This window comes from Molossus molossus, unplaced genomic scaffold (assembly GCF_014108415.1).
Source record: "Molossus molossus isolate mMolMol1 unplaced genomic scaffold, mMolMol1.p scaffold_m16_p_2, whole genome shotgun sequence".
In the NCBI taxonomy this organism is placed as follows: Eukaryota; Metazoa; Chordata; class Mammalia; order Chiroptera; family Molossidae; genus Molossus; species Molossus molossus.
The window spans coordinates 18003841-18075929 of record NW_023425355.1 but is presented as its reverse complement, the minus strand read 5'-3'; the positions used below and the strand labels follow the sequence as shown (position 1 = coordinate 18075929).

Here is a 72089-nt window from a genome sequence, read left to right as displayed (position 1 = left end):
AGGCTTTATTAAATAACACCTTTGGTAAGAAATATAAATGCATAATGTAAAGGTGTCTTCATCTGAATGAGCTATATAATAACTTGACTATGTAAATTTGATCTCTGCTGTAATGAAGCTTATCTTCCTGTCAGTTTCAATAGAGTGATTTAGGTTACAGGGCATTGCTATTTCATTTTATCTTTTAAAAAATGTTTTATTGTTGAGAGTATTACAGATGTCCTCCCTTTTTTTGTTTTCCTCCATTACCTGGTCCCTGCACTATTGTCTGTGATCATGGCTGTTTTTATTTTTTATTTATTTATTTTTTAAATCCTCACCTGAGGATATTTTTTTCCATTTATCTTCAGATAGAGTGGGAGGGAAGGAGGAAGAGGGGAGAGAGAGAAATATCAATGATGGGACACATCGACTGGCTCCCTCCTGCAGGATCCTGACCAAGCTGGGGACCCAAACTGCAACCGAGGTACGTGCCCTTGACCAATGTACCTGTGACTCATTGGTCCATGGGGCAATGCTGCAACCACTGAGCCAAATGGGCCAGGGCGATCATGGCTGTTTTTAATTTGCAAATTTTTGTCAATGAATATACACAAATTTTTAAAAAGAAAAAATATGGTATTAATTATAATACACATTAGAATGATTAAAATAATGGTTTAATATGTAATGGTATAGAATAGTATTGAAAAATTTAGATTGAAAATATTCCAATCTTCCTGGATTTAGGGCGAGCGACACAGGTTAGAGGCACAACTCAGAACGAGACTTCACTCACTTCAGATACCAGCTGTCAGTTTGGAGGACCCCAGGCCTCCTGTGCCTCTGAACAGTTAGCTATAGATTGTAAGATTTTCCAGTTTGCTAGGAAAATCTGACATTTTGCTAGGATGCCATGTAAAACTGAGGAAAGGGTTATACCTATGGTTGTAGCTTACAATAGCAAAAAGAAACAATTCAAAACCAGAGAGATAGCCCTGCCTGGTTTGGCTCAGCAGTTAGAGCATCAGCCCATAGACCAAAAAGTCGCGGGTTCGATTTTGACCAAGAACATGTACCTTAGTTGCAGTTCATTCCTGGCCCTGGTCAGGGTTATGCGGGAGGCAGACAGTCAATGTATCTCTCTCACATTGATGTTTCTCTCTGTCTCTCTCTCTCTCTCTCCCACTCTATCTGTAGATAAATGGAAAAATATTTTCAGATGAGGATAAAAACAAAACAAAACAGGGAGATAGATAAAAGAGATAAGGGGGTCCTATATTATAAGCTTCTGTTTTCCTCTCCCCATGAGTCAGGACACATCACCCTCCTGGCACATCAATGTGACAATACATGGTGTATGTTGGCTACAAGGAAGCTCATCCATGCTTTGGTGTCCATATTTTGTGGGGAGTTTTATTACATAGGTAGGACAGATCAAATTATTGGTCACTTGAATGAATTCACTCTCCAGTCCTATCCTGCTTTCTAAAAGTCAAGCAGATGCCGTGTGGTCTAAAGCCCCAAATCTTTAATCACATGGTTGGTCTTTTTTCCTTGGTCAGCCCTATCCTGAATCATTTCATTGCCAAACTATCTGTTGATCCACCATGAGTCATCTTATTAGCACAAGCTTAGATGTGTTTGGAAAGGACCACCATAAATAATAAAGATAGGCCTATCATTTGGAAATTTCCAAGGGTTTAGAGACTACTTCCCAGGAACCAGAGACAAAGGCTAGACAATTTCTTCATTATGCAGGTTTTAAATTAAAAACTAAACGGTCCTCCAGCTGGTGTGGCTCAGTGGTTGAGCATCGACCCATGCAGCCAGAGGTCACCGGTTCAATTCCTGGTCAGGGCACATGCCCAGGTTGTAGGTCTGATCACCAGTGTGGGGCATGCAGGAGGCGGCCATTCTATGTTCTCTCTCATTGATGTTTCTATCTCTCTCTCACTCTCCCTTGCTCTCTCTAAAATCAATAAAGAAAAAAAATTAAATAAATAAACTGTCTATGAAGCATGGTACCATTTATGTCAAACATAATTGAATAGAAATACAATGTCAGAAAATATGCCACATAATTAAGTGTTCATTTCTGTCATAAAATTATTTTCACACTTTTTGTTTTCTATTACTCTAAAATAAGCATATATTAACTTTATAATTTAAAAATATATACAATATATTTAATAGTGTTGTAATAACTATGTATGTGGTCAGGCGGTATGCGAAATATTGGGGGGGAACACTTTGTGAAGTATATGATCATCTAACCACTGTGCTGTACACCTAAAACCAACACAAAATAATGGTGAATGGAAACTGTAATTGAAAAACCTGGTTAAAAGAGAAATGTATATTATTTAGGGATGAGTTTAAATAATGCATTTGGAGAAAAGCATTAATATTTGTACCAGTTCCCTTCTTGGAACCATTGTAGACATTTTTCAAGTCACTGAAAATAGACGAGAAAATGTGTAGGCAAAATTCTCAAAACATCGTTCCAGGGAGACACTGGCAACACCACATTAAAATATGGAGTCTTTGATCCACTGATGGGAGATACAGTAGATTTTAAATAAGGATTTTCTCCTTTTGTAGATCCAAGAGCAGCTTTGTCATAAAAAAAAAAAAAAAGTGTCTTCACAAACTGCACGACAGAGATTAAAGTCAAAGTGCCTGAACAGCACCTGATAATAATAATAATTAATAAACATACTTATTATCTTGAATGATGTTAAAAATGTGAACTTAAAAATGACTCTTGAAAATGAGTATAGGTAATGAATGTCTTATTAGACATCTTATTCTCTACTTCTCAGCGTGTTCAACTCTGAAAATATATGCAAATTATTCCTTTTCAACCTTGAAATCAGAATGTGAGGAACATCCTGAATTATCATAGGAGACTAACAAATTACAGTGGTTTTCACTTAAATGAATACCTGTTAAGGAGCTAAGACACTTCTGTAGAACATTTATTCTGCAGACCAAACCAAAACATATTGAGAAAATACATGTATAGACATTTTCAAATGAACATTGAAAGTGTTATTGGTTTAAACACACACACACACACACACACACACACACACACACACACAGAAAAAATCCCAGTGGAACAGCAAAGGAGAAAATATGACTTGATGAAAAAAGAAGAAAACAATCCAAACCATATGTATCTTACCGTGTGTGACAGCATGGATGGACGCAGAAGGTATTTTGCTAAGTGAAGTAAGTCAGGCAGAGAAAGACAAATACCATGTATTTCACTTACATGTAGAACCTAAAGAACAAACAAACTGAAAAAAAGAAACAGGCTCACAGACACAGAGAACTGATGGTTTCCAGCAGGGAGGAGGGTTGGGGAACTAGGTGAAAAAGGTGAAGGGATTTAAGAAGTACAAATTGGTAGGTACAAAATAGTCCTGGGCAATAGAGTTGATAACATTGTAATGACTATGTACGGTGCCAGGTGGGTACTGAAAATATCAGGGAGAAAACTTTGGACAGTGGGTAACTGTCTAACCACTATGCTGTACACCTGAAAATACAGAATAATATTGAATGCAAACAATAATTGAAAATAATACTAGCACTAATATATATATATATATATATATATATATATATATATATAGCATATGCTTAAATTTGACCTCATTTTTATTTATTTATTTTTATCTTTACTGTTGAAAGTATTACAGATGTCCCCCCTTTTTCCTCCACTGACCCCCTTCTCCATGTTCCTTCCCCCTCTCAGCCTTCACCACACTATTTTCTGTGACCATTGGTTATGCATATATGCATGCAAATTCTTTGATTTATCTCTTCCCGCCCCTCTTTCCCCTTCCCTCTGAGATTGCTCAGTCTCATTTTAAATAGGAGCTGGCCTAATAGTCTTTATAAAAAACGTTTAGAAATGAGTCAGTAATTTATTTCATGGAAATATGTGAAATGAAAGGAAAGATGAGCAACCCACCAAGAGTAAAAAAGAAAATCAATGGCAAAAATCAGATTCTTACTTATTTACTGAGGTCTCTGACAGATCCACTACATTCTCCTCTTGTTTTCAGCTTAAGTACCATCACAGAAGTAGTCTTTGTCAAAGCTTTTAATAAGAAATGGAGGGCTATGTTTGTTCATTATTCTTGTTTTAAAGAAAACAATGAGATCACAATATATGTGTATGTATATCTGCTCTGTTCCGAAAGAAAGATGTATCCATTCATTAAAAAATAATTTCTGCGTTGTATGTATGTGTGACAAATTCTAGTACAACAATAAATTAAAAGTCTTCTCAGCAGAAATAAAAAAAAAATTGGAAACTAAAAAGCTATTATAATAAACACAACATTTCAATCTGAACAGCCTTTGACATTTCATTTTGAGCAAGAAGAAAACTAATTTATTTAGAGAAAATATACAAAAGTTCATGAGAAATCACCATTTAGTGACTGCTTTAAGATATATTTGCTTTGTACCTGTAAGATAGCTCAGGAAACACTGCTAAATCATAATATTGTGGTATTAAGATATGTTCTTTCATGTAGTCTATGAGCCTTATTTGTTTAACTGATGATAGCCCCTTACCATGACTAGTGAAGTTCAAGAACGCACAGAACATGTCAAAAACAATGATGTAAACAGATGTAACCGTCTTCCTATAATTCATATTACAAGTTCCTCAACTGCCTCTTTGTTTTAGTCTTAAAGCTTAGAAGTCATGCCTAAAGAGGTTGTAATTCTGCAACTTAGTGTTGTTTTTTTTGTTTTTTTGTTTTTTAAATTTTTCTTTCTTTATTGATTTTTAGAGAGAAAGGAAGGAAGAGGGATGAGAGAGAACATCGACTGGCTTCCTCCTGCTTACCCCCACTGGGTATCAGGCCCACAGCCTGGGCATGTGCCCTGACCAGGAATCGAACCAGCGACCTCTAGGTGCATGGGTTGATGCTCAACCAGTGAGCCACACTAGCCGGGCTGCATCTTAGTTTCTTGTTGTCTCTGTTTCTTCCATGAACTGCTGCGATTCTGCTTTGTTCCATGACTTCATACAAAAATCTTTAAATTACTATCACACGCCTTGTGCTCTGGTTTTAAATTTATTTTTCTGCTTTGACTTTAAAAATCTAGACACAAATTTAGAAAACAGTAACTTAAGTGAATAAATGTATATTTGTTTGTTGAAATGATGTAATATAAATGATTGTTAAATATGCTGTTAATTTTAAAAGACTATAGTAAAAAAACTGTAAACATAAAATACAGTGCAATAAGAAAAACGTTAAAATGTGATATAATCAACAAATCATCAAACAACAAGTGCTGGGAAGAGTGTGGAGAAAAGGGGACTCTAGTACACTGATGATGGGAATGCAGACTATAGAAAACAATATGGTGTTTCCTCAAAAAATTAAAAATGGAACTGCCATTTGACCCAGTGATCCCACTTCTAGGAATATATTCTAAGAAGCCTGAAACACCAATCAGAAAGAATATATTTACACCCCTACATTCATAGCAACACTATTTATAATCTCTAAGATCTGGAAACAGCCCAAGTGTCCATCAATAGATGAGTGGATAAAAAAGTTGTTATACATATACACAATGGAGTACTATGCAGCTGTAAGAAAGAAAGATCTCTTATCCTTTGAGATGACATGGAGGAACCTGGAGAGTTTTTTTTTTTTTTTTTTATCCACACCCGAGGACATTTTTCCATTTTTTGTTCAGGTAGAGTGGGAGGGAGCGAGAGGAAGAGAGAGAGAAACATCGACGTGAAAGGGACACATCGAATGGCTGCCACCCGTACGACCCAACCAGGGCCGGGGACAAACTGCAAAGGTACATGCCCTTAGCGGGAACCAAACCCAGGTCTCTCTGGACCGCAGGCTAACGCTGCAACCACTGAGCCAAACCGGCCAGGGTTGGAGAGTATTATCCTAAACAAAACAAGCCAATCAGGGAAAAAAAAATATGACATGATCTTACTTATTTGTAGAATATAATGAACAAAACAAACTGATGAACAAAATAGACCCAGAGACATAGAAGTAGGGTACAGACTGACAAACCTCAGAAGACAGGGTGGGGGGAGGGAAGAGGTAAACCCACAGAACTTATATGCATGTGTGTGTAACCAATGAACATAGACAACAATGCTGGGGATGGGGTAGAGTAGGGGAATTGTGAGGAGGGTGTCAAAGGGGGAAAAAGAAAAAAAACATATGTAACAAAAATATATTAATAAAAAAATTGATATGAAATATACTAGAAAGGATGACTGCATTTCTCAGTTTAAGTGCTCTGAGAATATTATGTAATTAAACAACTTTGAAAATAATGTATTTTAAGTGATTATTATAGATGATCCAATATATGTGTTCCGTCATTAAGTAACTGTAGTCTTAATTTGATAATTGTAGTATATTTCAAATTGTTCATTTTGCTTTTTTGGCTCATGTTAAATTTTTAAGTCTTACATAGGAATTATTTATTTCAGCTCCTGGCTCTTATTCATGTGTGCAGATCATAGTACACTAACATCATTAAATTAGCAACAAATTAGAATGCGATTACATAGTGAAATACAATGTGAACAATCTACTTGTATAGATTTTTCAGTCTCAGTTGATACTTGTTTCCAGAAATCATTAAAATATTGATACAGGTTTTAACTTAGTTTCTCTTTCATATAAAAGCAAATTAAAATGTGCCCTTCAAATCACTGATAATTCTGCCAAAGAAGAACTGTATATTTTCTGAAATTCTATTCTTTCTGTGAGTGGTGTAATTAAGAGAGAGAAAAAAAAGATTTTTTTGAGTCCCTTTTTATGTATTTAAAACCATTTTCAAGGAGGTTGATTGGCTTTCTCCTATTTAGTATTCATTATGCATCAAGTTAATAGTTCTAAAACATACAGCAAGTATTGAGGGAATGAGAAGTTCATGAAAGGAAGGTAAGAAAAATAACCAGGATGTTAAATAATTAAGAGACCATGTTAACAAATTGTACTGGGTAAAGAAAAAATAGCAGGAGAAAAAGAATCTATATGAAGTAGAAAAGCAAATGGAATACAATGGTATTTATCATGCCTAAAAGAGTGAAAATACACGTTCAGAAGTTATGATTCAAACTGTCTTTAATCAAATAATTAACACAAATAAAGGAAGAATATTATTTGGAGTAGAATTACATAAGAAGTGAGTCACTAGTTTCATTTATTTGCTGTTAATAAGGATATATTTTTGAAAGGCCAACAGAGACATTGTTGTTTGTTTATTTTTATTGAATTTATTGGAGTACAGGTTTCAGTGCACAACTCCATAAAAACATCATCTGCACACTGCATCACGATTTTTATTTATTTATTTTTAAATTTTTTTTCTTTATTGATTTTAGAGAGAGAGGAAGGGAGAGGGAGAGAGAGAGAGAAACATCAATGAGAGAGAACATCGATTGGCCGCTTCCTGCATGCCCCCCACTGGGAATCAGGCTCACAACCTGGGCATGTGCCTTGACCGGGAATTGAACCAGAGACCTCTTTGTGCATGGGTTGTCACTCAACCACTGAGCCACACCGGCCAGGCTGCATCATGATTTCTAAAATGTGTTTTCAGTATTCAAGAACATTGTTCATGATTTTTCATAGCTAGCGATGTGAAAAAAAACTAGTGTATGAGATAACTTGGTTTCTTTTCTTTTAAAGCTTGGAATTATATGCAATAGATTTATGTTTTCTTATTTCAAAAAAGCATACTTTTTATACATTTCCATGTATATTCAAATATGTTCTTTAATTTTTACTGAGAGAAATTTCCAAAGGGGTCTAAACAGTCCAAGGTTTTATCTTATTATTCATCATTCAGAAGTAGGTTAAGCTTCTAAAATAAAAATTCCATATATATCAAAATTCTTTAGTGGTTGGGAGCTTTTAAAGTGAAAAATTATATATTGAGTTGATTCATTAGTTTTACAAGTTATTGATAATTAAACAACTCACAGGTGGTAGCTATGAGTGAATTATGAAAACTTTCCAATAACAAGGGAAAATAATGTTTCCGGAGTCTGCCCATTAGAGATGTTGTTTGTATAAATTTCACAGCATATGTGGATGACTTTGCCTTTATTCTGGTTGTTAATGCTTTATCTTAGTGTTACACATGGTACCATCTTAAGTCAGTTCAACTAATAAGAGATGATAACTTTCTTCTGTCAAATTTAATTTATTGGTACAATGATAGCTCATAATTTGTATTTCAAGTTTCATACATGAATTTTCAACGAACATTTTTTTCTCCTGAATAATCCAAATTAGGAGGAGGAGAATATATGTTTATCTGCTAAAGAAAGTGTAATGGACATGGGGAGTTTGGATATTTACAGTAAAGGCAAGCTATAATATAACTATAATTTATTCCCAAACATTATTATTTAGCAGTAAATTTCCTCTGACATTTGAATAAAAAACCAAGAGAAATCATTTAAAAATGTATCTATAACTATTAATCTCTCCACACTTATATGATATTATTTATATGACATACTTCTCTACTTTTTATATTAGCCATAAAATAAAGATGGGATTGATTTACTAAATTAGTATGGATCATGGATGAGAGTGATCAAAAGAATAAAATTATGAAAATACTTGAGACCTGAATAGTGTAATAATCAAGAACAGTTTATTCAGCTACCCTGGTTCAGATTTTAAGCAATTATGTACAATAAGAAATTACACCACTGAAACATTACTGATTTTTTATTTTATTTTTATTTATTTTTTATCCTCACCCGAGGATATTTTTCCAGTTTTTGTACAGATAGAGTGGGAGGGAGAGAGAGGAAGGGAGAGAGAGAGAGAAACATCGACGTGAAAGGGACACATCGAGTGGCTGCCACCCACACGACCAACCAGGGCCGGGGACAAACTGCAACCGAAGTACGTGCCCTTAGCGGGAACCGAACCCGGGTCTCTCCGGACCGCAGGCCGACGCTCTAACCGCTGAGCCAAACCGGCCAGGGCTGATTTTTTTAAATTTGTACATTTGCCATGTTTTCTCTGAATTCTTATACATTGTGATGGTACAGTTTCAGTTATTACTAGATGCTTTCCAGATAAGGCTCTTAAAATAAATGGAACTGGGCTTATTGAACACATCCAACAGCCGTAATCAAAATCTGGGTAACTAGACTTACATAACTAGACAGGATAAAGAAATAAACACCAACCCCTTCAGAATGGTGGTTACATAGGCCTGTTTGAATTTGAGTGTCCAGCTTTTTGAAACACTTAACCAATACAGTCAGGGGACCTTTTTTTTTCTTTTTTTCCTTTATTGATTTTAGAGAGAGAGAGAGAGACATAGAAACAGAGAGAACATGGATTGGCCACTTCCTGCATGCCTCAGACTGGGGATCTGGCCCACAACCCAGGCATGTGCCCTGACAAGGAATCGAACTGGTGACATCTGGGTGCATGGGTCAACGCTCAACCACTGAGCCACACCAGCTGGACTAAGAGGAGCTTTTATATAAATATATATAATATGTGTATTATATTTTATGCATATATTTTTCAGATATATATTATATATTCTGCATATTAAAATTTTCTTAGTTGCAACAATCAAAGGCATTTTAGAGTACTATAGAATAATATATATCCCATTAAGAAGCTATCATGCACAAATAAGATGGTTTAGTTGAACTGAGTTTGAAGACAAACTGTTGGAAACCAATTTAGTTCCTGAACAACAATAATTATTACTTCTGTTTATCAACATTAAGTACTAAAAGGAGTACCAAATTATTACCAAACTAAACCTAATTGTCTTTCAGCATAGTTTCACTAAATTGTAAGAAAATGCCAAAGTCTTCATTTTAAAAATGTTTAAAGAATATGGAGTTCAAAAACCGGTGAGCATCCACAATATTAAGAATAGAGAATGCTGATGCCAAGTAGCAAATGTAATTCTGATACTGTGCTATGCTTTATCATAAGTATACGGAACACCGTTGTGAAACTCTTTGTTTGTGCTGATCTTGCCTCTACCCATGTAATCACCCTGCCTACAAGGAAGAAATTGTGTGCATGGAGGAAGTCCTCAAGGGCAAGGGAGAGAAAGGAGCAACATCAGTACAGAAATGTTGGAGCTTGGGAACTATAGGGAAGATAGTCTTTATTCGTTCATCAAGTGTTATTACAGCTTACATTTAACTAATATTATGATTTATTGATAATTGAAGAAAATGTCTCTAGTACAGTAGTCTCTCTTTATCCACAGTTTCTCTCCCTCCCTCCCTTCCCTCACCCGAGGACATTTTTGCATTTATCTTCAGATAGAGCAGGAGGGAGAGAGGGAGAGAGAGAGAAACATCGATTCGAGAGAGACACATGAACTGGTTGCCACCCACATGAGCCCAACTGGGACAGGGAAAAACTGCAACCAATGCAGTGCCCTTAGTGGGAACCAAACCCGGTACTCTCTGGTCCGCGGGCCAACTCTCTAACTGCTGAGCCAAACTGGCCAGGGCCACAGTTTCACTTCTGCAACCTGTTACTTGCTGTCAACACCAGTTCAAAATTATAAATGGAAAATTGCAGAAATAAACAATTCATAGGTTTAAAATTGCATGCTCTTTTGAGTAGCTTGCTGAAATCTTGAGCAATTCTGCTGCATCCCATATGGAACAGGAATCAGTCATTTGTCTGTCCAGTGTGTCTCTGCTACATATAATCCCCACCCATTAGACACATGGCCTTCTTGGTTATCAGACCCACTGCACTGTCATGCTATCACAGTGCTTGTGATCAAGTAAGGCTTATATTACTTAGTAATGTCCCCAAAGCACAAGAATAGTGATACTAGCAATTCGAATATGTCAGAGAGAAACCGTGAATTACCTCCTTATTTTAAAAGCTTTTTATTGATTTTTTTTAGTGAGAGAGGAAGGAAGAGAGAGATAGAAATATCCATGTGAGAGAAAAACATTGATCAGCTGCCTCCTGCACGCCCCCCATGGGGGATCAATCCCACAACCGGGCATGTGCTCTGACCGGAAATCGGAAATCGATGTGGGACATCTTGGTCCATGGACGATGTTCAGACCACTGAGCCATAGTGGCCAAGCCATGAATTGCTTCCTTTAAATGAAAAGGTGACAGTTCTCAACTTAAAGAAAAAAAAAAGTTTGCTGAGGTTACCAAGTTCTATAGCCAGAACAAATCTTTTATTGGAGATATTGTGAAGAAGGAAGAAGAAATGTGTTCTAGTTTCGCTGTTGCATTTTGCTTTTTTAATTTCATTTAATCCTTACCCGAGGACATTTTTGCATTTATCTTCAAATATAGCAGTAGGGAGAGAGGGAGGAAGAGAGAAACATCCATGTGACAGAGACACACTGAGTGGTTACCACCCACACATCCCCAACCAGGATCGGGGACCAAAAAATGGCTCAGCAGTTAGAGCATCAGCCTGCAGACCAGAGAGTCCCGGGTTCAGTTTCTGCTAAGGGCACGTACCTCAGTTGCAGTTTGTCTCCAGTCCCGCTTGGGATTGTGTGGGTGGCAGCCAGTTGATGTGTCTCTCTCACGTCGATGTTTCTCTCTCTCTCTTCCTCCCTCTCTCCTTCCTGTTCTATCTGAAGATAAATGCAAAAAAAAAAAAAAAAATGTCCTCCGGTGAAGATTGAAAAAAACAAAACAAAACTGTCCTTAAGGTAAGGAACTTTCCTTGTTTACCTCCTAATACAGTAGAAACTCTCAAAGTAGCACGAAAGGTACAAATAGAAAGTAACCATGGTATACCCTCTTTATTATGGAGTATGTACTTTTTACATAGATAAATAACTCTTACTCTGTTTTTAAAGACAAAAGTGTTGATAATTCTTAACAAGAAAACTGGATCACTTTGGTGACAATTTTCCTATTTCATAATCATCAATTATGCATTCTAATTTCAGTTTTTTGAAAAAAACATGTCTTGACTAGGATAAACAATTATCACTTAAATGTCTATTTCTAATTTGTTTTTAAGATAAAAGTGTAGGCTATTGCTCTTGAAATATCTAATTGCTTGTAAACGAACTCCTGTCCACTTTTGAGGCATCCACTAAATTGTTTTAACACAAATATTATTAAAACTAAATCTGGAGCCTTTCTTTTTTTAGTTGCAATGAGTCCTAACAGCAAACATCTTTTTGTTTTGTTTTGAACTAGTATAATACTGGCTGTACTCACTTATTATAATACGAAAAATGAAAAAAAGTGATATTTCATGGTTTACATTATTTAAACAAGAAACAGAATAAACATTTCACAGTTAATAATAGTTTACATTTATATAATAACATGTTTAGTCACAAAGTTTAGGGGTTTTTTTTTGTATTAAGTATGTTAAAATATAGAAATTTTAGACTTCTGCTGTCCAGACTAACCTGTAAGTAACTTGGAAATCACTATTCCATCCTAACAAGAAAAACAAACTGAAAAAAAAAAAAAAAAAAAAAAAACCCTAGAAAAATAGCAACTCTTCTTATATTTGTCAGAGAAGTAAGGTCACGAGGTAAAGTGCTGCTCTCCAAATTATAGAGTCAGACAAATACAGTGAATCCCAACTTAACAAAGCAGAAGCCCTCTCAAGCAGAAGCCTATGTGGATATCAGTCCTGGGGTGGGAAAATCTGAAGTGTAATTGATGAATTTCTCAGAGCGAACAAATCTGAGAGATAAATCCTCCAGGGAAGCACCCTGACTTTTGTGAGTTTTATATCCTGGAGCTCTATCAGATTTTCATAGTGAAGATCAGAGAGAAACCCTCTTGGGTTTCTGGAATGGGAAGAAGAAAGTACAATTTTGAAATAAGACAGAGCATTCTGTTCTTAACAAGGCTTTCCTTCAAGAGAAACTATTTTACCAGAGCTTAACTTATTAGGATTTTATCAGAATAATTGACTTGGGGGAATAGAAATACCCAGTTACATTCCTTCCAACATCCTTCCCCATCTAAGTCAAGGGGATAAAACTGAGAGATATCTGTGAACTTCACAGACAAGGGATGCAGGCTCACTAAATGAGAACTAATTATGAAGGTAGAATATGTCTCCTCCCCTCTCCCCCACACACATCTTACCACCACATTACTAAAGACCTATTTATAGGAGTGCCTTTTAGCTAATACATCAAGTTAGACTTTCAACAAAAGTAATAAAGTAAATTAAAAGTATTAAAAACACAGTGTGTAAATAATGCTTCAATGAACAAAAGGATGCACATATTCTTTTGAATCATTGTTTCAGGTTTCTCCTGATGTATTTACAGAAGGGGAATTGCTGGGTCATAAAGCAGTTCCATTTTTAATATCTGAGGACCCTCCAAACTGTTTTCCACAGTGGCTGCACCAGTCTGCAGTCCCACCAATAGTGCACTAGGGCTCCATTTTCTTTTTTTTTATCCTCACCCGAGGACACTTTTCGATATTTTGTTCAGATAGAGTGGGAGGGGGAGAGAGGAAGAGAGAGAGAGAGAGAGAGAGAGAGAGAGAGAGAGAGAGAGAGAGAGAGAGAGAGAGAAACATCGACGTGAAAGGGACACATCGAGTGGCTGCCAACCGCACGAACAACCAGGGCCGGGGACAAACTGCAACTGAGGTACGTGCCCTTAGCGGGAACCGAACCCTGGTGTCTCTGGACCAGAGGCTGACGCTCCAACCGCTGAACCAAATCGGCCAGGGCTCCATTTTCTCTACATCCTCACCTAGACTTGTTTGTTGATTTATTGATGATAGTCATTCTGACAGGTGTGAGGTGATATCTCATTGTGGTTTCAATTTGCATCTCTCTGATGCTTAGTGATGTTGAACATACTTTCATATGCCTATTGGCCATCTGTACATCCTCTTTGGAGAAGTGTCTGTTTAGGACTTCTGCCCATTTTTAATTGGATTGTGTGTGTGTGCATGTGTGTGTGTATGTGTGCTGAGTTTTATGTTCTTTATAAATTTTGGATATAAACCTCTTATCAGATGTATCATTGGCAAATATGTTCTCCCATTCAGTGATTTGCCTTTTCATTTTGTTGTGGTTTCCTTTGCTGTGAAAAAAAACTCTTTAGTTAGGTGTAGTCCCGTTTGTTTATTTTTTCTTTTGTTTCCCTTGCCTGAGGAGATATATACAAAAAAAATATTGCTATGAAAAATGTCTGATGTTTTAATGCCTATGTTTTCTTCTAAGATTTTTATGGTTTTGAGCTTAACAGTTAAGTCTTTAATCCATTTTGAGTTTATTCTTGCGTGCAGTGTAAGAAGGTGGCCTAGTTTAATTTTTTTGTATGTATCTGTCCAATTTTCCCAACACCATTTATTGAATAGACTATCTTTAGTCCATTGTATGTTTTTGCCTTATTTGTCAAATATTAATTGACTATAAAGGTGTGGATTATTTCTGGGCTCTCTATTCTATTCCAATGATCCACATATCTGTTTTTATGCCACCATCATGCTGTTTTCATTACTATGGCCTTGTAATATAGTTTGATGTCAGGTAGAGTGATTTCTCCAATTGCAATGATTCTATAGATTGCTTTGGGTAGTATGGAAATTTTAGGGAACAAGCTGTATGTTTTCACTTCCAATCCATGAACAAGCTGTATGTTTTCACTTATTTATTTCTCAATTTCTTTACTCAGAGTCTTATAATTTACCAAGTACAGGTCTTTTACATCGGTGGCTAAATTTATTCCTAAGCATTTTATTCTTTTTGAAGCAGTTGTGAATGGAATTGTTTGTTAGTTTCCCTCTCTGATAGTTCATTATTAGTGCAAAAATGCACCAATTTCTGGATATTTATTTTGTATCCTGCCACTTTACAGAATTCATTTATCAGTTTTGGTAGTTTTTTGGTGGAATCTTTAAGGTTTTCTATATACAATATCATATCATCTACAAATAATGACAGTTTTACTTTTTCCTTTCAATTTGGATACTTTTATTTCTTCTTGTTGTCTGATTGCTGTGGCTAGAACTTCCAGTGTTATGTTGAATAAGAGGGGTGAAAGCAGATCCCTTGCTATCTCTCGTTTTCTGGTACCCCTATCATGCAAATGTTGTTATACTTCATATTGTCCCAAAGGTGGTTTCTTAAATTGTCCTCACTTTTTTTAGCGCTTTTTTCTTTTTGCTGCTCTGATTGGGTGTTGTTCTTTTTTTCTATCTTGCATTCCAAATCACTGATTTGGTCCTCTGCTTCATTGAACCTGCTGTTTATTCCTTCCAGTGTATTGTTTATTTCAGATAAGGCACTCTACATTTCTGACTGGTTCTTTTTATGGTTGCTATCTCTTTTTTCATGCTATTAAGCTTTGGTATAATCATTACTCTGAACTCTATATTTGTTAAATTGCTTACCTCCACTTCATATAGCTCTTTTTCTGAAGAATTCTCTCTCTGTCTATTTAATATTTCAGATATTCTTTTATCTCTTCAAATTTGTTGTTTATCAGGAGTGACTGAAATACAAAATATAATTGAGTTCCATAATCATCATGGAAATGGCTTTAAGATAAATCTGGTCAGATGAATATTATTTCTTCCCATTTTCAACCAGTAAATAGCTGCCACTGATAAATAGACAATCAAGAGTCTGTCAAGAATGCTCAAGATATTTTACATAGTACAATATGCCTGTTCATTGTGGGTGAGGACAGGAAAGACCAGGAAATAATTTATATGAGCTTCTTAATTTCATCATACAAGACAAGCACAAAAGCACCACCCGTGCTTCTGAGAATATTGGACCATGCACCCTTGAAAAAAACTTTGCCTCTTTCATCAAGAGCAATCTTTATCCAGCAGTCAAGAGTGTCTGTGTACATGATATCAGTTCTTTTGCACCCTGACTGCATCAACATGCAGTAATGAACAGTGTCAAATGGATAAGAAGTCAACACAACCATTGCTGTGACAGACTGTGATTATCCAGCTGATGCAGATGTGAATATTCTTGGGATCTGGAAGCATTCTGTCTGCAGTGTCATAGACACCAAAATAAACATCTCGATAGATCATACCCTGCACAGGCACATTAAGCTTTGGCACAAACCCTTAATCACATCAGATTTGTAGATCTTAATCAGGCAGTTACTGAGGCCTTTGAATTCCTGTTCAGTTCCAGCTTTGCCCACATCTGCTGCTAGATGGGTAAGGGCAAAATCTGGAGGATACACAAAACCCAAGAAGGTGGCCCCAGCAGCACCACCTGATGCCAGATTCCCTGCAAAGTATCACCAAAACTGTGCTCTCTTGTCTACACCACTCAGGAAGACCTGCTTGTTGAGTACTTGGGTGGGAAAGTATCTGATGACATTTGCCAGGTTACTACTCCAGGACTGGACTCCTTGCTTCTTGGGGATTAAACCACACAGTCTATAATGCCCTTGTATTGCTTATCTTTGGCAATTTGCTTGCTGGCATGCTGCACCTGCAGCAGTATTTTGACCTGCTCGATGGGTACTACCGCTGTCTTGGAAATCCTGCCAGGAAGTCCTTGGTGAAGGACATAGTGGCATCTGGCACATTGAAAAAGAAGATACAGGCAACTGCGGACCTGGGACTGTAACAGGCTGGGACACCAGGGCTCTAGTGGAGAATTCTCTTGTGCCTTCATTTGGAGCCTACTTCTTTGCTTCCCCATTTTGGCTGCCTGTTTGTGTTTGTTTCTATGCATTAGGTACATCTGCTATGACTCCAAGTATTGGTAGGGTGGCCTTATGTACTTGGTGACCGGTAGGACCCAGTGGCGCTATCTCCCTGATCACCAGAACTGGGTACTGTAAGAATGTCTCTTGTGCATGTGGGGTGGGCTCTCTTGTTGTAATTGAGTCTTGATTGCTATTGGCCCATTTGTACATGGGCTTGACCCTCAGGCTTGCTGACAGTAAGACCCAGTCCCCAACGCAGTGTGCAGGCAGCTGTATAGGTGTTGATCACACAAAACGGAATTTGGCTCAACAGGGTTTAGTGTCTGCCAATATCTGCCTGTATATATGCTGTTTGTAAAGCTTATTGGATCTTACTCTGTTGTTGTCTGAAGTTGGCTACTGAGTGTACTGGTCTTGGACTCTTTGGAAGGACTCTAGTTTAGACCATTGTCAGACACTGTGCTTGGCCCTGAACAACCTGTTTGGAGCTATCAGTGATCAACAGCTTGTGTCTCCCTCTGTTGGGCCTGGGTGCATGTGGAAAGGACCAAACTGTGAACCAAGGTCTGCTTCTACTAGCCCCAGAACCAGGAAAAGTTCAGGCAGAGATTCAAAGCAACCAGGGAACCGTCTCTGCCTGTATATTTTCTGTTAGTCTCAGTCACTTAATGAGTCTCTGGTTATAGTCAGGGTGTAAGCTCCACAGGGTGGGTTGAGTGAGAAGGATTCCAAAATGTAGATCTTTTGCTTCCCTTCAGGCTAAAGCTGCATTGATGGGAAAATTCTGCCTGAGAAAGATGGCTTCTGCAAAGGGGATGACTCAGCACAGGGATCCAGGTAGCTTTCCTCTCAGGACTCTCCCTAGAGCCACCAACCCTGGACTTTCCTCACATAGCTGTAGTCCACTCTGCCTTCCCTCTGTCAGAGTTCAAGGTGAATGGCTGCAAACAAAACTTGATGTGTTCACCTTTTAAGAGGGTGCCTGTATTTCTAGCCAACTCTCCTTGGTTGACAGAAACCCTGCTGTTTTTTGAAGCAAGGTGTTATGTGGGCACCTTTCCCAGTTCTAGTGTTCTGAGCAGGGGAGCCTGGTTTGAGGTTTAGACCTCAGATTTCTCAAAGAACCTCCCCCCCCCCCCCACAGCTGAGATACTCCTCCAGAGCTTAAATTGCTGCCTGTGAGGCCTGGCCAGCCCTCTTGAGCCTCCACACTTCTTACCAGTGTCAATGTGGACTCCTCTTTAAGTCCTTGGTTCTAAGGTTTCCTTCCAGCTAGTCTTCTGTTGGTTATTCAGAATGATTTTTCCATATTTGTGTTGTAATTACAGTTTGGTCCTGGGAGGAGATCAGTGTAGCTTCCACCTAATCCACCACCATTTTGGACTCTTAGAGTATACATTCTTAAACAGCATATAGCTGTCAAAATTCAGGATTTTAGCTGGCAGCAATTTGCCTATTCTTATCTGCTAAATATAAAAGTACAATTTCTGCTTCAGTTAAATATATGAGTGCTTTCAAAATTAACTCTGGGAGATTGGCAGAATCATTCTTCCCAGGGAATCTTATAGAGGACAGTGCTGTGCTGTTTTCAATTTGCCAGTCCATTAGAAAAAGACAATTGGCTGAGCTGGCAAATATCATCCATGACTTCTTCCTTCAAGATGTGTCAAAAATTATGTTTCCCAGGATAAAAACGATCTTCCAGAATGTGAGAATATGTTTAGTGAGGTTTGAAAGAGGGTCCCTTTTTAAAAATAAAAATATGATGTATTGATTTCAGATCAAGGGAGGGAGAGGGAGAGAGAGATAGAATCATTGATGTGAGAGAGAAACATTGATTGGCTGCCTCCTGCACGCCCCTACTGGGGATTGAGCCTGAAACCCGGGAATATGCCCTGACTGGGTATCCACCAGGGACCTCCTGGTGAATAGGTCAATGCTCAACCCCTGAGCCACACCAGCTGAGCAAGGGTCCCCTCTTTTTTAAAATGGCATTTCCCATAAGTTTGACAGAAAAGCTGAGAATTATATATATATATATATATATATATATATATATATATATATAGTGGAGCAAAAGTAGGTTTACAGTTGTGAGTACTCAGAATACAGAGTTTATTCTTGTATTTTTATATATTAATTATTGCATTATTATTTTCCATACAAACAACTGTAAACCTACACACACACACACACACGCACACACACACACACACATAATAAACACATTCATATATATAGTATATATTTTATAAGTATACATATATAAAATCATGTTATATATATTTAGTATTATATACACACAATATGACATTATATATAATATATAGTATGTTTTTGGATACGCATACACAAAAACATACTGTATATGAAATATATTTTATATCATGGTTGAGTCTAAAATGAAATTAAAATCACAAAGGTAAATTTAAATATATATAGTTGAAGTATATTTTCAAATATAATACATTTTTTTGATTGTTTTCCTTTTAGGCACATAAACTGTTTAGTGAAATGCCAGGAAGAAGTAGCTAAACTCTTTCAATTAAGACGTTACAGAAATTAGAAGGTAAGACTAGACTGGCTGGTGCGGCTCAGTGGTTGAGTGTTGACCCATGCATCAAGAGGTCACCAGTTTGATTCTCGGTCAGGGCACATGCCTAGGTTGTGGGCCAAATATCCAGTGAGGGGCATGCAGGGGGCGCCAATCAATGTTCTCTTTCATTGAAGTTTCTATCTCTCTCTCCCTCTCCCTTCCTCTCTCTCTAATATCAATAAAAAAAAATTTAGAAAAAGGTAAGACCAAAAAGTTAGTAAAGGGGAAGAAGTCAGAGGAAGGTGGGAGAGTGCCAAACAGTGTGTGAACATGTAGAAACTTGAGGAAGGTGATCAATGAACAGTTCCATAGTTGATGAGTCCGGGGACCTGTAAAAACAAAGGTGGCTGATGTTTAATTCGTAGTTGTGTGCAATGTTTCTGTGTAAATGCTTCCTGTTAGGGAGTAACATAAGTATGATGGTATAACAATATACCTTATATGTGTGAGATAATAAAATTATCCATAAATTGAACTAATTCAGTAGGAGCAAGAACTTTTAATCAGAGATTAGGAGTAAATAAACTCTATTCCCTTACTCCAACTCTGGAGAGCTTGGGAGGGATATTGGGATTTCCATTGCATATGGAATGGTAGTGTAAGTTGCTTTCATTTGAATTTGAAAGTTCAATGTGCTGACATCTGTTTCAATAATATATATTAATATACTGTTGACACTTGAACAACACCAGAGTTAGAGGCGCCCGCCCTCACATGGTCAAAAATATGCACACAATTATTTTTTACTTAATTTTATTCTTTATTGATTTCTAGAGAAAGAGGAAAGGGAGAGAGAGATAGAAATATTGATGAGAGAGAAGATCGATTGGCTGCCTCTTGCATGCCCCCTACTGGGGATTAGGCCCACAACCTGGGCATGTGCCCTAAATGGGAATTGAACTGGCGACCTCTTGACGCATGGGTCGATGCTCAACTACTGAGCCACACCAGCTGGGCTGCACACAATTTTTGACAACCTCAAAACATAACTACCCTTGGTACCCAGAGAATTGGTTCTGGGACCCCCTGCCTGATGGATACCAAAGTCCAGGGATGCTCAAATCCCTTATGTAAAATGTATTATTAGACCAATGTATATAGTTTGCATCTGCAGATTTCCAACAGTGGATGAAAAACAATACAGGTATTTATTGAAAAAAAAAAAAAAAATCCCCATACCAATGAACTCACATAGTGCAAACCCTTGTTGTTCAGGGGTCAAATGTAATTTATAAAATTAATGAGCATTGTGGATATTTACGGTGAACCTAAGAAAGTGCTGATGACCAAGAGAGAGAGATACACAGCAACAGAAGTGTGATTGCACACTATATGACAAAAACTTATATTTCAGAATATTTTTAAAATTTAGAAACCTCCACTACATTTTTATTTAATAGTCAGTTATGAAACTAATAATGTTCTTGTATTTCTGACATCTCATAATGTTTTATTATGGGATGAAAGAAAAAAATATTTTCAACAAGTATTATGTTCTTTCTCTCTTTTTCCTTCTCTCTCTCTTTTGCTCTCACTCTCTTGATCTCTCACACAAATAACAAGAAAATGTTATTATTGATTAACTACCATAAAAGTAACCTCTAAAAAAATCCACAGACAAATTAAGTTTAGACATTTTAAGGTCCAGTTTGTATATTGTTTCTCAAGAACTTATATAAAGAATACATAGAATGTATTTATCTTCATTGAACAGAGTAACCAAAAAAATCAAAATTTTCACCCAAAATTTACCATCGCAGCAAAAAAAATTATGATACCTAGGAATAACTTAACCAAAGAAATAAAGGACCTCTTCACAGAAAACTACAGGTCATTGAAAAAATAAATGGAAGAAGATATAAAAAAGTGGAAGCATATACCCTATTCATGGATTGGTAGAATTAACATAATTAAAATGTCCATACTAACCAAAGCAATCAATAGATTCAATGCAATCCCCATCAAAATACCAATGACATACTTCATAGAACTAGAACAAACACTCCAAAAGTTTATGTGGAACCAATCTTGAATAGCCACAGCAATCTTGAAAAAGAAGAACAAAGTAGGAGGGATCACATTACCAGAATTCAGGTTATACTACAAAGGCACTATAATCAAAACAGCCTGGTACTGGCACAAGAACAGGCAGAGGGATCAATGGAACAGAATAGAGAACCCAGAAATGGACCCAAGACAATATGTTTGATTAATATTTGACAAAGTTGGCAAGAGCATACAGTGGAGTTAAGAAAGTTTCTTCCATAAATGTTGTTGGGAAAATTGGACAGCTACCTGCAGAAAAATGAAGCTAGAACACTAACTTACACCATACACGAGAATAAACTCAAAATGGATAAAAGACTTAAATGTAACTCGTGAATCCATAAAAATTCTAGAAAAAAATGTAGGAAACAAAATCTCAGACATCATACGCAGCAGAATTTTCACTGATACAACACCTAAGGCAACAGAAACAAAGGAAAAAATGAACACATGGGACTACATCAAACTAAAAAGCTTCTGCACAGCAAAAAAAAAACCAAAACAAAACAAACAAAAAAAAAACATCAAAACGAAAAGGGATCCCACTATATGGGAGACCATAATTGCCAATGGTACATCAGATAAGGGGTTAATTTCCAATATATATAGAGTGCTCATACAACTCAACAAAAGGAAGACAAAGAACCCAATTAAAAATGGGTAGAGGACCTAAATAGACACCTCTCCAAACAGGACATACAAATAGCCAAGAGACATATGAAGAAATGCTCAACATCACTAGTCATCAGAGAGATGCAAATTAAAACAACTATGAGGTATCACCTCACACCTGTCAGAATGGCCGCCATCAACAAATCATCAAACAACAAGTGTTGGCAAGGGAGTGGATAAAAGGGGACTCTAGTACACTGCTGGTGGGAATGCAGCCTGGTGCAACCACTGTGGAAAACACTATGGTGTTACCTCAAAAAGTTAAAAATTGAACTGCCACTTGACCCAGTGTTCACACTTCTAGGAACATATCTTAAGAAACCTGAAACACCAATCAGAAAGAATATATGTACCCCTGTGTTCATAGCAACACTATTTACAATAGCTAAGATCTGGAAACAACCCAAGTGTCCATCAGTAGATGAGTGGATTAAAAAGCTGTGGTACATGTACACAATGGAATACTATGCAGCTGTAAGAAAGAAAGATCTCTTATCCTTTGAGATGGCATGGAAGGACCTGGAGAGTATTATGCTAAGCGAAACAAGCCAAGCAGAGAAAGACAAGTATCACATGATCTCACTTATTTGTGGAATATAATGAACTAAACAAACTGCTGAACAAAATTAACCCAGAGCCATGGAGGTGGGGTATAGGCTGACAAGCCTCAGAGGAGGGGTGTTTGTGGGGAAAGAGATAAACCACAGAACTTACCTGTATATATGCATGACCAATGAACATAGACAACAAAGCTGGTGATGAGGTTGGGGGAAGGGGAGGAAGGTGTCAGTGGAGGAAAAATGAGAAACATCTGTAACAACAACAAATTAATAAATTAAAAATTTTAAAAATAAATAAATAAATAAAGTACATGAACAAAAAAAATTTTTTCACCAAAGAAATTAGAGTATAAACTTTAACTGAGGGTAAAAGAGTAAACCCAGCATCTTAATCAGAAGGGAATTGTGGACAAGCTTGAAAGAATTTGAATAATCAGAATAAGCAGATAATTACAAAATATTTCTACCTCCCAGTGACAAAAGTTTGTAGAAAGACAAGATTATACAAAATATGGTAGCTTAGTTGGTTAGAGCATCATCTGAATACACCACGAATGTGGGTTTGATCTCTGCTTAGGGCACATACAAGAAACAACCAATGAAATGCATAAATAAGTGGAACAACAAATGGCTCTCTTTTTCTCTCTCTCTTAATATCTCTCTCCAAGTATCAATAATTTAAAAAAATTTCAAAAGAGCCTGACCAACTGGTGTGGCTCAGTGGCTGAGTGTCGACCCATGCACCAAAAGGTCACCAGTTCAATTCCTGGTCAGGGCACATGCTCAGGTTGTGGGCCTGATCCCCAGTGGGGGGCATGCAGTAGGCGGCCAATTGATGTTCTCTCTCATTGATGTTTCTCTCTCTCTCCCTCTCCCTTCCTCTCTCTCTAAAATTCAATAAAGAAAAAAAATTTTAATTTAAAAAATAATAAAACATATTACCATATTATTTAAGTTTGGTTTCTTTAAAGGTTCTGTGTGATAAAGATGAATTCAAAACATAAAGAACTGCCAAAAAATAAATAGATTCCTCCAGAGAGGATGTTGTATACAGCAGAGTGCCCATAAACCTAGAGAACTTGATTCATTGGGAATTACATTTGGTTCTACCAAATAAGGTTATTTGTAGAGTTCAGTTTGCAACCAAAATTATTTTAATTTATCCTTTTCAAATATCATTTGATTGATTTTTACCATTCTAACCATTTTTAAATGTACAGTTCAGTAGCATAAGGTAGATTTACATGATTGTGCAATCAGCAATTTCCATCTTCAGAACATTAATTTTTTTTTTCTTTATTGATTTTTTTTTAGAGAAAAGGAGAGGGAGAGAGAGAGAGAAACATCAATTGGCCACCTTCTGCATGCCCCACACTGGGGATCAGGTCCACAACCTGGGCATGTGTCCTGACCAGGAATTGAACCCATGACCTCTTGGTGCATGGGTGGACACTCAACCACTGAGCCACACTGGTTGGGCTGCATCTTCAGAACATTTTCATCATCCTAAACAAGAACTCTATTCTTGAAACAGTAACTCTCTATTCCTCCTCCCCTCAGCCCCTAATAAACACTAAAGACTATTCTACTTTATGTCTCTAAAAAGTTGACTCATACAAATGGAATTATGTAGTATTTGTCCTTTTGTGTCTGGCTTATTTCAAAAAGCATAATGTCTACAAGATTCATGCATGTCGTAAAATGTATCAAAATGTCCTTCCTTTTAAAGCTAAATACTGTTCCGTTATATATAATTTGTTTAATTATTCTTCAGTCAGTGGACACTTGGGTTCTTTTGACCCATTTGCTGTTGTGAATAATGTTGATGTGAACACGACTGTACAGACACTTGATCAAGTCCCTAGTATCAATTCTTTTGGGAATGTGCCCAGAAGTGTAATTGCTAGATCATATGGAAATCTTTTTGAGGAACCACTATACGATTTCGACAATGGCTTAACAATTTTGAATTCCTATCAGAAGTGCACTAGAGTCCCATGTAGTGAAGCATCTATAAAAACTCTGCAAAATGAACCCAGCTGGTGTGGCTCAGTGGACCAAGCATCATCCCATGGACTGAGAGGTCCTGGTTTGATTCCTGCCCAGGTTGTAGGCTCAATCCCTAGCAGGGGGCATGTAGGAGGCAGTCAGTCAATGTTTCTCTCTCTCCCTTCCTCTCTCTAAAAAATCAATAAAAACATATTTAAAAAAAAAACTTTTAGAAATGAGGTTCAGAGAGTTTCTAGTTTGATGAACACATGTCTATACTGGGAGAGTAGCAAGGGAGACATGGAAATGACATGGGAATTCTGTGTGCCCTCATCCTTGCCCTATATAGCTCTTTAGTTGGGCTGGTCCTGGGTTGTATTTTTTATAATAAAACTAGAATCAGAAGTGTAGCACATTACTGAGCTCTGTGCATTGTTCTAGCAAATAAACCTGAGAAAATGGTCATGGGAACTCTAGAATCTACTAGTCATCTGGAAAAGGTACAGGTAATTGGGCTTATCCAAGATATGTGGCTTCTGTCTAAAGTGATGACAGTCGCCCTGGCTGATTTAACTCAGTGGTTAGAGCATCAGCCTGTGGATCAGAGAATCCTGGGTTCAGTTCCCACTAAGGGCATGCACTTCGGTTGTAGTTCGTCCTCGGCCTCGGTTGGGGTCATGTGGGTGGCAACCGGTTGATGTGTCTCTCTCAAATCAATGTTTCTCTCCCTCCCTTCCTCTCTATCTAAAGATAAATGCAAAAATGTCCTCGGGTGAGGATTAAAAAAAAAGTGATGACAGTCTTGTGGGACTGAAACCTTAACCTGTGTGGTCTGCATTGACTCTGGGAAGTTAGCGTCGAAATTGAATTGATTTGTAAGATACCAACTGATGTTGGAAATTTAACTGATGTAAATAAAACAGCATACAGTGATATTAATTAAATTCTTAGTAGATTTTCTGACAGATAGTATGTGCTCAATAAATTGTAGTTGACATTACCTTTGAATGGTTTAGCCACTAACTCAATTAGTAGAACATTTTTATATAGCCTAAAATTCTCTAAGCTAGGCGTACAGCTTCAAATGGAAATTACTTTTAAGTTTTCTATGAAAGTACAATTTCCAGTATAAAAGACAAAAATAGGCCCGGCCGTTGTGGCTCGGTGGTTGAGCATCGACCCATGCACCAAGAGGTCGTGGGTTTGATTCTCGGTCAGGACATATGCCCAGGTTGTGGGCCTGATCCCCAGTTGGGAGCATGCTGGAGGCAGCCAATCGATGTTCTCTCTCATCAATGTTTCCATCTCTCTCTCCCTCTCCCTTCTTCTCTCTCTAAAATCAATAAAGAAAAATAAATAAATAAATAAAAGACAAAAATATTTCCATTAAAATTAAACTGAGGATAATTTTAAAACCTCAATTTTAAGATATTGCATGTCGATTTACAGACAATTTTTTAAAAGGTGACTTTAAAAGTAAATTATTGATATTAAATTGTCATTTTCTCTATTGCTTATACAAATAAAATACAGACAGTTTCTGCTTTAAATATATATTTGGTTGGATTATGGATAAATAAATGTTTTTACTAAAATTTGACTACATTAATTAAAACAACAATTCTTAACACAGATTTAGAGGACATTTGTCACATCAGAATGATGTCGGGAAATTTGTCAAACTCTACTGCTCTTGGAGACACTATACTATCCCAAGAGGTTGATTTGCTTCAACTACAACCTCCATCTACCCTCCCACATTCTAGTTCTTTACAAAATCACAAACCTTCTAAAGTACTGTTACCGATTCCAATATATTATGTCCCTCAGATATACTGGGACCGAAAGAAAGTTGAGAATTTCCATGCCTGTGTTTGAAATTCTATCGTTTAGAAACGAAGAAATCAACTTTAAACAATTTATAGATGTGTGTTCATAAGAAGATAATGAGATTAAAATAGTTTCAGTATCTAGGTTTAAGAATCAATTATGTCTATATGTGAACGTTTATGTGTCTTTAATCAATGATCAACATATATTTCTTTCAAGTAACATTTAAATTATTTTAATTTACAAGTAAAATTACTTCAAAATTTCTTCTCCTTTAAATCATATGCACAGTTCCACTGTGAAGATAAATAACACCAAGTGCTCTTTGGGTATATAGGAAAAAAACACTATAAATAAGCTCTGTAAACCAACTTTTTCCATAATAAAATTTTTAGAGTAGGGAGCAAAATTGATATATGTTACTTGAGGAATTATAGCCATGAAATATTTATGTCTGAAAAGCTTTCAGTAACAGTATCCCCTGGTTACTTTATTTCCTGCTGCCTCTGTTGATTTTTTTTTTTTTTTTTTTTTTTTTTAGTTTTCCTTTAGTTCACACCAACCTGGAAAAAAAAAAAAAAAGAATACAAAACGAGTTGCCCATGACTATGTATCAAACTCTATCTCATAATTGACTTTTGCACTAACAATGGAGTAAATTTCTCAGGAAAAAGCATTTGCTAATAAGACATTAGTATATTACAATAAATCTCTGAAATATTATGGATATAAAGGGACTACGTGGATAAAGAGATCAATAATTAATGCTTCAGTGAAAAATAAAGTTGCTAGAGTTATTTCTATTATTCTTTAGGATATTTGTTCAGAAGTCATAAGGAGAAACTCCTGAGAGCAGACCAAGGAAGAGTTTTTTGGGTTTTTTTTAAGTATTGATTTGGGTGGCAGGATGAAGGAGACAAAGAGAGAAGAATATTTACTGAGACACATGGTGAAGGGGGAAAAAAATATCCTAATTACAAGGGAATACAAAAATATGTATAAAATTAGTTTCCTGGTTTAGATATTTCATAATAGTCAATTTTTGCATATCATATTGCATCTAATATAAATTGAAGTATGCCTGCAATCAACACTCAAAGTCAACGGAAGTTTTCAAATTGAGTAAAACATATTTTGGACCAAAGGAGAATGACCTATTATTTCTAAGATATCTTAAAAGTTATAATTTTACAGAATTTGTTAGTTTAGCCGAGGCTGGTTTCTCAGTGGTTAGAGCATCAGACCACAGACCAAAGAGTCGCTGGTTTGATTCTGGTCAAGGGCAGGTACTAGTTGCAGTTTGGTCCACAGCCCTGGCTGGGGTCATGCAGGGGGCAACCAATCGATGTATCCTTCTCACAGCAATGTTTCTCTCTCTCTCTCCCCCTCCCTCCCTCCCACTTTATCTGAAGATAAATGAAAAAAAAAAAAAAAAAAGTCCTCGGTGAGGATAAAAAAAAAAGAACTTTCAATATAAAGTAGCACTCAAGAGTATGGGCTTTTCTACTACAGAAATCACTATGGAGGTTTCTCAAAAATTTAAAAATGAAAATGCCTTATGATCCAATGATTCCAATTCTGGGGATCTCTCCAAATAAACTGAAAATACTAATTCCAAAGAACATATGCACCCCTATGTTCATGGCAGCATTATTTACAATAGCCAAGGTGAGGAAACAGCCCAAGTGCCCATCAACAGAGGAGCCTATAAAAAAGCTGTGATACATATATACAATGAAAAATCACAAGGCTGTAAAAACAATGAAATCTTACCATTTGTGACAGCATAGATGGACCTAGAGGGTACTATGCTACGTGAAATAAGTCAGTCAGAGAAAGACAAACACCATATGATTTCACTTACATGTGAAATCTAAAGAACAATATAAACAAACAAACAAAACAGAAACATACTCATAGATAGAGATATCAGACTGGTGGTTGCCAGAGGGGAGAGGGATTTGGGGGAACTGGGTGAAAAGGTGAATGAATTAAGAATTACAAATTGGTCCAGCTGGTGGTGCTCAGTGGTTGAGCCTCGACCCATGCACCAAGAGGTCACCGGTTTGATTCCTGGTCAGGGCACATGCCCAGGTTGTGGGCCCAATCCCCAGTGGGGGGGGGGCATGTAGAAGGCAGCCAATTGATGTTCTCTCTCATCGATGTTTCTATCTCTCTCTCCTCCTTTTCTCTCTCTCTAAAATCAATAAAGAAAAAAATATATATATATATACTGTTCCATAGGTTTAGAACTGAGTAAAAGTCTTTAACAAATGACATCCTTGATTATATTTCCCTCTAGGTTTTATCTAACCATCCATCTGTCCATCCACCCATCCACCCATCCATTTATCCATTCAAAAAGTATTTACTGAGTATCTTCTATATTTTAACTGGCTTAGGCAATAGGAATGTAGAAGTAGGGAGATATGGTGTTCTTTTTAATGGAATTTATAAGTGAAAGAAGAAAACAGAAAATTAGCAAGTAATTTACAGATGATAAAGTGTTTCTACAGAAATTTGTTTTCAGAGGGCATATATTATCTTTTGTTCTCATATAAGGTCACTTTGCTTTGGTCCTACAAAACTATTTGAATTTTCCTAAAACATATGCTATCCCCTCATGTCCTTCTTCATTTTCTTCAGATAAACAGCTATTTGTCCTTCAAAAGAAATGTCAGGTATCACCCATTCTGGAAGGTCTAACATGTTCCCCTCTCAAGTTTGATTTAATTGACCCTTGTTTGCATTCTGTTATCTACATCATAACACCCTGAACTGCAATCATTAATTTAACAAACTGACTTTTGTGGTCAGCACTTTCCTGATTTCCTTATTAGTTCTAATATGTATTCCTAAACACAATAATTTTGGTTTCCCTTTGTTGGGAACTTTATCTGAAAGGAATAATACTGCTCACTGTATTTTATGTCTGGCTTCTTTTCCCGAAAATTATATTCATGAAGCCTATTCATTATATATAGTTCTAGTTCATAGATCATGAATGTTTTATCTACTCGACTATTGATGGATCTCTGGGTTGTTTCTAGTTCGAGACTATTAAGAATAGTGCTGCTATAAACATTCTAGCTCTTGTCTCTTGTTAGAAAATAATATATATTTCTCTGATGGTATAAACCTAAATGTGGGATTGCCACTGTATCATAGATTATACTTGTGCAACTTTCATGCCTACTCTTCTACTTGGCTGTATGTTTTTTCCTTAATTGATTTATAATCGTATTTTATATATTCCGGATACAAGCTGTGGGATGCAGAAAAAATAGACTGAGACAATTCCGGAGAGACTTATCTAACTGGAAGCTTGTATTTACATTTCAAGGGCAAGATGAAATGCCGGAAGGTACTAACATGTCTAGGTCATAAAAACTGGAGACTCTGAGACTTATCTGGCTGTGGGAGAAATTCATTTACATTTTAGAAGGTTGCAGTCAGAACCCAGGGTTATTTCCACTCAGTGTCTCCAAGTAACAAAGGTTTGCTCTCTTCTTTGGGGGTGAGGGAGAAAACTGCCTCTTTCTTTTATATATAAGCAGAAAAAAAATTATTTTTCCCATCCACTCAACTATGGAGTATCTATTGTGTGTAGTAGGTTTTTCTGTATGCCATTCAGCACAAGGATTGGTGCAAAGAGGGAAGGCATGCGATTATTAGATCCTTTTGCTTATGAATTAAAGAAAATAATAATAAATATAATTATTAAAATCTCAACAAACACCCTATTTTATTTTTTTTAATCCTCACCCGAGGACATTTTTTTTCCATTTTTTGTTGAGATAGAGTGGGAGGGAGTGAGAGGAACAGAGAGAGAGAGAGAAACATCGACGTGAAAGGAACACATCCAGTAGTTGCCACCCACACGACCCAACCAAGGTCGGGGACAAACTGCAACCGAGGTATGTGCCCTTAGCGGGAATCGAACCCGGGTCTCTCTGGACTGCAGGCTGACACTCTAACCGCTGAGCCAAACCGGCCAGGGCCAAACACCATATTTTAGAAAAAGTCCTGAAACAGAGGAGCCTTGTGACTGGGTTTAAATTTACTTTTAAATCCTAGCTCTAGAAATCATCTCTCTCTCTCTCTCTCTCTCTCTCTCTCTCTCTCTCTCTCTCTCTCTCTCTCCTATTTTGTTCTCTCTCTCTTTTGTTCCCCATTCCTTTTTGTCTAAAAAAATTCAATGAAAACATATCCTTGGGTATGTTCCCCTATAATCAGCAACCCCTTAGGCAGCAGAAGACAGTAGCCCAGACCTGACCAATGCTCACAAATCCAGACCCCTGACAGGCTTAAAATTACATCTTGACCTAAATTACATTTCAGCTCCTGAGCCCTAACTAACTAAGGTAGATTGACCCTCCGATTACTTTCCCATGAGACTGGACAGAGGGACCCAAGAATAGACTTCAGAGCTGTCCTCAAGAACTGAAGAAAGCCCTGGCCAGTTTGGCTCAGCAGTTAGAGCGACGGCCTGCGGTCTGGAGAGACCCTGGTTCGGTTCCCGCTAAGGGCACGTACTTCGGTTGCAGTTTGTCCCCGGCCCTGGTTGGTCGTGTGGGTGGCAGCCACTCGATGTGTCCCTTCACGTCGATGTTTCTGTCTGTCTCTCCCTTCCTCTCTCTCCCTCCCACTCTATCTGTACAAAAAATGGAAAAATATCCTCGGGTGAGGATAAAAGAAAAAAAAAAAAAAAAAAGAACTGAAGAAATGATTCATTACCCTCACCTCACCTCTGACCAATCAGCTCCCAGCATGAAGGAACCCCCCCCACCCCCAGTGTCTTGTGATTTTGCCCTATATGATCTGTAGCCTACAGGACATTGTAGAGTTCCAACTGTTGAGTACTAACTTCCTGTTCTACTGGATGGCGTCATTCATAATAAATAGCCAATATTTCTTCTCTGCAATTCTTGGTGTCTAATGTTTTTGGCTCTGCTAACATTAGGTGGACAAATTCTGTTCTGTAACATACCTGATATTGTGCATATAGTGTCCTTTATTATCTTTGAAAAATTGTATCTCTTTGTCTTTCACACACAAAAACCACATATATGAGAGACATACAATCTATTGTGTATGGTGTGAGATGGTCAAATTGCTTTTTTTTTTTTTTTTAAATTGTTACCCAATTGTATCTATGCCTTTACCATAAGTGAAAATCTGGAAAGATATTTTATTTATTTATTTATTTATTTTTAATCCTCACTCGAGGATATTTTTACATTTATCTTCAGACAGAGTGAGAGGGAGAGAGAGAGAGAAAGAGAGAGAGATCGATGTGAGAGACACATTGACTGGTTGCCCCCTGCACGACCCCAACAGGGGCTGGGGACAAACTACAATAGAGGTAAATGCCCTTGGCCAGAATAGAATCTGGGACTCTCTGGTCTGCAAGCTGATGCTCTAACCACTGAGCAAACTGGCCAGGGCTGGAAAGATATTTTAAATAGACATCTTCTGCTATTTCCTTACTTAAGAGTTTATTTTACTTGGCTTCAACAAAAGCACTGAATCATGTGGTCATAAACCTAAAGGCATATACTAAGAGTACACCTTTTGTCATAGTCATGACTAATGATTCAATTTAATGTATGGCTTACGAACCTCAAATTGTGACTACATAAATGATTGTAAAGAAAGCAGGCATTTCAGGCTTGCTTTAATTCTCAAACGTCTCCTTGGATATGCCATAAAACTCAGGGTAGGGCTTTGGAGTTTTACCCAGATAACAGAACAGTGCTTCTGCACATCACCTTTGAGAGTATTAAATTAAGGGGAAATAAAGGATGTTTTTAGAACTTACATTCAACATCTCACCTATAAATTCTTCCAGCGTTTAATCCTATATTTCTCTGACTTAAAAAATTCTGTCAGCACGTGTGTTAATTATAAAAGAACGTTATTCATTATGCTGACCCAAATTTATTATAAAAACTGCAGTAAGTGTAGCATGTGATAATACCCACAAGATCTTGTGTTGATATAAATATGAATGACTTTATAAGCAAAGTTTGTTTCTGATGTGTGAAGTCTATTTGAACCTATAGTTTTAGAACTAATTGTTTTATGTCACTGTAAGAAAATGCGATTTTCAAATGTCAGAAATCAGAAGGCAATCTGGGAACACTCAGAAGGAGTAGCAAACGCTATGACTGAATATAACCTGTTCATTGTACACATTGTATTTGCTTTATATTTTCCTTTTTCCTCAATTCACTTCAGAGACTCCAAAAACTGAACTTACACAATGCATATAACAAGTATTGTGCTTTAATTTTTCAATCTACTGTAGTATTCTGAAAACAGTATCTGTTAACAAATTCAATTTATTTAACTATAATTTATATCTCAGTACTCTCATAATTGTTTTCTTATTTTGATATTCTCTAGCTGGTGATTTTTTCAATTAAAACGCACACATTTCTTATTTTTCCATTATCTAGGTTTAATTAAATTTGTTTGAAATATAAGACATGTTCCTTCTATCTGTAAGAGTTGAGGAACTAATTTGTAACCAGTTTTCCCTCAGATTGCACCGTATGAGTAATTAGTGTATGCAAAACATATCTTTCCAAGCTTAGAAACAAAGTTAGAAAGAATTGGTAGAAATTATGCTATCCCTTTGTCTTAGAATCACTGAAATCTATGGCTATTTGTGCAGCTATTTTATGTAAAAATGATATGAAATGGCAAAAATGTTTTCCTTTGTTTCCACGTGCAATTGTAATATACAAAAATATGAATTTGTGTTTTTCCATTATAGAGGAATTGTAGAATGTGTGTGTGTGTGTGTGTGTGTGTGTGTGTGTGCATGTGTGTGTATGTGTGTAAGACTGTGGCAAGAAAGGCACACAACTTTGTTAAAGCAAAGGGTAGAGTGCAGATTATAATTTTTAGGCCAGCAAGAAAAACCATAGCATGTCATAGAATTTTCATCTTTTTATATACTCAAAATATACTTAGATGCCCTAGATGATCACCACTATTTTCCTGAAGTAAACAATTTCAACATACATCTCTACCACCTTCTTTCTGTTCCTTCACTGCACATTCCTCTGCACTAATGCAGAGTTAACACTCAATTATTCATTCTAATAAAGAGCAGCCTGGACATCAGTAACCCAAAGCACTGTGTAATTCAAAAGAAATTTTTATTTTTTTGTTCTGTTTTTTGTTTGTTTGTTTTATTTTTGTCAGGGAATAACATGGAGAAGTTAACTTTCCTGACACTTTTTAGTCTAATATGAATAACAATCTAGCTCTGTTTTCAAGGTAACCACAGTTCTGGGGAACAAAATAATATACTGATAGACACAGGAGCTCTGGAGTCATAGGAGCTGGGTTCTAATATTAGTTCTATGATGTTACAACTTGGAAATCTTAGACAAATCATCTATTCTCTCTCAAAGCTCCTGTCACCAAACCTTTAAAAATGACGACAATTCCTTATAATATGATTATGAATGTTAAATGAGATATTACCTATAAAGTTCTAAGTCTTGTGCCTGGCAAATTTGAAGCACTCAGAAAATGCTAGTAATAACAGAAGAAATAACTGCAGTAGTAGTAACCAGGGGTAGCAAATATGGCATTAAAAGGGGATCAGGTATGATTCCAGGTGGGCACTGGAAATATCAAGGAAATCACTTTGTAACATATATGACTGTCTAACCACTATGCTGAACACTAGAAAATTATACAAAATGATATTGAATGGCCCAACCGTTGTGAGCGTCGACCCATGCACCAAGAGGTCACCGGTTCGATTCCCGGTCAGGGCACATGCCCAGGTTGTGGGCCCGATCCCCAGTGGGGGGCATGCAGGAGGCGGCCAGTCGATGTTCTCTCTCATCAATGTTTCTATCTCTCCGTCGCCCTTCCTCTCTCTCTAAAATCAATAAAGAAAAAAAAATTAATAACATTGAATGTAGGCTGTAATTGACAGTAAATAAGGCAGTTTTGCACTCTGCAAACTTAAAAAAGAAATACAATTTTATTTTTTGATCTGTCAGATTGTAAGTTTTCAAAGTGAACATCTGTTTCTTAATATGAACCTACTGGTAGTACAAAGATTCCAAAGACCATTTACTACCTTGTAGTCATGCAAATATAAGAGCACACCAGGCTTAATTAGTATGTAAAGCCAGTGCCAGTAAAATGCCATTTCTTCCCAAAAATTTAGAGTAAAAAACACTTTGGAAACCTGGATATGCAAATTATAAATGAAAAAATTTTCAGTAATGGAGCTATATTTTAAAATATTTTTCTAACATGCATTTTTCCCTCTCTTTTTTGTGTTAGTAAAACAATATAGATAAATTGAGCCACCATGTTATCTGAAATACAGACAGAATAAAAGGTATTTTTCAAAAAATTTTTATTTTTTAAAACATTTTGATCTATCAGGATATTTTATGTTGAGGGAGACAAGCATTGTGGTTCATTATACTGTTAATAAGATACTGTAGGTGACTGAATGGATAAACAGAAGATGAAAAAACAACGTGATGTTTTATTTCAAAACCAACTGCTCATTTGAATAGCTGTGAAATTTCTCCTTAAGAAGTTTGTTTAAGTATTGTGGCCAAATGTTTACATAGTTTGTCATGATTACCCCATGCCTTAAGATAAGGGTGAGCTCTGATGAGTGTGAATGAGGAGAAGAAATATAAAAGCATTTGCAATGGAGTGTAAACGTACTTTCTTAGAGAGCAGTTAGTCACTAGAAAATACTTATGCAAGTGCCAAGGAAAGACCATTTATAAATTATTTAACACACAAGGCTAATTGTAATTGTTTTTATTTAGGAAAATGATCATGGAGTTTCCCAGATAAAAGTAAGATGGGAAATAAAAGTACGTGGTTATAACACATTCAATTACATTGATATTTTGTAACATTCAACAGTTGTACGAGGCAGTTATGATGAAACTGGAATGTGAAATAAACTTTCTGTTGATTTTTGGGGGGAGTGGGCTTTAATGGGATTTATTTAGTTGGGTAGCCATGGTGATGATGAAAACTAACAAACTCTCTCCTACTTTATCTAATAAAGAACATAGTCAGGATTCTCCCAGATATAATTTTAGAAAGAATATATATATATATATATATATATATATATATGGATGTTACTATAAAATACACAGATGACAACACATTGCTAATGTCGTTAAAGGGAAAAAGTTTCCAAATCACCTCATTAACTATCTTTTATCTTTTGTTCCTTTCAGATTGCACTAGACCAATTTCTCATCAAGGATATCGGAATTCTTATTTTTAACAACATCAGAATCTTAGAATTTTTAGTGACAACCATAATAATCTCAGAGGAATTCATTTACAGATGCACAGACAACAGTGTGTTGATGGTCAGAGGGAGAGTGGTGGAGGCTGAGTGGAAGTGGGTAAAGGGGGGAGGAGGGATTGGGGACATCTGTAATAGTGTCAACAATAAAACAGAGAGAAAATGTAATGCTGATTATGCAGTTTAAAATTTTATTTAGGATCTGAGTCAATGTATTTTATTTACATCATTAATTTAACTTTTAGACCTGTGCTGGAATAATGCGTGGGAAATATTTAGAACACTCTAAACCTTTGTTTCCTCAATTGACAGAGGGGAATGATAATTTTTCCTCATAATGTTATAATTTATCTTAAAGATGAGTGATTAAACAATAGCCATATATACATGTTGACGAAGAATAACATCATGGCATACTGAAAAGAATCTTTATAATCATAGACATAAATTCAAATGCTAGCCACTTACTAAATGTGTGCTGATTGGTGAATATTTCACCTTTCTAAGCTTTGGTATCCTCATGTATAAAGTCAACATTTAACACCTACCTCAAAGGTTAACAAGATTAAATTTAGTGACATATGTAAAATGCCTTATATAATACCTGTAATGTAGAATACACTAAAGAAAAAATCATTTTCAAAGTCTATAGCTAATTTAGAAGGCCACAGAAGTATTCAGTCCATCTATTTCCATGCAAATATTAAGAAGTTGGATATATAATCTCAAAAAAAAATTAAATGAAGAGAAAAATAAAAGAGTGAGTAAATGACAAGAAAATAGGGAGACTTAGAAGGGGAGAAGACTATTAATTAAGCCTTAATATAACCAAATTAATTCTTCTTAGGTAGGAAAAAGATGATGAAATGTATGTTACTATCTACCTAATGCATTCCAAACTTTCGGGAATAGAAGAAATGGCAAGAGCCTAAGGCGTGGGCTAATAATACACAAAAGTAAAAAGCAAAAAGAATAGTATCCTACTGAGCATACAGAAGCAGTTTACACTATAATTCCCCTTTAATTCAGTTGTAACAACCACATCAAAAATCCTTGCTAACAGAAAGCATGTTTTATGGACACATAGGAGTCATTTATTCTCTGAATTTCCCAGTACCATGCTTCACTGATCTTTGTATCTTTGTTGTCAAAAGACAACTGGAGAATGTGTTTCAGAAATGCTTATCCACAATGACAACAGTTGTCCCATTTATGTCTGATGCCTTACATTTTAGGACTTTCAATTGCAGGCATGCAATAATGGTGTGTTCATCAAAACACCTGGATTCTGCCCAGCTGGTGTGGCTCAGAGGTCGTAGGTTCGAATCCCAGTCAGGGTTCATGCCTGGGTTGTGGGACCGATCCCCATGTAGGATGTGCAGGAGGCGGCCAATCGATGTTCCTCTCTCACATCGATGTTTCTCTCTCCCTCTAAAAATCAATGAAGAAAAAAAAAAATTTAAAGGTGTTTCTTTAATATTTTCTTCTATTTTAAATTATTAAATAAATTAAAAATAAGAATACAAGATGATTAGTATTTGTGGAGAAATATATGTTAAATAAAAATATCTCTAAAATCATAATAAAAAAAAAAGGTTACGCCAAATATTTTGAAAAATACAAAATGTAGACTCAATCATCCCAAGACATTTTATTGAGATAATTTTTAAATAAAATGTTGTATGATATAATACAAAGCAGGACACTCATAGTTATTGATTGCTATGGTCTGTATGATGTCCTCCAAATTCATTTGTTGAAATCCTAGCACTCAACACCTCAAATTTGATTGTATTTGGAATGGAGATAGGTTATTCAAAGGTGTAATTAAGTTAAAATAAAGTCCATTATAGTGGACCTTAATTCAATATGACTACTGTCCTTATAAAAAGAGGAGAATAGGACACAGACAGATATAGAGGGAATTCTGCTAGCAGACAACCTTCAAACTTGAGCTGCAACATCAACTCTTTCTTGATCTCCAACCTGCCAGCCTACCCAATAGGTTTTAAACTTGTCAGTCTTCACAATCACATGAGCCAATTCCTTAAAATCTCTTTCTCACTCCCTCCCTCTTTCCCCCTCTTCTCTCTCATTATTCCTTATGTTTCTCTGGATAACCCTGGCTAATACATTGATATTAACAGATATCTGATCATGTCACATTGACTATTCCGGGAATTGACCATAATTGTATCTTTCTTCAAGAATCATCTTGTTGCAAGATATTTGTAGTATGTTCCTGACAGATTGAATTATGAGATACTAAGATTTTGGAGATGCCAAAAGCATTTTGAATATGAGTTACTGTATTAAACTATATAATGATATGCTAAAGTTTATATATGTATGTTCAGTAAGAAACATAATTTAGTGGTAGTGAAGAAAGATTTAAGTTATAGTTTTGAATTTTATTACTTATAGAGAAAAGCCTTTTCTTTTAGTGGGTGGACTCTAATTTATAGCATGATTCTGGTCTTGCACTAAACCAATGCTATTGGAAAGTCATTAATTCTTTATGAGTGGAATCAAATATACACTATAAATATTTAATATGGGATTTAGTAATTTTCTTTTAAAGTTAGCAGACATTTTTATGCAAAATACTTAAGTATAAAAATAGTCCAGTTGTATAATTTAACATCTTAAGTGCACTCAATTAAAAGCAGTAGTGGAGAGATGGGTGACTAGGTGTTGAAGGATATACTACTAGAGTTTGACAGCCATTTCTGGATAGTCCAGGTATTAGTAAAATTTTCTTATTTTATGTTTCTTTATTTTATGAAATGTCTAAAATCAACATATATTACTATGGTAAATGTCATAAGCATATAAGTTGTATTGATATCTAAGAACTAAGCATATTATTCTTTAAGTTTGCTGGCAAAAATAATGTTTGTTTGTTTTCTTGATTTGAGACAGAAGCTGTCTTGGTTAGAATTGTATGAATGAAACAGCACCATAGGAAAAACAAAATTATTGCTCTAGAAGGAATTTAAATAAATTATTTATAGGACTTTGTACATTATTATCATAATCATGTAAGAATCTATTTTGGTAGCAGTCCTTCTTTCAGGGGAAATGATTTATAGGTATTGGTTGGTAAAGAGTTAGCTCAGCAGGCCTGGGTTACTCAAACCCTACGTATTTCAAGAGATGCCAGCCTTCTGGGTTGGCCATCAGTGGGCTCCTAAGACCTAAACTCCCAGCATATGAGATATTCTGCCTGATGAAACTAGTTTAGGTTAATAATGTGATTAAAAGTGAATACTGATTTTTGCCTGTGGGGAAGAACTGGAGTCTGACTAGCTGAGGTCAGTCACATGGACACTGCATGCCTACATGACCCCTAATAAAAGTGTTGGACTCCAAGACTTGAATGAGCTTCCATAGTTGACAAAAACTTGCATGAGTTGTCATACATCATTGCTGTGAGAATTAAGCATGTCTCATGTGACCCCAATAAGAGGGGATATGTTTGTGTTTAAAATAGATAAACTGAACCAGGGTCCTCACTGTGGAAGAAAAACATATACAAATGGGGAATGTGTTAAGACAAGAAAAAATACTGTGTGATAGACGTAAATTGGAGGTACCGGTATAAATCATAATTCTGTTTGCCTATCTATCTTTCTTTCCATCTATCATCTATCAATCTTTCTACATACATATATATGAATATGTATGTGTATATGTATGCTTGTTCACACATGTATATGTGTCTATATGTATATGTGCATTAACATGCATATATTTCTTACATCTGGCACTGAAACAACCTAGAAGCAAAGGCATACCAATAGCAATGGACACAATTAGCAACTAGATTTTAGTTTCTAATAGTATTATAAAAGGGACTGGGGGTCCTTGGGGGGCTGTGTTTTCTAGACTGAGGCAGCATAGACACAAAAATAACCTGGAGCCCTGGCCGGTTTGGCTCAGCGGTTAGAGCGTTGGCCTGCGGTCCTGAGAGACCCGGGTTCGGTTCCCACTAAGGGCGCGTACCTCGGTTGCAGTTTGTCCCCGGCCCTGGTCGGTTGTGCGGGTGGCAGCCACTCGATGTGTCCCTTTCACGTCGATGTCTCTCTCTCTCTCTGTTCCTCTCTCTCCCTCCCACTCTACCTGAACAAAAAATGGAAAAATGTCCTCGGGTGAGGATAAAAAAATAAAAAAATAACCTGGAGCATCTTAGGCTGGGAGCATGGTACCACCACAGAAGAGCCAGCTTGAAGAGTCAGAGTCTCTCAGTAGCCAAATCTGAGTAGTTTTAACTCCAAAATTATTGAGTACAGTAATGAATTATAAAACATTAGAAAAAACACAGATATTTATGGATCCATCCTAGAAATAAATAAATAAATAAAATGCAAGGACTAACCTGTAAATGTGAGAAATTGGGAAAATCTCAGTTAACTATCACAGTAAAGACAAATTTGGGGAAAAATAGATGCTAATTCGAGGATGAGAGTTTGAAGAAAAGCAGAATATTTTGCATGTTTTTTTTAAGATTCTCCCAAAAGATAACATATTTAGTTAGAAGGTAAAAATTATTATAAATTAGAGACTGGCTGTAGGTAATTAGATAAACTATTAGGACCACAACTTAGGTGCACAAAATTAATATCTTCAGGACGAGTCATGTAAAGTTCATCTGTCTTTGGATGAGATGCCCTTGGAGAAATGTGACATCACTTTTACAGAATTCTAGCTGGGGATACGTAACTTGAACCCAATCATGGAAAAATGTAAGATAAATAAAAAAATTAATAATACAGTATTTGTTTTTTTTAAATGTGTAACTATACACTTCAAAAGTGTCAATATTATAAACACAAATAAATTTTGTGGCAATGTTTCACGTTAAAGAGACAATTAAATGTACTTAATCCTGTATTAGAGACACAAAATGTCATAAAGAATATTGGGCCAACTAAAGAATAATGGTACAAGCAAGCTCTATAAAAGTATATGTTCAATGTTAAATTTACTGAAGTTGAAACTTATATTATGATTATTAGGAGAGTATCCTCATTCTTAAGATATATATACTAAAGTCTTTAGGTTTGAAAGGTCTATGATGTATATAACTTATTTTCAAAAAATTCTGAAAACATGAAACTATATATGAACAGAGAGAAGAGGAGACAGAAAGAAAGAGAGAGTGAGAGAGAGGGAGAGGGAGAGAAATAAAATGATACAGCAAATATGGTAAATATTAACAGTTGGTAAAACTGGTAAAGGTTATACTGGTATTTTTGTCTATTCTTATTCTTGCAACTTTCCTGGGTTGAAAATTGCTTGTAAACAAAAAGTAAAAACAATCAAAAACAAAAACAAATTTGTCCAAACATTATATTTAATATTTTTGAAGAATTTAATGCTATCTCATATTGGCAAAAATACTATTTTGAGTCATATATATGTTATTGTAAAGTTCACAGCTCACAATATATTTTGGGGAAATAATCTATGGTCTTTCATTACATACAAGAAATATGGATAATAAAAATTTATTTCGATGTTATACATCTTGAATTTCATAACAGAGATGCATATTGAATTGGCAATTTCTTTCACCTGTACTATTAATCAAAAATAATGGTTTCCTTAGCCACAAATTTTGCATCATTCACAAGGAAGATAATATAATTATGTTTCTTGAAATGGTGCTTTATTATTGCTAAACCTCATCTGTTCATTATGTAAATCAAAATTTCATATAGTTTACTTTTCTACATTATGCCTCCTTAATTCTCTAGCATGCATCCCTTTGACAACATAAATTAATATTCACAATTTTATGACTGTATATGACTGCTAAGCATAAGGGATTTTCCCATGAGATTATTTCTTCATCTTGATTTTCTCTTTTGGAGACTCTTCACTTAGAATTATTTATTTTTGATATTTATTTCACCAAATACCCTTGTCACTGAACCAGATTCCTTTGTTTAAAAGTGGCCACTGAGCCTGGCCGGTGTGGCTCAGTGGTTAAGCATCAACCCATGCACCAAGAGGTCGTTGGTTCGATTCTCGGTCAAGGTACATGCCCAGGTTGTGGGCCTGATCCCCAGTGGGGGTCATGCAGAAGGCGGCCAATCGATGTTCTCTCTCATCGATGTTTCTATCTCTCTCTCCCTCTTCGTTCTTCTCTCTCTAAAATCAAAAAAGAAAAACAAATTAAAAAGGAAACTGTCTGCCAGACTTTTCCCGTATAAACTTTCTATATTTTCCTTTGGTAATCATAAATATTGTGATAATAAAATCTACATAAATAAACCATTCTTCATCAAACTAATTATTTATTCTCTTATTAATTTATATAGGTAGAGTTTCATGGTTTACTAATTTATTTTGTTGGCTATGATATGTTCTATAATTATTTATTTTAGTGGTAAAATTGTCCCACATTTGACCCTCGGGATTCATGCGAACTGCCTACTATGTCTTTTTGACACATTCTCATCAATCAGAAAATGCTCAAGACTCATATTATACTCTACTTGCCCAAAATGCTAAATCATTTCTCCAAGTAGTTCTGATTCCTTTTAGTGAAGAATAGTATTTAAAAATAGCTATTTAGATAGTAATTTAATACAAAATCTCAACACCATTGGGGTTATTCTAATTTTTTTTCCCATTCCATATTTATAATCTCCCTCTTCAGCAATGAGAAAGTGGCTCATGTCATCCTTAATATACTTACTTATTTAGCTATGCCCCCATATATGAGCAATGTCTCATTGTTGCCAATACAAGCTTTATTTCTAGCTAAACGCAATTTAAACCTTCTGTAGATTTTTGTTTTTGTTTTGTTTTTTTTTTTTTTGGTCCTTGAAACAATAGTTAGAAAACAATAGTTAGAAAAACTCAAATATAAAAAAGAGTTTCTTTTCATTCCCATGGTGACTTATTTTTAATGGTTTCGTAAATAGAAACTTTTCGAGTTTTTAAGTACTGAATAACCACATTTACTCTTTTCTCCCTGTTCATATTTTGTTTATCCCTTTAAGTAAATAGAATAACATTTATTATGTTAGATGAAAGGTTCAGTGTCTATATCTCCATTTTAATATCTATCAAATATAACTTGCTTTGTATGGAAGTTATATTTTTCAGAACTCACATAATGCTTTCTTGAACTTTAATGACTGGGATGATCACATTGGGACTTTTCCAGTCCACTGCATTTTTTTATGTATTCATGTAACAAATTTTGAACAAAATTTCCCTGGGAATTTCTCATACTCTTATGTTGATATTATACATAACAATGGGTAGAATATGAGGACCTGGACACATAAAATTTACCAACGTTTAGGAACATCATATCTATGGAACACTTTTTTATTTAGTTTTTGTCAAGATATTGCACTTGGTGTTTACGATTTCTATAAGTCATTATGCCTCTGGATTAAATGAGGAAGTTATAATTTAGTGATCTTGGGCACAGATTGGTTACTGATTCCAAAAGGGAAGATGTTTTATTACAGTTGAAAAATCTGGTGGATACTCCCTCAACCAAGTGATCAAAGTTAATAGTATTAGAGCAAATGGCAATCCTGTGTCTTCTGATGTGATAAATTGTTTAAGACACACATGATATCTGTGGCATTCTTGCTAAATTATAAAGTCAACCTAATCATGAAGAAATAAAGACACAGACCAAAATTGAGAGATATTTATAAAACACCAGGCCTTGCCCTGGCCAGTTTGGCTGAGCAGTTAGAGTGTCTGCCTGCAGACCAGAGAGTCCCGGGTATGGTTCCCGCTCAGGGCATGTACCTCGGTTGAGGTTCATCCCTGGCCCCAGTTGTGGTCGTGTGGGTGGCAACCACTTGATGTGTCTCTCTCACGTCGATGTTTCTCTCTCTTCCCCCCTCTCTCCCTTCCATTCAATCTGAAGATAAATGCAAAAATGTCCTCAGGTGAGGATTAAAAAATAAATAAATAAAAAATAAAACAGGAGGTCTATAAGATTGACAGCTGTTAGAGGGGAGGGGGTTGGAGGACTGAGTGGCAAAGGTGAAGGGATCAAGCAAAATTTAAGAAAAACCTCATAGATACAGACAGACAACAGTATTTAGAAGGCAAGCCTTCTGCAGACAACCCCCTTAGGCAATGCAGAGACCCCGCCCATCCTCCAACCGCCCAAACTACAGCGGAACTAGAAGGCCCCCAAATGCCCAAAGGCTCATCATGTATAAAAGGCAGCTGGAACCTGGACTCGGGGCTCAGCCTTTGGAAATGATTTTGCTGGGACAGCACCAGAGCACCATAAACAGTCCTATTCTAATCCTCCAAGTGCATACAGTCTGTCTCTTCCTGCCAACCAAATTTCTGCCACAACAGTATGGTGGTTACCAGAAGTGAAGGGAAGTAGGGGGAGGTAGAAGAGGATAAAGGGGGGATAAATGGTGAGAGGAGGAGACAATTTTTGGTGGTGAACACAAAATAAATATACAGTTGATATACTATAGAATTGTATCTCTAAAACTATTATAATTTTATTAACCAATGTTACCCCAATACATTCAATGACATTTAAAAAAAAATAAGTAAAACAAATAAAAATAACTTCTGACAAAAATAAAAATCATGCCTGAGTTATTTCAAAATGTCAGTGCCCTAAAAGAAAAAGAAAGGTTGAGGAGCAACCTAGGTGTCCATCAATAGATGGATAGACAAAGAAATGGTACATATATACAATGGAATGTTATGCAGCAATAAAAAAGAATGAAATCTTGCCATTTGTGACAACATTGGTGGATTTAGAGGGCATTATGATAAGTGAAATAAGTCAGGGAGAAAAACAAATACCATATGGTTTCACTTATATGTGGAATCTGAAAACAAAACAAATAAAAGCAGAGACAGACTCATAGAAACATAGCCCAAAAGAATGGCTACCAGAAGGAAGGGACTGGGAGATGGGTGAAAAGAGGGAGAGAAATATATACAACAATATTGTGATAAGTTTACACAGTGAGAGATAATTACTGGAATTAGTGGGGTGATCACATTGTAATGTATAAAATGTTGAATCACTATATTGTACACCTGAAACTAATATAAACAATGTAAGTTTGTATGCCAACTACACTTAAATAAAAATGAAAATTTAAAAGTAACAAAATAAAACAAAGTAACAAAATTTTTAAAGTAACAAAATAAAAAGAAAGATTGAGGAATTCTTCTAAATTAATAGAAACTGAAGAGAACATGACAACCAACTGCAATGTTTGATCCTGATTTGGAATAGTAAAATATTTTAAAGGTATTATTAAGACAATTGGTGAAAATTTCATAAACTACAGAGTGAGTGATATCTTTTTTTATTTCCTTTATTGATTCTTTAGAGAGAGAGAGAGGAAGGGAGAGGGAGAGAGAGAAATATGGATGAGAGAGAACATCGATTGGCCGCCTCCTGCATGCCTCCACTGGAGATTGAACCCACAATCTGGGCATGTGCCCTGACCAGGAATCGAACCAGGGAGATCTTGTTGCGTGGGTCGATGCTCAACCACTGAGCCACAGCGGCCGGGCCCCATTTGTAATGTTATATGAATAGTTTTACAGTACAAAATTATTATACATTTTGCATTAAACAAAAATTGCCTTATATATAACTAGATATCAGTAACAGACCTATTTCATTATTTTGAAAGCTTGAAGATTATATGATTATACCAAGTTCATATTATAAATCTCTTATCACACTTCCCTGTAGCTACTGAAACTCTCATAATTTATTTTTTTTTGTTTTGCTGTAACAAAATTGCTTGTACATAAATATCGCCACGCTTGTTTAATAGCCTCCTAATAAAAATTCTTTAACAAGTATTCTTTAAATTTTTTTTGTTCTTATTGATTTTTAGAGAGAGAAGAAGGGAGAGGGACAGAGAGATGGAAACATTGATGAGAGAGAACATCAATTGGCTGCCTCCTGCATACCCCCCACTAGGGATCTGGCCCACAACCTGGGCATGTGCCCTGACTGAGAATCGAACTGGCAAACTTTCGGTACATGAGTCGATGCTCAATCACTGAGCCACACCAGCCAGGCTAACAAGTATTCTTTTTTTTTATTATTAATTAATTTATTTATTTTTGTTACAGATGTTTCTCCTTTTTCCCCCACTGATTCCCCCCTTCCCCTCCCTCCCCGCCCTGTCCCCAGCTTTGTTGTCCATGTCCATTGTTCCTGCATACATGCATATAAGTTCTGTGGTTTACCTCTCCCCCACCACCCGCTCTTCTGGGGGTTGTTAGTCTGTACCCCACTTCCACGTCTCTGGGACTATCCCATTCTTCAAGCTGTTATATTCATTATGTTCCATAAATAAGTGAGATCATATGATACTTGTCTTTTTCTGTTTGGCTTGTTTCGCTTAGGATAATACTCTCCAGGTCCCTCCACGTCATCTCAAAGGATAAGAGATCTTCCTTTCTTACAGCTGCATAGTACTCCATTGTGCATATGTACCACTGCTTTTTTATCCATGTGTCTGCTGATGGACACTTGGGTTGTTTCCAGATATTAGCTATTGTAAATAGTGCTCTTACAAACATGGGGGTACATATATTCTTTCTGATTGGTGTTTCAGGCTTCATAAGGTATATTCCTACAAGTAGGATCACTGGGTCCAATGGAAGTTCAATTTTTAATTTTTTGAGGTAACACCATATTGTTTTCCATAGTGGCTGTACCAGTCTGCATTCCCATCAGCAGTGTACTAGAGTCCCCTTTTCTCCACACCATCGCCAACATTTGTTGTTGGATGATTTGTTGATGGTGGCCATTAGGACAGGTGTGAGGTGATACCTCATTGTTGTTTTAATTTGCATCTCTCTGATGATTAGTGATGTTGATCATTTCTTCATATGTCTCTTAGCCATTTGTATGTCCTGTTTGGAGAGGTGTCTATTCAGCTCCTCTGCCCATTTTTTAATTGGGTACTTTGTCTTCCTTTTGTTGAGTTGTATGGGCACTCTCTATATATTGAAATTAACCCCTTATCTGATATATCATTGGCAATGATGCTCTCCCATACAGTGGGTAGCCTTTCCGTTTTGATGACTGTATCTTTCGCTGTGCAGAAGCTTATGAGTTTGATGTAGTCCCATGTGTTCATTTTCTCATTTGTTTCTATTGTCTTAGGTGATGTATCAGTAAAAATTCTGCTGCATATGACGTCTAAAATTTTGTTGCCTACCATTTGTTTTAGGATGTTTATGGATTCATGAGTCACATTTATGTCTTTTATCCATTTTGAGTTTATTCCTCTGTAAGGTGTAAGTTGATGGTCTAGTTTCATTTTTTAGGCATGTTGCTGTCCAATTTTCTCAGCACCATTTATTAAAGAGGCTGTCCTTACTCCACTGTATGCTCTTGCCACCTTTGTCAAATATTAATTGAGCATATTGCCTTGGGTCCATTTCTGGGTTCTCTATTCTGTTCCACTGGTCTATATGTCTGTTCTTGTGCCAGTACCAGGCTGTTTTGATTACAGAGGCTTTGTAGTATAACCTGAAATCTGGTAATGTGAATCCTCCAACTTTGTTCTTCTTGTACAAGATTGCTGTGGCTATTCGAGGTCTTTTTTGGTTCCATATGAACTTCTGAAGTACTTGTTTTAATTCTGTGAAGTATGCTGTTGGTATTTTGATGGGGATTGCATTGAATCTATAGATTGCTTTGGGTAGTATAGACATTTTAATGATGTTAATTATTCTAATCCATGAACAGCGTATGTGCTTCCACTTTTTTATATCTTCCTCTATTTCTTTTTTCAATGACCTGTAGTTTTCTTCAAATAGGTCCTTTATTTCTTTGGTTAAGTTTATTCCTAGGTATCTTATTATTATTTTTTTTTTTTGCCGCAATGAGAAATCGGATTGTTTTCTTAGTTTCTCTTTCTGTGAGTTCATCATTAATGTATAAGAATGCCATCGATTTCTTGATGTTAATTTTGTATCCTGTTACTTTGCCAAATTTATTTATTAAGTTTAGTAAATTTTTGATGGAGTTTTGGGGTTTTCTACATATAGTATCATGTCATCTGTAAATAATGACACTTTCACTTCCTCCTTTCCAATTTGGACCTCTTTTATATTTCTTTCCCGTCTGATTGCTGTGGCTAAGACTTCCAGTACTATGTTAAATAAGAGTGGCAAAAGTGGGCATCCTTGCCTTGTTCCTGTTCTTAATGGAAATGCTTTTAGTTTTTGCCCATTGAGTATGATGTTGGCTGTAGGTCTTTCGTATATGGCCTTTATTATGTCAAGATATGATCCCTGCCCTGGATGGTTTGGCTCAGCGGTTAGAGAGTCGGCCTGCGGTCCAGAGACCCAGGTTCAGTTCCCGCTAATGGCATATACTTTGGTTGCAGTTTGTCCCCAGCCCTGGTTGGGTCGTGTGGGTGGCAACCACTTAATGTGTCCCTTTCACGTCGATGTTTCTCTCTCTCTCTTCTTCTCTCTCCCTACCACTCTATATGAACAAGAAAAAAAAAGGTATGATTCCTCTATTCCCACATTGCCGAGTGTTTTTATCAGAAATGGATGCTGTATTTTGTCGAAGGCTTTTTCAGCATCTATTGATATGATTATGTGTTTTTTATTCTTCATTTTATTTATGTGGTGTATCACGTTTATTGATTTGAGAATATTGTACCAGCCTTGCATCCCTGGGATGAATCCCCTGTGGTCATGGTGGATAATTTTTTTGGTGTATTGTTGGCTTTGATTTGCTAATATTTGGTTCAGGATTTTGGCATCTATGTTCATCAGGGATAATGGCCTGTAGTTTTCTTTCTTTGTAGTGTCTTTTTCTGGTTTTGGAATTAGAATTATGCTGGCTTCATAAAACGAGTTTGGAAGTCTTTCTTCTTCTTGAATTTTTTGAAATAGTTTGAGGAGAATGGGTGTTAGTTCTTCTTTGAATGTTCGGTAAAACTCCCCTGTGAAGCCATCCGGGCCTGGGCTTTTGTTTGCTGGGAGAGCCTTGATTACATCTTCATTTTCTTCTATTGTTTTGGTCTGGTCAAGTTTTCCATCTCTTCCTGGTCCAGTTTTGGTAGACTATGCGTTGCTAGAAATTTGTCCATTTTGCCTAGATTGTCAAATTTGTTGCCATATAATTGTTCATAGTAGTTGTTAACAATCTTTTGTATTTCTGTGGTGTCAGTTGTTATTTCTCCTCTTTCATTTCTGATTTTGTATATTTTGGTTCTCTCTCTTTGTTTCTTGGTGAGTCTAGCTAAGGGTCCATCAATCTTGTTTATCTTTTCTAAAAACCAGCTCTTTCTTTCATTGATCCTTTGAATTGTTTTTTTTTTGGTCTCTATGTCGTTTATTTATGCTCTGATCTTTACTATTTCCTTCCTTCTACTTGCTCTGGGGTTTTCTTTTTGTTTGCTCTCTAGTTCTTTAAGTTGTGAGGTTAGATAGTCTATTAGAGATTTTGCTTGTTTTTTGAGGTAAGCCTGTAGTGCTTTGAACTTCCCTCTCAGAACTGCTTTCCCTGCATCCCATAGATTTTGTGTTGTTGTGTCTTCTTTTTCATTGCTTTCCAGGAAGTTTTTTATTTCTTCCTTGATCTCCTCGGTGACCCATTCTTTGTTTAATAACATACTATTTAGCTTTCATGTGTTCAAATGTCTTTGTATGTTCTTCTTGCAATTGATTTCTAATTTCATGCCATTGTGTTCTGAGAAGATGCTTGATATGATTTCAGTCTTCTTGAACTTGTAGAAACTTAGTTTGTGGCCTAACATGTGATCTATCTTTGAGAATATCCCATGTGCACTTGAGAAGAATGTGAATTCTGTAGTTTTGGGGTGTAATGTTTTGTAGATATCTATTAATACCATTTGATCTAGTGCTTCATTTAGAGTCTCTGTTTCCTTGCTAATTTTTTGTCTAGAGGATCAATCCAGTGATGTCAGCAAGGTGTTGAAGTTCCCTGCTATGATTGTATTGCTATCGATTTCTCTTTGAAGTCCTCCAGAAAATTTTTGATATATTTTGGCTCTCCTATATTGGGTGCATATATGTTTATCAAGGTTATATCTTTCTGTTGGATAGATTCTTTCAATATTATGTAGTGGCCTTCTTTGTTTCTAGTTACGGCCTTCATTCTGAAATCTATTTTATCAGATATGAGTATTGCTACCCCAGCTTTTTGTTTTGTTTCCGTTTGCTTGGAAGATTTTTTTCCATCCCTTCACTTTCAATCTATGTGAGTCTTTTGTTGTGAGGTGCATCTCTTGTAAACAACATATAGATGTGTCATGCTTTCTTATCCAATCAGCTACTCTATGTCTTTTTATGGGAGCATTCAATCCATTTTCATTTAAGGTGATTATTGATATGTATGTATTTATTGCCAATTTTGTTTAGTGTGGTTCTATTTTTCTTCCCATTTCTCCTGCTAATTACAGCAGTCCTTTTAACATTTCTTGCAGTGCTGGTTTGGTGCTAATGTATTCCCTTAGCCTTTTTTTGTCTGGGAAGCTCTTTATTTGACCTTCTATTTTGAATGATAACCTTGCTGGGTAGAGTAGTCTTGGATTCAGATCCTTGTTTTTCATGACCTTGATTACTTCATGCCATTCCCTTCTGGCCTGTAGTGTTTCTTGTGAGAAGTCAGCTGAGAGCCTCATGGGGTTTCCTTTGTAGATAACCTGTTGCTTGTCTCTTGCTTCTTTTAGGATTCTCTCTTTGTCTTGAATTTTTGGCTCTTTGATTACTATGTGTCTCGGTGTGGGCCTGTTTGGGTTCTTCTTACTTGGGGCTCTCTGTGCTTCTTGAACTTGAATGCCTTCTTCCTTCACCAAATTAGAAATGTTTTCTGTCACTATTTCTTTGAATACATTCTCTAACCCTTGCTCATTTTCTTCTTCTTCAGAGACTCCTATGATGCGAATATTATTACATTTCCAGTTGTCCCACAGTTCTCTTAAACCGTCTTTATGTTTTTTAATCTTTTTTTTTTCCTTTTGGTTTTCTGATTGGTTGATTTTTTCTACCCTGTCTTCTAATTAACTGATCTGGTCCTCAGCTTCCTCTACTGTGCTTTTTAGACCTTCCAATGTGTTTTTCATTTCTTATATGTCATTTTTTATCTCTTCTTGGTGGTTTTTAATTTCCAATTGGCTTATTTTTGGCATCTCTGTGTCCTTACACATGCTGTTGAACTTCCTCAAGATCAGGGCTCTGAATTGTAGTTCTGTTAACTTGCTTAACTGTACCTCATTTATCTCATCTTCTGTAGAGGTCTCTTGTTCTTTCATTTGACTTTTGTTTCTGTTATTCACCATTTTGGCGATCACAGTGGGCTTTGGAGTCTGCCAAATTTTCCCTGTGGGTGTTGTTGTTCTGCTGTTTGTGGCTCATTCTCCTGGGTTTGGATTAGGCAGGGAGGACCCACTTTAAACCCCACTGTCAAGTCTTAACTTTCCTGGTTAGAGTTGCTAGCCCAGGGAATGGTAGTTATCCTCTAGGTTTTTTTGCCTGGATACTATTAATAGAGGTCACCTGAAGAACCTTGGTTTCTGAGTTGCCTGACAAACTCCCTCAGGTGCTCAGTGTAAGAGGATTTCCTGAGGGTGGGGCAGATTCTGGTTGTTAATGGGCCTCAATTAGCATTTCAATGGCCACCAGGTGGGGTTGAATCTCCAAGGGTGGGGCCACCGCCTCTTCCCAGGGCCCTGGGAAGGAGTAAGATGACCACAGTCCTGTGTGGCTGCACTCAGCAAAAGCTCTGAGCACCCTCCAAATCCCGAGTGTCCCCACACAGTTCCAGTCCAGTCTGCCCTCCCTCTGCCGGAGCCCAAGGTGAGTGGCTGCTGCCAATTTAGCCTCTGTCCAGACTCTGTGTCCTGGAGCCACCTGGGACTTTTAACCTGAGGGCGCTGCTCCCAGCCAAGGGTGGCCGAGGCTGTGGCACCAGCCGAGGGCGTAGCACCCAGGTGAGGTCACGGGACCCAGCCAAGGGCGCAGCTTCCAGCAGAGTCCCCTGTTCCCAGCCGAGTCCGCTGGTCCCTGCCCAGGCTGCTGAGAACCGTGGTTCTCCCAGCCCCCACTCGTGTCCTTGCAAGCCTTCCAGGATGAAGTCAGTGTCCCTGGTTATGTGGTTCTCCAAGCTGCCTTTTGGTTGCCCCTTCCTAAAGATTTGTCTTTATTTTCATTGTAAATTCAGTTTGGTCCTGGCAGATGTTCTGTGTAGCTTACATTCACTCCTCCGCCATTTTTCACTCTCTTAGTCTTTTTTTTTTTTTGTAAGGCAAGTCTGCTAGCAACAAATTTATTCATTGTTTTAATAGAAAAATATCATTATTTCTACCTTCATTTTTGAAAGTTAGTTTTGCTGGATATAAGATTCTTGTTTGACAGATTGCTTTCCTCAAATGTTTTTCTTTCAATATTTTGAATATGTCATTCCATTGCCTTTTGGTCTCCTTTGGCTCTCCATCATATTGGAACTTCCTTGTCTGTGATAAATCCTTTTAACCAACTGCTTTAAAGTTTTCTTTTCATGTTTGGCTTTCGATTTTTTAACCATAATATTTCTGGGAAGTGGATCTCTTTGCTTTTATCTTACTTCAAGGGTGACTTGGATATGTAGATTAATGATTTTCATCAAATTTTAAAAGTTTTTAGTCATTATTTTGAAAATATTTTTCTGTTCCTTTTTCTTACTCCTGTTCTAGTATTCTCATTAAATATATATTTATATACTTAAGTGTCCCACATTCCTCTGAGACTTGGTTCAGTTTTCTTCATTCTCTGTTTTTCACATATCATAATCTCTATTGATCGATCTTCAAGTTTACTGACTCTTTTTACGTCAGCTCAAATGTATTGTTCTTTCACTCTACTTAAGTTTTTTTGTTTCAGTTATTGCATGTATCAACTCCAGAATTTTAATTGCTTCTTCTTAATAATGTTACATCTTCATTGATATTCTCTATTTGATGAGATATGGTCATCATACCTTCCTTTCAACCTTTAAGGATGGATACTTTTAGTTCTTTGAGCATATTTTTAATAACTGCTTTGAAGTCTTTCTCTGGACCCTTTCAAGGTAATTTTTATTGCCTACTTTAATTGCTGTAAATGTGTTACACTTTCCTGTTTCTTTGCATGTTTTACAACTTTTTGGTCTAAAACTGGACATTTTCTACTGTATTATTATTATCATAGTTTTTATTGTGGTATGATACATATAACATAAAACATTTTAACTATATATTTCGGTAGTATGTATTAAGTATAATCACATTTTTATGAAAGCGATCTCTATAATTGTTTTTTAATAAATCTGAAACTCTGTATTCATTAAACAATACTTTATTCCCCATCCCTCACCAGACTCTGATAACCATCATTTTATTTTCTGTTTCTGTGAATTTGACTACTTCACATACCTTACATTAGTGGAATCATACAGCATTTGTTTTGTGTAACTCTCTTATATTTCACTTAGTATAATGTTTTTTTTTTAATCTTTAATTTTAATTTTATTTTTTTTCTTTATTGATTTTTAGAGAGAGAGGAAGTAATGAGAAGGAGAGAGAGACAGAAACATCGATGAGAGAGAGCATCAATTGGCCACCTCCTGCATGCCCCCCACTGGGGATTTGGCCCACAACCTGGGCATGTGCCCTGACTGGGAATTGAACTGGCAACCTCTTGGTGCATGGCTCGATGCTTAACCACTGATCCACACCAGTCAGACTAGCATAATGTTTTTAAGGATTGTTTATAATGTAGCAATTTGCAAGATTTGCTATTGTAAGGCCTAGTAATACTTCCGTGCATGCATATACATTTTTTTAATCCATTAATTTTTCAATGAGCATTTGTGTTGCTTCTCTCTTGGATACTATGAATAGTGCAACTGTGTTTGAGAGTGCAAATATCTCTTTAAGATCCTGGTTTGAGTTCTTTGGGATATATACCCAGATTTCTGGATTATATGGTGGCTTCATTTCCATTTTTTTAGGAACCTCTACAATATTTTCCATACTGCTAGCACTATTTTATAACCCCCTCAACAGTCCACAAAAGTTCTTATTATTATGTGTTTTGTTTTGAAAATATCTATTCTGATGGGTGTAAGGTTACATCTCATTATTATTTTAGTTTTTATTTCTCTGACGACTAGTGATGCTGAATACAACTTTTCATATGCATGTTGGCCATTTGTATATTATTTTTGGAGAACTGTCTATTCAACTCCTTTGCCTATTTCTTTTTTTATTTTATTGTTAACACTATTACAGATATCCCATATCCCGCTTCTTCCTTTGTCCCCTCCATCCAGCTCCCACATTTTTGCCTATTTCTTTTTTCTTTATTGATTTGAGAGAGAGAGGAAGGGAGAGGGAGAGAGAAATAGAAACTTCAATTGGCTGCCTCCTGCATGCCCCCCACTGGGGATCAGGCCCACAACCTGGGCATCTGCCCTGACTGGGAATCGAACCAGCAACATCTTGGTGCATGGGTCAGTGCTCAACCACTGAGCCACACTGGCTGGGCCTTTGCCTATTTCTTATTCAGGTTATGCAATTTTTTGTTCAATTAAAAGGGTTCTTTATATATGCAAAGTAGAGTTCTAAAGTAATTCACTATCATAACTCTGGTTACCCATTCTCTATTACTTCTCCCTGCCGCCCATTGGTTTAGTTTATATTGTTATTTGTTAGGTCATTAATTTATTTACTGTCACCCTGGAAAAACTAATTCTGAGATGTCTACTTCTCCTGCAGTGTGTAAACTCTGATGTCCCTAGCCAGGTTTTCTCACCCTGGTTCATATCTTTTAGTATAGCTACCTTGGGATCACCTCTGAGTCAGCATAAGCCAATTATTGGTCAAAGATGTCCTTAAGCCCCCCAGGAAATTAGATTTTTCCCATTTACTGTTGAACGTGTTTATGCCTTAGAGGCAGTTGTCAGAGTCCACAGTGTTTCTGTTTTTTTTTTTCCTACACATTCATTAACTGACTAGTATCTTTGAAATTCACTTTCTGATGGCTTCCGAAATGTATAGCTTTGGCAAGCACACAGCCTTTCAGACTGCTATGGCTAAGTGTACTTTGTGTTTTTTAATTTCTTTAATTTTTTTTTCTTTATTGACTATAGAGAGAGAGGAAAGGAAGGGGGAGTGAGAGAGAAACATTGATGAGAGAGAAGATCGATTGGCCACCTCCTGCATGCCCTTTACTGGGGATCGGGCCCACAACCTGGGCATGGGCATGTGCCCTGTCCGGGAATCGAACCGGCAACCTCTTGGTACATGGGTCAGTGCTCAACCACTGAGCCACACCAGCCGGGCTGTATTTTTATTTTTAAGCCTGGATTCCTAAAGGAACCCTGGGTAATAGTAACTTATTCTTCTATCATTGTTCAGTTAGAGATTATGTTTCTGCCCCTTGTGTCAATGAGATTTCTTTCCTGTGTTGAATGATATAAACGCAGCTTGAACAATTCTTTCAAGCCTGCCCATGTTCTAATGTGATTGCTTTTGAGTTAATGCAATAGAACCTATGCACACAGCTTTCCTCACCTCCAGGGTTGACTGTGATTCCATAAGAGCTCTTTTCGTCTGTCTCTTTCCCTGGTTCTCTCTGTTCAACTTCGGATTACTCTGATGTGTGCTTGTTCTGACTTGTTTTGTGGAGCTATGAGTGTCCTCTTCATTGTTCTCCACCAAAATCTCCACTATTTTTTTTTTTTTACAGCAACCTCAGGTATTTAATTCTCTAAGCTCTGTCCCACATAAAGTGGTTCCCTCAATTAGAGTTGGCACTTGTAGTAAGGGGCCATAGTCCCCAGTCTTTTTGGCTTGTACCTATCAGCGTGGCAATTATTAGAGTGAGCTGGGCTGCAGGCATTGAATTCCAGTATTTCTGACCTACTGCAGTTGGGGTTGAGTTTCTGCCTTATGCGTAGTGGGTGGAGAAAAGGAGCCCTAGATCTCTTAGCCTCCCAGTCATTCTTGCCTAGGATAGACATTCTGCAGCATGTTGCTGGGGAAAATGAAAAACAAAAAACAAACAACAGTGGGCTGCTCTTATGTCTGAGGCAAATGATAATCAGAGACTGAAATAGTCTTTGCCACTAATTTATTTAACATAGATGCACTGCAGGAATTATAATCTATAATAATATTATTTCACAAGCCAATAGCATACATGTTGATGTTTCTTAATAAGCTAATAAAGAGCCTGGATTGTGTGGCTCAATGGTTGAGCATTGACCTATGCACCAAGAGGTCGCTGGTTCGATTCCAGGTCAGGACACATGCCCAGGTTGTGGGCCAGATCCCCAGTAGGGGGCATGCAGGAGGCAGCCCATCAATGTTCCCTCTCATCAATGTTTTTAACTCTCTATACTTCTCCATTCCTCTCTCTCTCTCAAATCAATAAAGAAAAAAAAAATTTAAAGCCAATAAAGAAAGCATATTCTGCAAACCAATGGTAAGTAAACTGCACTATTGTTCCAGGCAAAGGGGTGAGAGGAATTTAAGAAACATAAAGTTCAAATTTAGTTGCAGTGTGCTTTCCTATGAGTTGATTCTCCGAAGAGTTGGCTTAGCCAACCAAGGGGTAAAATTCAGCTGCCGGTGCAAAGCAAAAGCATGTTGCTGGGGAACAAAGATGCCAGCATTGGCAGGCAAGATGACGTCCTTTATTTAGTCACTTTGTCCAGCAGGAGCTAAAGTCCCAAGGTCTTTCGAGAGAGATTTAGATCAGCAAAGCTTCACCTTGCCCAGATGGAAGACTCTTGGTAAGACCTTAGAAACTCTTGATTTTTAAAGTTTAAATATCCCATAGTCACAGTGGCTCCTCCATATGCTCTTACTGATAAGGCTCCAGTGGCACCCGTCAGCAGCTTGAGCTACTGAGTGTTTATCGACAACAACAGATGTCTATGACATCCTGGCACAGCTTCCTTAGTATAAACACATTTACCCTTCGTTCAAAACAACTTGACTCTTAGATTAAAACAACTTTATCCAAAACAAGCTTTCAAAACATGGATTTGAAATCAAAACAAATCAGTACACAACAACTGCCCCCTCCCAACATGAAGCGGTAACCACAGGATGGGAGCTGGGGGTATACGGAGCCCTGTCTTCTTGGTCAAGTATGCTCAGAGTAGAGCTCCCCAGGAAAAAGCTTGTATACCTAGGGGAGGTGAGAGAGTGAGTCATGACTGAAATGCCCCAGAGTTCCATTGTTCTTAATGAGACTTAATGGGTTTTTTTGAATGAATGGTTCTCAATTCGTTGTGTGTCCTTAGGACAATTCCCAAACACATTAAATTATTTGTTTCTATAATTTCCTTCAGTTAAATTGTTGTTTTGCTGGGGATAGATATCACTAAGCTTCTTACTCCTTAATTCTGGAACCATAGTATAGTATGTAGTAGAGTCATCATTATTCAATTTCAAATATTTAAAACTTTCATTATGACTTTTTCTTCAACCCATTAGTTCCTTATCAAATATTTTATTCTTTCCAATCATACATCATGCACTTTCATTTGTATTTTAATCATTTGTTCTTATCTTAATTGCCTTGTAGTAAGACAACATAGTCTGTCTAATATCAATATTTGAATTTTTTGAGAATTGCTTTATGGCCTGATATATGGGTAATTTTTTTTTAAAAGATCCATGTGAGTCTGGCCGATGTGGCTCAGTGGTTGAGCGTCGACCCATGCACCAAGAGGTTGCCGGTTGGATTCTCGGCCAGGACACATGCCTGGGTTGTGGGCCCGATCCCCAGTGGGGGGCATGCAGGAAGTGATCAGTCTATCTTCTCTGTCATTGATGTTTCTATCTCTCTCTTCCTCTCTCTCTAAAATCAATAAAGGGGGAAAAGAAAAAGAAAAAAAAAAGATTCATGGGAATTGAGAAGGCATATTCTCTTACTTTTTGGTTCTGTTCTTGACTTTTCTGATTTCAGTGCTATAAGCAACTACTCCAAGCTCTGAACAAAAATGACAGTTTCTTTTGTTTTGGGTAAGGATGAGCCCTGAAAAATAAATATTTTTATTGCCTGTTCAGCAATGCACTAAAAACTATGCTTCATCTAGTATCCAGTTCTTGGCAGGGAGATGCTTTTTTCCACTGTCTATTTTGTTCATCAATTTTCTTTTGTAGTATTCTGTGAACATGCAAACCCAAGTATGAGGAGTTCTTAAAAGTGGCAATATGTATAAACAATTTTTAAAAAGGGAGAAAAATACACCAGTCTATTTTTATTCTTTGATGCATATGAACATTCTCAAGAATATTTAATAAATGGTTTAATCCATTGCAAACTGATATGGCTTTAAACTCAAGTTAGGACTTTCTTGTTTTTTTTTGTTTGTTTGTTTTGTTGGTTTTTTTTTGTATTTTTGTTTACGGTTGTTTTGTTTAACTTTTTAAACTTAAAAACATATTTTTCCTTTATTGATTTTAGAGAGAGAGGAAGTGAGAGGGAGAGAGAGATAGAAACATGGATGAGAGAGAACATCGATTGGCTGCCTCCTACATGCCCCTCACTGGGGATCAGGCCCATAACCTGGGTATGTGCCCTGACCGGGAATCAAACTGGCGACCTCTTGGTGCATGGGTCGATGCTCAGCCACTGAGCCACACTGTCTGGACAACTTTTTAAACTTTAAAACAATGTTGATTTTCTTTCTAGAAAAGATTATTGAATGAAGAGTGGTAATCATTATGTTTTATGTTTCCTTAATCATTTATTTGGGGGAAAATACTGAATGTTCACTGGCTCAAAATTTCTTGTAAGATGTACAGTTTAAGAAGCAAGAAACATTTCATTTCTAATGTGAAAATGATGGAGGTATTTGAAGAAAAAATGCATTGTTAGATATTCTCGGAATGACTCCTATATGGATGATGATAATATCAATGCTGATATAAGAATAGTCAAAGAGTGTAGACAATGTGGCTCTGTGGTTGAACATTGACCCATGCACCAAGAGGTCGCTGGTTCGATTCCCAGTCAGGACACCTGCCCAGGATGTGGGCCCGATCCCCAGTGGGGTGCATGTAGGAGGCAGCCAATCAGTGTTCTCTCTCATTGATGTTTCTATCTCTCTCTCTTCCTCTCTCTGTAAAATCAATAAAGGAAAACAAAATACAAAAACAAAAGAATAATCAAAGAGTAAAGCTGCTAAAAGATTCAACTGATTTCCCTGCATAAGATACTTAATGGGGAACAGAATTCAAAGGAAAAGGTACTTGTCTTGCATTACATATATATGCTTTGCTTTGTTCTGTTTACAGCTTATTCAAGTGGTAAGCACGTTCAGTGCATAGTATATGTAGCATTAAGTTTCACTGCTACTTTGGCCTCATATGACAATATTTCCAGTGGAAACTGTATAAAATATCTCGAGACTTTAGCTTTTCAAATTCATGCATACTATTTTGTTATTTATATTATTTTGATTTTTACTGAAACTATATAGAAGAAATCAATTTTGAATAAGTACACCTGTATGTGGACATCTTAGTCAAAGTCCAGTCAAAGAAACAGAAACTACTCATGGTATTGAACAGAAGGAACAAGTTTCTAAGGTGTTTGGAGGACTTGAAGAGCAGAAGAGAAATGATGGGTGGGAGAAGGCTTTGAAAATCAAAAAGAAAAACATGGATAACATAGGAGATCAGGAGATACTAACAATCCTGGACCAGAGGCAAGTGATATACAGTGCCAGAGGGAACACTTGGAGGGCCAGCATTTAAATCTCTCTTCTTCCTGTTTTCTAATCTCCTACTAGTACCTCCTGTTGGCAAAAGGTAGCTAGAAACCAGCTGTCAACTGAGTGTAGGAACCATAATTTGCAGAATTACAACCACAGTGGTAAAAAGCAAGTACAGAAAAGCAAATGTGAGGCTGAGAGTCAACAACAAATAACCAGGAAAATGAACTGATACATAAATAAATAATCTCTATTTTCAGTAGGTTATACAATCTATAATAGTGCAACACGTTATATCTTATTTATTCTGAATTTGAGATGACTTAAAATATTCACAATTTGTGCAATGAATATATGTTGTGTCTTACAATCCAAATAGTATTTCTAAAGGGAAATAAAGGTTTTTTGTATATACAAGCAAAGCAAATGATCCAATATCTTAAGTGGAATAATTAAGGACGGCTTCATATGATGTGGACATAATGTTAAATTTTATATGATTATACTGTGCTTTTGTAAGTTTACATGCATAATATTTTAATATATATCATCACTTTAATTTCTCATTTTCTATTCTAAGTTGTAGGTTGGACTACAGCCATGCTATATTTTTTGCATTTTTATAGATGAGAAAATTGATGTTCAGGAAGATTCACTGATTTGCTCAAGGTCACTGAGGTTATACGTATGAAGCTGGAATTGGCTCAATGTTTCTAACTCCACACTCAGCATTCATTTCCTATCTCTACCAGAAAATCTGTGCTGAAAACCGGTATGTAGACTATTTATTTCATTCAGAAACAAATTATTTATACAGATTAATTCTGAACTCTTTCAAGTGTTGGAATATTTAGCAGGTGTTGTTTGGAGTTTCGAAATTTTATCACAAAATCTGTTGCAATTTCACTATATTTAAGTCTTCTACTAGCCAGAATGTGACACCTTGAGAGAAATGTACTAAATTACCTGGTGTGTGCAAACTAACTCGGCTATGAAAATGTTAATCCCTATGTAACAAATCTCTTTTTTGTGTGATTACCTTGAATTTCTATTTTATTGAGTTTATTGGGGTGACACTAGTTAAGAAAATTATGGGGGTTTCAGGTGCACAATTCCACAACACATCATGTGTATATCCCAAGTCAAGTAAATAGAAAATAAATACCGAATTTAGATAAAATAGTACAAGTTACTAAGCTTATGTCTATATAAAGAGTGAACCGAAGAGACCGCAAAACATACGGATATTGTACACTCACCAGACTCAACACAGCTCTCAAAAAGACCTTTGCCATTGACATCAATTTGTCCCTTAGGTATTTGAACAGAAGCTAACCAACTTCCCAGATTAATGACAAGATATAGACATTGACACCACTTAAGCCTCTTTCTCATGTTACTAATGTGAATAAATCCCTTATGTTTAAAGGTTAAAATAGCATGTTTTCTCACTTTAAAGGTCTAGTTGTAAATTTAAAGCGCTACCAGGTTAGATTAGTATAATAAAAAAGACAAAATTGAGTGTGAAAGAGAAAAATAAGGAATTTTAGACCTTCTCAAGTACATTGGATTTATAACTTGCAGGCTTCATTTTAGCTAGCTTTGAATTTAACTTTGCTTTTCTCATTCTGGAACACCTTAATCATAACTAGTCTCCTCCTCCCAGCTACACACACACACATACACGCACGCACACACACACATGCCCACACACCATCTGTTGTTGAAGTCGGCAGATTCTTTACCTGTCAAATCTACTCCCAAATCTCTCCATTTCCAGACCTAGTGAGCACCTTTTAGTCCTTCGAAGAGTTATGTCTGGATTATTTTGAAACCTTCTTAACCTGAGTACCTACTATCAATTTCTTTACTTGCTACTCAATATAATTGAGAAAAGAATCTTCTTCAAATAATCTTTTTTATCATATTAACAATATTCTTAAAAAGATAAAATTAGCCTGGCCTGTGTGGCTCAGTGTTTGAATGTCAACTGATGCACTAAGAGGTTGCTGGTTTGATTCCCGGTCAGGGCACATGCCCAGGTTGTGGGCCCGATCCCCAGTGGGGGATATGCAGGAGGCAGCCAATCAATGTTCTCTCTCATCGATGTTTCTATCTCTCTCTCCCCTCCCTTTCTCTCTCTCTGAAATTAATAAAAAGGAAATAAAAGTAAAAATAAAAAGATAAAATTACTACAAATATTTGAGCTCTGACTTGAATGCCTGTCTCTTTTTTTTTGGTATGTGCCCCTAGCAGGAACCGAACCCAGGAGTCTCTGGTCCGCAGGCTGACTCTCTAACCGCTGAGCCAAACTGGCCAGGGCTGCTGTTACTTCTTTACTTGTATTTCCCCCACATAATTTATTGATTCTCCTAGGGATGCTCTTCTTATTGACTCCAGCCACCACACTCTATCTATTATTACTGCTTTTATTTATCTTTTCAGCCATGCATAAAATTTCTCTGAACCAGGACGGCTTTTCTGATTTATTCGTGTCATTCAAAGCACCTGCTTATTGTGACCCCTTCAAGCAATTGCATACTATAAGTGTAAAATTATTTTATCCTTACTGATCTTTTTTTTTTAATTAAAAATATGTTTTTTCTTCATCGACTTTAGAGAGAGAGAAAGGGAGAGGGAGAGAGAGATAGAAACATTGATGAGAGAGAACATTGATTGGCCGCTTCCTACACACCCCACACTGGGGATGGGGCTCACAATCTGGGCATGTGCCCTGACCGGGAATCGATCTGGTGACCTCTTGGTGCATGGGTTGGTGCTCAACCACTGAACCACACCAGCTGTGTTCCTTGCTGACTTTTTTTTTTTAAGAGTATTGGTTTATTTAACTTTTTTTTCCTTTAATGACTTTTAGACAGAGGGAGAGAGAGATAGAAACATTGATGAGAGAGAACATCGATGGGCCGCCTCCTGCATGCCCCCCACTGGGGATCGGGCCCACAACCTGGGTATGTGCCCTGACCATGAATGGGACCAGTGACCTCTTGGTGCATAGGTCAATGCTGAACCCCTGAACCACACCGGTTGGGTTTCTTGCTGATTTTTTATTATTAGATTTAAGTCAATTAATTTGTCTTTTGTATCCATTTATATTTTATAGATATTTTATTGAGTATAATTGATATATAACATTATGTTAGTTTCAGATATACAACATACTGATTCCAGATTTGCACACATTGTGAACTGTTCACCATAATTAGTCTAGATAACATCCATCACCATATATAATTACAAATGTTTTTCTTGTGGTAAGAACTTTCAAGAATTAATTTGAGTAACTTTCAAATATACAATCAGTATTATTAAACAATCACTATGCTGTATATCTCCATGAATTATTTAGTTTATAAGTTGAAGTGTGTACACTTTGACCCCTTTTATTCATTTTGCCAACTCTCACGCCCCACTATTGGCAACCACGGACCTGTGCTGTTTACCTATGAACTTATTTATTTATTTATTTTTTCATTTGTGGTACGTGCCCCTAGCAGGAACCGAACCCGGGACTCTCTGGTCCGCAGGCCAATGCTCAACCACTGAGCCTAACTGGCCAGGGCTATGAACTTCTTTTTTAACCTCTTTAAATAATAGAAAACAAATTATTTCATGTTGTAATTTCTACATATGCACATGTGTACATGCTAAATGGAATATCTATATTCTTTAAAATTAGTGTTTTAAATTAGATTTTTGACAAGGTTCTAATTTCTGAGAGGTGAAAACAACTATAGTACTTCTTTTTCACCCTACTGAAGATATTTTAAATAATCATTTTGTTGTTTACAGAATACATTACCACGTTAATAATTATTATATCACAAATGTACACCTGTCTTTCAGCAGGATGTAAAATAAGGCCTTATAGAAAATGGGTTTGGGGTGGATTTAACTGTTGTATTTGTATGTTATGCTATGTTTTTACTATATTATTCAACTATATACTTTATTTATTTATTTATTTTTTATCCTCACCCGAGGACATTTTTCCATTTTTTGTTCAGACAGAGTGGGAGGGAGAGAGAGGAAGAGAGAGAGGGAGAGAGAAACATCGACGTGAAAGGGACACATCAAGTGGCTGCCTCCCACACAACCAACCAGGGCTGGGGACAAACTGCAACCGAGGTTCATGCCCTTAGCGGGAACCGAACCCGGGTCTCTCTGGACCGCAGGCTGACGCTCTGACCGCTGAGCCAAACCGGCCAGGGCTCCAACTATACACTTTAAAAAGTCTGTCATTGAGCCACTAGAAAATCACATATGGAAACTAAGGCCCAGAAATGAGAAAAGACTTGTCTGAAGACACAAATTTTACAGACAGAACTCAAAAATGACCCTGGTCTTTCCCATTTCATCAAAACATATTATGGTTCATTTGAAGTATTTATTCCAATGAAAAGCAAAATAAAATTTCAAATTTATTGTTTAATAAATGTGAAGCCTTATGAAAAATAAATTCAAAGGCAATTAATTCTATGGACTATTTTATCTTAAATCTGCTTATTCAAGCACTAATTGAATACCTGCTATGTGCAAAAGATTGCAAAAGACCATGGAGAATAAAATAATGCAAAATATTATTAACACACAGTGGCATAACTTTTAGAACTTATCTATTTGATCCTTAAAATAAGTTTATGTTTATAGTTCCAATTATTATTGTCAATATAGAATGAATACAACTGAACATCATAGACCATAAATGAATAAAAATGGTAATTTGGCTAGTAAGGAAGAGAACTGAGCATATACTTTAAGTCTTATAAATATAGGTGGTACATAAACTAGTAGGAAAGGTGTAAAAGGCAGAATAAAATAATATTCATAACAAATGTACACATGCTTTAGTTTAAGTGCAGTATTTCTTTTTTAAACTGTTATTGCAAGGCTACACTTTTATAAACAAATGATGCTTCTTTCATATGAATATTTCAATAAACATATCAAAAGATTCTATGATTACAATGAAAAAATTGCCTCTGAACAATTGTGGTGAGTTCTCTGCAAAAATCGGTTTTTAACTTATCCTAGCCTTGCATGTAGCAGTGTACAAATAGCAAGCCACAGGTTTAAATTGTGGAAATTCTTGAGTCTTATATGATTGAAATAAAACCAAAGGCAGTGACATTAGAAATGATACTAGCTGGGAATTTGGAGCAAGACTGCTTATGTACATTTGTATTTGGATGACCAGATATTACTAATGCATTATGTTAGTTTTTATGACTAGAATAACAGAATAACAAGAGTAAAGTGTTTATTTGTTTGTTTACTGATTTTACATTATATATAATAACCTTAAAATTAAACATTTGGTCATTAAAATTTCAGGCAGAGAACAGTTAGTTCAACAACACTGGATTTACTGTGTAAACACCCATGAGTTTTCATCCATGAATAACACCTTTAAGTGTAGAATACTTTGTGCAATTGTTTATAACACGTGTTTTTTTTTTCTATATTTTATTTTATTTATTTACTTATTTATTTTTTGTATCCTCACCCGAGGAATTTTTCCATTTTTTGTTCAGATAGAGTGGGAGGGAGGAAGAGAGAGAGAGAGAGAGAGAGAGAAACATCGACGTGAAAGGGACACATCGAGTGGCTGCCACCCACAGGACCAACCAGGGCCAGGGACAAACTGCAACCAAGGTATGTGCCCTTAGCGGGCACCGAACCTGGGTCTCTCTGGACTGCAGGCTGACGCTCTAACCACTGAGCCAAACCGGCCAGGGCTATTTTATTTCATTTTTATCACCATTTATCTCTCCATACCCTCTTCCACCTCCACCCATCCCCCCTCCCACCACAATCACCACACTGTTGTCCATGTCCATGAGTTATTTCTCTCTTTCTTTTTTGCTCAATCCTTCCACACTGTACCCCAAAAGCCCCCTCCTACCAGAGCTGTCTGCCTGCTCTCTATGTATGAGTCTGTCTCTATTTTGCTTGGTAGTTCAGTTTGTTCATTAAATTCCACCTATGAGTGAAATCAACATTTTTAAGTATAATATAAAGGCTTTGTACAATTGTCCATACTTAATGGAAACATCACAACATTAATGAAATAGATGTGTGTTTTTGATATTTTAAAATATAACTATCTTCCATTAACTAAACTACATAGAAAGCTGTGATCTGGTGGTAATAGTTGAGTTGGGAGAAATAAAAATTTTAGAAGCCTTCCCCTCTATTATCAAGTTTGATGATATACTTTTACAGATAGGTGAATAGGTTGCTGCCTTATCTCAAGACTTTTCCTATGTACCTTTTTTTATCCTCACCTGAGGACATTTTTCCTTTTTTTTTTTAGATAAAGTGGGAGGGAGAGAGAGGAAGAAAGAGCGAGAGAAACATCGATGTGAAAGGAGGGGTTGCCATCCACATGACCTCAACTAGGGCAGGGGACGAATTGCAATCGAGGTACGTGCCCTTGACCAGAATCAAACCTGGGACTCATTCGTCCGCAGGCTGATGCTCTAACCACTGAGCAAAACTGGCCAGGGCTCCTCTGTACCTTTGTTATCCTAATGTGTGATGCAATGTTTAAAAACTCGATCTTCATGGTCGGACTGTTTGGGTTAAAATACTTGTATTGTTATATTATGCTTTGTAATATATTTTCAGCTAAACACTGTTTCATCAAAACGTACAATTTGGAAATGGAAGTGTTTATTCTAGAAAACAACAAAATAAATATTCTTCTAGCTGTGTAATTTCAATAGGATACTTGCCCTGGCTGGTTTGGCTCAGCAGTTAGAGCGTTGTCCCCCAAACCAGAGAGTCCCGGATTCAGTTCCTGCTAAGGGCACGTACCTTGGTTGCATTTTGTCCCCGGCCCTGGTTGGGGTCAGGTGGGTGGCAACCATTTGATGTGTTTCTCTCACATCGATGTTTCTCTCTCTCTCCCTCCCGCTCTATCTGAAGATAAATGCAAAAATGTCCTTGGGTGAGGATAAAAATAAATTTTAAAAAAGATACTTAGCCTGGCTGGTGTGGCTCAGTGGTTGAGCGTCAACCCATGCACCAAGAGGTTGCCAGTTCAATTTCTGGTCAGGACACATGCCCAGGTTGTGGGCCAGATCCCCAGTGGGGGGTATGCAGGAGGCAGCCAATCGATGATCTCTCTCATCGATGTTTCTATCTGTCTCTCCCTCCCACTTCCTCTCTTTCTAAAATCAATAAAGAAAAAAAATAAATTAAAAAAATAAAAGAAAAGATACTTAAACACTATGTTTTCTAAACCAAAAAATTTGCATAAATATAGGACTGCTATAGGATTAAAGAGATACTTTTTACACACAATACTTAACATAATGTTTAATATATAAGGCCTGTAAGTGCTTTATTATTAAATTTTTTAGAATAGTTCATTGATTTTTAGAGAAGAGGAAGGGAGAGGGAGAGGGATGAACAGTGATGCGAGACTATATTATCTATCAGCTTGCCTCCTGCACGCCCCCTACTGGGGATCAATTCCGCAACCTGAGCATGTGCCCTGATGGGGAATCCAACTGGCAACCTTTCAGTTTGGTGCAGAAGACAACATCCAACTTAGCCACACAGGCCAGGGTGCTTTATTATTAATTGTTATGTATTGATATACTGAGGTATCATTTACTAGGTGACGATTCCCTAACTTATTTGATAGTTGGTCATCGAAACACCTATTCACATATCCCAGGATCAGGGGTGAGGACTTTTTTTTCCGCCAAGGGCCATTTGGATATTTATAACATCATTTGAGGGCTGTACAAAATTATCACGTTAAAAATTTGTCTGCTGTATTTGGTCAGGCTAATTTGGTGAGGCGTGTGATGTCAGCTGGCATTGATTTCAGCCCACGGGCTGGACGTTTCCCACCCCTGAATGGAGAGGATATTGACAAGTCTTTTTGATTATTTGCACGTCTTCACCGTGTCTGGACAGGGAGGGCAAAGAGCTTGTCTTGTTGATATTTTTGTCCCCGGAGTTTAGCGTTGCTGTTGGCACAAAGTAGATTTTCTGCATGTGTTCAATAGAAATGAAATGTATTCACCAGTCTTCGCTCTCACCCAGACTATACCGTCTATAACTCCAACTTCTAGGTTTTTATGTAGGTGTATGACTGTCAAATCTGTCCCCAGCTTTGGCTACTCTCTTGAATTAGTGTTCTAAAATTCCAACTGTCTGCTATATATCTTCATGAGACTGACAGCTCATGTTACAAAATATCTGGAACTAAGCTCAATATATATTAACAGTGGAGTAGGGATGAACTTCCAGTTCACTGTTTTTCTTTATGCTTATACATCTTTCTCATTACCATCAAATCATTCATTCTTAAACACAAGTCTCATCATATAACATTCTTTTTTTTAAAAAAATATTTTTGTTAATTTATTTTTGTTACAGATGTTTCTCCTTTTTTCCCATTGACAACCTCCCCCGGATCCCCTTCATCGTCCCATCCCAGCTTTGTTGTCTATGTCCATTGGTTAGGCATTCATCATGAGACATTCTTGCTCAAAATATTTTAAAGCTCTCTACTCCCTACAAAGTCCAAATTTTTTAGCATTGCTTGGTACTGGCCACATTTTCAGCCTCATTTCCCACCTCACTTTCTCTAAAAACCTGCAATTTGGTCATCTTCACCACATAAGACTATATGTTTTTAAGCACTGGCCTTATGTAAAGATAGATTATTTGTAAGTGCTTCAAACAGTGTAATTTAATTTGGAACTAACAATCAATAATTCCCTTCACTAAACATATTGACAAATGTTTATGATTTACAAATCATTTTGATGAAGATGCATTTAGAAGATAAATTAATGTGAGATGGTTAATGACAATAGCCACATACTTTGCAATAGAAAACAAATATATCAATTTTTTTTAGGGGCAACCAGACCAACCAACAAACTCTGATATTTGTATTTATTTCTATATTTACACATTTATCATGTTCAAGGTGTGGTTTAGAAAAAAACAAAACAAAAACAAAGCTAAAACTAATTCCATCAGGTATAAATATGATTAGTACGTTGTCTCTTACACTTTACACTAACCTCTTATCATTTATAAAGCACTATAGGGTCTCTCTTTCTGAAAACATTATTGATCTCTCATTAGAACATGCCAGAATGTGATTCATGATATGAGTCACATATGTCCAAAAATAGAATAGTCTAACCTCTACTCCCATCAGTAATTTATCAGGTGTCAGGATAGAAAGTCATTGGCAGAGCTAAGTTGTCAGGGTAACAAAACAGCAAAGAATGCCTTAATAAAAACAGTGTGTGCATGTGCGTGTCCTCTCAACATATAAGTCATACAAAAAAAAAAAAAAAGTTAAATGAAAGACTTTTATAAACATCACATTTTGTTCTATCTTTATAAAGATTAAGTCTATAGAATTGTATTAACTAATGTCACCCCAATAACAAAATACATTTAAAAATGTGATAAAATTTTTAAAAAGACAAGCATAAAATATCACTTTAAGTTTCATTAATTCTTACGTCTTATAAAAATGACTTGGATTCTGCCTAGCCAGTGTGGTTCATCCCATGGACTGAGAGGTCCCAGTTTGATTCCTGGTCAGGGCATGTGCCTTAGTTGTGGGCTTGATCCCCAGTAGGGGGCGTGCAGGAGGTAGCCAATCGATGCTTCTCTCCCATTGATGTTTCTATCTCTCTTTCCTTTGTCTCTCTCTAAAGAAGTCAATAAAAGTATATTTAAAAAATTACTTGGATTCAAGAGAACTTAATAGTCTTACTCTTATCTCTCACCTTGATGGGAAATTATTTCATTGAAAGCTTACTAAGTACTGACTATATGCAATCGATTGTAAGAGAAACAATTAGGAATTAAAAGAATCCTTGCCAGCAAGAACCTTATTGTCTGGTAGTGCAAGAAACAGTTATGGACACACAAAAATGTAAAAATGGAAGAATATGCTAAGTGTAATTAACAGTCGACTCCTAAATATACAACAGACTTTAAATGAGCAGGCTCTTTCTTTGGGGTTTTATCAATGTTGGGGGAGAGAGTGAGTGAGAGACAGAGACAGTGACAGAGAGATAGACAGATTGGAAAAAGAGTAGAGAGAAAGAGGCAAGCATAAAAATAAGCATGTGGAGTCTTGAGCCAGATTGTCCAGTATTTAGGCATTTGCTATGAGTTGAACTGTGTTCCCTCCCCTGCCTCAGGCAAATACATTTAAGTAGGTTTTTACACCTCAGAATACAACCTTATTTGGAAATAGGGTCTTTACAGAGGTAAACTAGTTAAAATTAGATCATTAGGGTGGGACCTAATCCAAAAAGTTGTCTTAATAAAAAGGGAAAATTTAGACACAAAGATAGACACACATGGAAGTAGACAATGTGAAGACACACACAGAGAAGACAGCCAATGTGACTGGAGTAATGCATCTATAGGCCAAAGAATGCCAAGGATTGCCAAACACCAAAAGGTAGAAGCAAGGAAGAATTCTCCTACATGGCTGCCATCAACAGCTTATCAAACAACAAGTGCTGGCTAAGGTTTGGAGAAAAGGGGACTCTAATACACTGTTGGTGGGAATGCAGACAGGTGCAGTCACTATGGAAAACACTATGGTGTTAACTCAAAAAGTTAAAAATTGAACTGCCGTTTGACCTAGTGATCCCACTTCTAGGAATATACCCTAAGAAGCCTGAAACACCAATCAGAAAGAATATATGTACCCTTATGTTCATAGAAACACTATTTACAATCCCTAAGATCTGGAAACAGCCCAAGGGTCCATCAGAAGATGAATGGATAAAAAAGCTGTGGTATGTACACGCAATGGAACACTATGCAGCTGTAAGAAAGAGAGATCTCTTATCCTTTGAGATGACATGCAGGGACCTGGAGAGTATTATGCTAAGCGAAATAAACCAATTAGAGAAAGACAAATACCACCTGATCTCACTTATTTGTGGAACATAATAGATAAGATGGGCTGATGAATGAAATAGACCCAGAGACATAGAAAGGAGTATGGTTCAGACTAACAAACCTGAGGAGGGGGTGTGGGGAGATGGATAATATGAACCAGAGAACTTACATGCATGTATGCATAACCAATGGACCTCTAGCCAACAATGCTGGGGGTGTGGGGAGGAGGATGTCTAGGGTTGAAAAAAGAGAAACATCTGTAACAAAAATAAATTTAAAAAATTGAAAAAAAAATGCGTTTAATGATTTAAAAAAAAATTCTCTACAGATTGCTCAGAGGGATCATGGCCCTTCTGATACCTCGATTTCAGATTTCTAACCTCCAGAACTGTGACATGATACATTTCTGTTATTTTAAGTGATTTTTGAGAGTGAGTTTATACATGTGGGTGCTCAACAAGTGTCACCCACTAGAATAAAATGATTGAAGGTGAAATAAAATTATAATCTTCCTGCATGATAAATCTGGGGACATTGGGTTTAGGTTCAAATGGTTTCTCTCTTTAAATAATTTCTATATCAGATGTTTAACTTTTATTCAGAATAAACAGAAAAAACAAATTTCAAAAACATTTAAGAAAACAAATACTGTTACAGGCAGCCCAGAGGCTTCCCAGAAAAGGTGTTATTGGGCAGCCCCCTGAGTCAGAAGGAGTAGGATATCCCCACCCCAGTTCTTGTCTTCTCGTATAAATGAATGTAAATGAGAGACCCTGATTGCATTGTGATAAAGCCAACTTATTAAAGCAAGTAAAGCAACCAAATGTATTAAAGAAGCAAGACAAGCAAATTTATTATCTGGCTTATAAAGTGCAGACAGGCTCTCAGCTAATCTGAAGAGCAAGCTGGGTGGGAATTTGAGGTGTTAAACACCCTTCTGTCTGTAGGTTTAAAAATTCCTTTGCTAAATATCTTGGTACAGATCCATTTTCATGGTCCCTTCTTACTTTGTTGTGGCTTTCCCAGAATTCATGAGAAGAACCTGGCAATTTTATCCTGCCTAGCCTTGAGACTGCTGGCTTCTGTTTTAGGGAGTAAAAAGATAAAACTACCCCTTTTATTCCTTTCCCTGTCCCTAAATGGCTGATATTTTATAGAGAGGGTGAGAGGACCCCTTCTCCGATCCTTTCCAGCATTCTCTTGTTATGGAGGCTTTAAACCATTTGCTCTCAAGTGTCCTTGTTTTGGGGAAGATAATGGCTTGCAGGCTGTCCAAACTGCTTGGCCTTGTTTAATTTTCTTGTCTCAGTTTCCCTATTCCTCTTGTCCTGGGATTTTCCTAGCTTTTCATTGCCCTATAACAATACTATCCAACCTATACTCATTTGAAACAAGAACAAAAATTTACAGATCTCCTTACATAGTTCAAAATCAGTAGTTGTAGTATGCTAAGGTAATTGGATGATTTATCACAATTCATAATCTACTACATTCATATTAGTCAATATTTTTACTTTTTCTTTTCCCATATATATTTGCCAAATTTAATTGGTATATTATAAAAGCAATGTCATTAAAGTATTTGGCTTATCCTAATGTTGGCAGTGAATGTAATAGGTTCTTTTGTGATGACATGAGAAAAGAATTCCAAACACACATGATTGGAGAACTTTAAACATGATGGTAAGATTTTATTGTGAATTCAGGGGAATTAATACACCCCCGGG

General features: G+C 36.6%; 1 pseudogene; it reads right to left on the bottom strand.

Moving 5' to 3' along the window:
- Positions 1–15706: 15706 nt before the first annotated feature.
- On the bottom strand, positions 15707–66019 carry LOC118636111 (annotated as a pseudogene).
- Between the last annotated feature and the right edge of the window lie 6070 nt (positions 66020–72089).